This window comes from Rhinoderma darwinii, chromosome 7 (assembly GCF_050947455.1).
Source record: "Rhinoderma darwinii isolate aRhiDar2 chromosome 7, aRhiDar2.hap1, whole genome shotgun sequence".
Lineage (NCBI taxonomy): Eukaryota > Metazoa > Chordata > Amphibia > Anura > Rhinodermatidae > Rhinoderma > Rhinoderma darwinii.
This window is the reverse complement of record NC_134693.1, coordinates 60923295-60995383: the sequence shown is the minus strand read 5'-3', so window position 1 is coordinate 60995383 and position 72089 is coordinate 60923295. Positions and strand designations below refer to the sequence as shown.

The 72089-nt window shown below is 43.7% G+C and overlaps 1 protein-coding gene and 1 long non-coding RNA gene across 4 annotated transcripts; one reads left to right on the top strand and one right to left on the bottom strand.

The window, feature by feature from the left end:
* Positions 1 to 13763: 13763 nt before the first annotated feature.
* LOC142657909 (uncharacterized) lies at positions 13764 to 35423 on the bottom strand. The gene is made up of 2 exons (XR_012849999.1): positions 34279 to 35423; positions 13764 to 14030 (listed from the first exon to the last, which is right to left on the bottom strand). It is a non-coding gene; the product is annotated as an uncharacterized LOC142657909 (long non-coding RNA).
* On the top strand, positions 34620 to 66936 carry IVNS1ABP (influenza virus NS1A binding protein). Of its 3 annotated transcripts, none has more exons than XM_075833439.1 (15): positions 34620 to 34640; positions 40193 to 40309; positions 41458 to 41581; positions 42259 to 42428; positions 43211 to 43286; positions 50624 to 50797; positions 52897 to 53022; positions 56066 to 56173; positions 61583 to 61712; positions 62683 to 62907; positions 63000 to 63121; positions 64444 to 64570; positions 64796 to 64927; positions 65293 to 65466; positions 66526 to 66936. In XM_075833439.1, the coding sequence occupies exons 3-15, from the start codon at positions 41471 to 41473 to the stop codon at positions 66777 to 66779; spliced, it is 1929 nt and encodes a 642-aa protein (XP_075689554.1). In that variant the 5' UTR covers positions 34620 to 34640; positions 40193 to 40309; positions 41458 to 41470; the 3' UTR covers positions 66780 to 66936. The 3 variants fall into 3 exon arrangements, with proteins under 3 accessions (XP_075689554.1, XP_075689552.1, XP_075689553.1); XM_075833437.1 differs by lacking the exon at positions 34620 to 34640 and adding an exon at positions 34713 to 34877; XM_075833438.1 differs by lacking the exon at positions 34620 to 34640 and adding an exon at positions 35168 to 35279.
* The last annotated feature ends 5153 nt before the right edge of the window (positions 66937 to 72089 follow it).

Genomic DNA, 72089 nt, shown 5'->3' with positions numbered 1-72089 from the left:
ACAACAACTCCCAGCATGTGCAGGCTAATATTATGTGATATCAATGGACATTACAGGGAGGAGATATAAGAGGAGAGAACTACAACTTCCAGCATGTCCAGGCTGTTATGAGATATCAGAGGACATTACAGGGAGGAGGTATAAGAGGAGAGAACTACAACTCCCAGCATGCCAAGACTGTTATTATGTGATATCAGAGGACATTACAGAGAGGAGGTATAAGAGAAGAGAACTACAACTCACAGCATGTCCAGACTGTTATTATGGGATATCAGAGGACATTACAGGGAGGAGGTATAAGAGTAGATGACTACAACTACCAGCATGTCCAGACTGTTATTATGGGATATCAGAGGACATTACAGAGATGAGGTATAAGAGGAGAGAACTACAACTACCAGCATGTCCAGGACGTTATTATGTGATATCAGAGGACATTGCAGGAGGAGGTATAAGAGGAGAGGACTACAACTACCAGCATGTCCAGACTGTTATTATGGGATATCAGAGGACATTACAGGGAGGAGGTATAAGAGGAGATGACTACAACTACCAGCATGTCCATACTGTTATTATGGGATATCAGAGGACATTACAGGAGGAGGTATAAGAGGAGAGGACTACAACTCCCAGCATGTCGAGACTGTTATGGGATATCAGAGGACATTACAGGGAGGAGGTATAAGAGGAGAGGACTACAACTACCAGCATGTCCAGGCTGTTATTATTGGATATCAGAGGATATTACAGGAGGTATAAGAGGAGAGGACTACAACTCCCAGCATGTCTAGACTGTTATGTGATATCAGAGGACATTACAGGGAGGAGGTATAAGAGGAGAGGACTACAACTACCAGCATGTCCAGGCTGTTATGGGATATCAGAGAACATTATAGGAGGAGGTATAAGAGAAGAGGACTACAACTACCAGCATGTCCAGACTGTTATTATGGGATATCAGAGGACAATACAGGGAGGAGGTATAAGAGGAGAGAACTACAACTACCAGCATGTCCAGGACGTTATTATGTGATATCAGAGGACATTGCAGGAGGAGGTATAAGAGGAGAGGACTACAACTACCAGCATGTCCAGACTGTTATTATGGGATATCAGAGGACATTACAGGGAGGAGGTATAAGAGTAGATGACTACAACTACCAGCATGTCCAGACTGTTATTATGGGATATCAGAGGACATTACAGGGAGGAGGTATAAGAGGAGATGACTACAACTACCAGCATGTCCAGACTGTTATTATGGTATATCAGAGGACATTACAGGAGGTGGTATAAGAGGAGAGGACTACAACTCCCAGCATGTCTAGACTGTTATGTGATATCAGAGGACATTATAGGGAGGAGATATAAGAGGAGCGGACTACAACTACCAGCATGTCCAGGCTGTTATGGGATATCGGAGAACATTACAGGAGGAGGTATAAGAGGAGAGGACTACAACTACCAGCATGTCCAGACTGTTATTATGGGATATCAGAGGACATTACAGGGAGGAAGTATAAGTGGAGAGGACTACAACTACCAGCATGTTCAGGCTGCTATTATGGGATATTAGAGGACATTACAGGGAGGAGGTATAAGAGGAGAGGACTACAACTACCAGCATGTCCAGGATGTTATTATGGGATATCAGAGGACATTACAGGGAGGAGGTATAAGAGGAGAGGACTACAACTACCAGCATGTCCAGGACGTTATTATGGGATATCAGAGGACATTACATGGAGGAGGTATAAGAGGAGAGAACTACAACTTCCAGCATGTCCATGACGTTATTATGGGATATCAGAGGACATTACAGGAGGAGGTATAAGAGGAGGGGACTACAACTACCAGCATGTTCAGACTGTTATGTGATATCAGAGATTACAGAGGAGGTATAAGAGGAGAGGACTACAACTACCAGCATGTCCAGGACATTATTATGGGAATTCAGAGTACATTACAGAGAGGAGGTATAAGAGGAGAGAGCTACAATTACCAGCATGTCCAGGATGTTATTATGGAATATCAGAGGACATTACAGAGAGGAGGTATAAGAGGAGAGGACTACAACTTCCGGCATTCCCCTGGCTCCAGTAAAGGAAAAAAAACACTTACCCTGCCCAGCGTTAATGGCTCCTCTCCAACCGTCAGGCTTCTAGTGGGAAGCGGTGGGCGGTACTCGTAACAGACGTCCGCGCGTCACGTCTGCTACAACGTCGGGGGCGGAGCTTGTAGCACAAAAAATTTTTATTTTTTTAATTATTATTTATTTATTTTTGCAGTGGATGAGCGGAGTGCCGCGGCACCCCTGGACGGCTCACCCCAGTTGGGAACCACCGATCTAAGGAGATCCCATGGTTGGATTCACATCGAAGATTTCGCCTATCTGTCGCCCTGGCATATGCTCTATGTAGACATTTTTTGGGATAGCCACGAGCAAGGAGTTTCGAGAACAGGCCATCACACTCAGTTTTGAATGATTGTTTATCAGAGCAGTTTCTTTTCGCTCTCAGGTATTGACCTATTGGGATACCCCTCTTCAAAGCGGGGGGGGGGATGACTGTCTCAATGTAAGAAACTGTTTGTAGCTGTGGGTTTACGACAAATATTGGTTTGGACACTACCACTAGGATCCAAGGAAATTCGGAGGTCTAGAAATGTGATTTCAGTGTGGTGTATCTCATAAGTGAATTTCATTCCAATTGAATTGCTATTCAGTACCGACATGAAGTCCGTGAAGGTGGAGGAGTCCCCCTCCCAAAGGATCAATGTATCGTCTATATATCTACCCCAAAATAAAATGTGACAGGTGAAACAAATTAAATCTTCAGAGAAGACAATAGTGTCTTCCCACCACCCCAAAAATAAACTGGCGTAAGTGGGGGCACATGCTGTGCCCATTGCTGTGCCTTTCAACTGATAATATAATTTTTTATCAAAAATGAAATAATTTTGGGTTAACAAAAACCGGAGAATTGACAACACAAATTTATTGTGCAAGTGAAATTGTGTGCCTTTTGTGCTAAGAAAATGACTGACTGCAGTGAGACCAATTTCGTGTTGTATATTTATGTATAATGACTCAATGTCAATACTGGCAATCATAGTGGATGAACTAACATGAATGTCCTGTATCCTAGTGATAGTGTTTTTAGTGTCCCTAAGGTACGATGGTAAAGAGGTGACAAAAGGTGAGAGTATTTTGTCTACGTATAAACTGATACCTTGTGTGAGGCTATCATTCCCAGATACAATCGGTCTGCCAGGGACAGGGCGAGAGATCTTGTGGATTTTTGGTAATGCATAGAAGGTGGGGATTGTGGGGCTAGAATTAAATAGAGATCTAAACTCGTCTTTTGTAATAATGTTGCGGGTTTTCGCATCACTAAGAAGAGTATTCAGTTCCGTTAGATAAGAGTCTGTAGGATTTCTATTAAGGGTAACATATGTAGCAGCGTCATCGAGTAGTCTATGGACCATGTGTACATAGTCTTTTTCATCCATGACCACAATGTTACCTCCCTTGTCTGATGGTTTTACGACAAGCCGTTCGTTTTGGCATAATTCCTCTAACACCACTCTCTCCATCTTACTAAGATTACCAGAAGCCCTCAATTTGTTAGCTTTTAATTTCTTTAGTTCCGCACTTACCATCTTAACGAAAATATCAATCAGGGCATATTGAGAAAAGGGAGGGGTAAGTTTAGACTTGGGTCGTAGAGATAAAAAAGGACCTTGTGCACCTATATCACCCACCTCATTTTCGAGCAATACATTTTCAAAATCTCTTAGAGTATTGTTCTCACTCCTACTGATATCACTACTGCCCTGTGTATTATTTTTAAGGAATTTGCCTAAGGCCAACTTCCTAGCGAACAAATTAATGTCCTTTACCCAATTGAACTCATCGATTGCTGGGGTTGGGGTGTAGGATAGTCCCCTACGTAAAAGGGTCTCATGATGCAGACTCAATTGTATGGAGGAGAAGTTGCATATTTGCATTTCATCCCCTCCAGTATTGGTATGAGAGATAACCGCTGTCATTGGTTCAGACCCCAACGTAGATTGGGTAGTCCTAAAAAAGGAAACCCATTGATGGTTCCGGTGTTGGTAATACTCTTACAGGTTGGACATCTGATATTCCCTGTATTTGAGTTTGTGCCCACTGGGCGAGGAGTTGATGGTACATTCGGAATAATAGATGTATAGGGACATGCAGATAAGGAGTTGGAACCAGTGACAGGATATTGAGAGATCGGATTGCTTTGACATGGTACAACTGATTTAGGTTGTGTCGAAATTCTCTTAGAGGAGCTGTATTTATTGTTCTTAATTTTACGCTTTGTGCGAATTCTAGAACTGGTGGATTCGTCGGTACCCGAGATATCAGATTCTGAAGGGTCAGTAGTGTGTGTAGTAGTACGTATGGGTGCAGGGTATGCACTTGTTCTAAATGTATAAGCCTGACCCGTGTCAAAGTCTCTTTTATCCCTTATATATTTGCAGTGTTTTCTTTCTTTAATATCACCCTGCAATTTTTCGATGTTCTTCATTTAAGTAATGCCGGGGTCCCCTGGCATTAACTTAAACATTATTAACTGACAGGTCATCTTCACGTAAGTCACGGAACTGTCCTATCCGTATGTATGCACTAAGTGTGTTAACTAATGGAATCATCGCTTCATTGGTCGATCCTGATGTCTGTCAGGGGGAGAGAGAGGCTCGTTCCTCGTCTCGAGACCTGATTGGCTAGCATTCGTGCGATTTTATTGGATCCCGACACAGCAGTCCGATTGGCCTACTCATGTGCCAGTTTAGTGAATGGGAGGCCTGTCCGAAATGACAGGCTGTGGTTGGCTGACCTAGTGTCTGCTGTGTCTTCCGGTTGTCATATTACTGTGGGAATTTTTCGGCACGCTATCATTAGCCCGGTACCCCTGAGGACGCTGCCTCATGTAGCGAAACATGTCGGGGGGGCTTTGACAATCCTATTTTAACCGGTTAAGGACTAGGCTGTTTTACAGCTAAATGACCAGAGCAAATTTCACAATTTTGCTATGCACTTCTTTAGATGACTATAATTCAGCAGGTGAATAAAGTTCATCTTTGAATTTTACACTCTTTTTAAAGGACAGATAGGGCTTTGTTTTAGTGGCATTTGTCAGTATATATCATTTTTATTTTTTTCTCTAAAGTGGGCAAAATTGGAAAAAAATGCAAGAATTTAGCAATTGCGCCAGTTTATGCTAGCATTTTTCACACACGGTATGGACCACGGACAAAATTAATCTCCTTTCACATTCTTCCACTTCTCCCGTGCATGGGGATACCAAATATGTGTGCCTTATTCACTGTGCGGGCATGTGCCAGGGCTTGGCATAAAAGGAGGCTTTTCGGCCTTTTCGGTCCAGGAATTTTGCATTTGAATTTATAGCAGCATACGGTTTTCTGGGGGGTGTAATGCTGCTGAAACATTAGAATCACCCCATAAATTACTTCATTCACACAAGTAGACCCCACAAGGTTTCCTTCAAGGGGTTTATCATATTTTTAGCAAGTCCAGTTTTCTTCTGAAAGTTTCTTGAATAAGATGGAACAAAAAAAAATCTGCTATTTTTTGGGAAATGCGTCAGTTTAGGCTAGTATTTTTCACACACGGTATAGACCACGGACAAAATTCATCTCCTTTCACATTCTTCCACTTCTCCCGTGCATGGGGATACCAAATATGTGTGCCTTATTCACTGTGCGAGCATGTGCCAGGGCTTGGCATAAAAGGAGGCTTTTCGGCCTTTTCGGTCCAGGAATTTTGCATTTGATTTTATAGCCGCATACTGTTTTCTGGGGGCGTAATGCTGCTGAAATATTAGAATCACCCCATAAATGACTTCATTCACACAAGTAGACCCCACAAGGTTTCCTTCAAGGGGTTTATCATATTTTTAGCAAGTCCAGTTTTCTTCTGAAAGTTTCTTGAATAAGATGGAACAAAAAAAATTCAGCTATTTTTTAGCAAATGCGTCAGTTTAGGCTAGTATTTTTCACATACGGCATAGACCACGGACAAAATTCATCTCCTTTCACATTCTTCCACTTCTCCCGTGCATGGGGATACCAAATATGTGTGCCTTATTCACTGTGCGGGCATGTGCCAGGGCTTGGCATAAAAGGAGGCTTTTCGGTCCAGGAATTTTGCATTTGATTTTATAGCAGCATACTGTTTTCTGGTGGGCGTAATGCTGCTGAAACATTAGAATCACCCCATAAATGACTTCATTCACACAAGTAGACCCCACAAGGTTTCCTTCAAGGGGTTTATCATATTTTTAGACAGTCCAGTTTTCTTCTGAAAGTTTCTTGAATAAGATGGAACAAAATAAAATTACCTTTTTTTTTAACAAATGCGTCAGTTTATGCTAGCTTTTTCACACACAAAATGGACCACGGACAAAATTCATCGCATTTCACATTCTTCCACTTCTCCTGTGCATGGGGATACCAAATATGTGTGCTTTATTCACGGGCATGTGCCAGGGCTTGGCATAAAAGGAGGCTTTTTGGCCTTTTCGGTCCAGGAATTCTGCACTTGATTTTATAGCCGCATACTGTTTTCTGGGGGGCCTAATGCTGCTGAAAGATTAGAATCACCCCATAAATTACTTTATTCACGCAAGTAGACCCCACAAGGTTTTCTTCAAGGGGTTTATCATATTTTTAGACAGTCCAGTTTTCTTCTGAAAGTTTCTTGAATAAGATGGATCAAAATAAAATTAGCAATTTTTTAGCAAATGCGTCAGTTTATACCAGCATTTTTCACACACGGCATAGACCACGGCCAAAATTCATCTCCTTTCACATTCTTCCACTTCTCCTGAGCATGGGGATACCAAATATGTGTGTCTTATTTATCACATAGAGAAGTAGGAGGGAGGACGATAGAAGAAGATTATTTCACAAATCGCTTTTTTTCAAAGCTGGTTTTACAAAACTCAACAGAGTTTCTATAACACTTCCAAAATATCTGCTCTTGAAGCAGAAATCCCAAAATATTCATCTAGGGGTATAATGGGAATTTATTTTTTTGGGTTTTCTAAAATAAGAAATTGCAGGTTTATGCAAATGGAGCTCTCCAGCAGATGAACATTAGAGAATATGCAAACATGACATCCACCCCCCACCCATTCCCTCCCTCACCCTTGGAGTAAAATCAGGGGAAAAATAAAAACGTAATGTAGGGCAAATATATTTTCAACGAATTAACTAAAATCTAATAATTCAGAACAGTGTGGTATTTTTTAAAACATGGCTCAATGCACAGGCCTGGTTGTGAGGGACATGAGGGACAGAAATATCGGGAATCTTTGCGGTGCCCGTCTTTTCTGCAGACGCGGCACTTTTTCTGAGGGTTGCTTCTGGTTGGTGTTGGGGGAATCCGACTGATGAAGTGTCTTTCAGTCAGTCGCGTGACATCCTCAGACTGGGGGCATTCTCGGGTGTCCTGAACATCAAAAATGAGGCCTTCAATAATTTTTTCCTGGAAATCCAGGTATGTGTCTCTGCCTCTGTTTTTTTTGTAGAGCACAAATAAGTTGTGGATGGCCACCTGTAACAAATAAATGGCCACCTTTTTGTACCAGGTTTTAGTTTTGCGTTTTACTAAATAGGGCTGTAAAACCTGGTCGCTTAAATCCACCCCCCCCCCATGTACTTGTTATATTCGGACACGCTCACTGGTTTGTGCTTGTCCGATGTTGCCCCCCTTTCCCTCACTGCCACTGTTCCTGCGGTATGAATCGTGCTTAGCACATACACGTCTTTGCGATCCCTGAACTTGACCGCCAGCAATTCCTCAGATGCATAAGCACAGGAGTCCCCCTTTACCATGCGCTTCCCCACTAATTGCTGTGGAAAACCAATTCTGTTTTTGCGCATGGTACCACATGCCCCAGTCCTTGCAGCATGCAAATGCCTAAACAGGGGCACACTCGAATAAAAATTATCACAGTACAGGTGGTACCCCTTGTGAAGCAGAGGCTGCATTATCTCCCACACGATCTTACTGCTGGTGGAAAGATCAGGGGGGCATCCAGGAACATTTATTGTGCGGTCCCGCCCTTCATAAATTCTGAAGGCGGTGGTATATCCTGAGCCGCTTTCACACAATTTGTAGAGCTTAACGCCATATCTTGCCCTTTTTGAAGGTAGATATTGGCGAAAGCTAAGTCTGCCATGAAAGTTGAGGAGGGATTCGTCCACACTTACATTCTGCTCAGGGGTGTAGAGTTGCAGAAATAAATTATTCAGGGAATTTATTAGCGGTCTTATTTTGAACAACCGATCCCGGTTTGCATCGGTACTTGGGGGGGCCTGTGCGTTGTCATTGAAGTGGAGGAACCTCATTATTGTCTCATAACGAGACCTGGGCATTACTGCAGAATATACTGGGGTGGCTTGGGCGGGTCTTGTTGACCAGTAAGACCTAATGGAGGGCTTTTTGACAATACCCATATTTAGGGTGAGCCCCAAATTTTTTTTTAATTCCAGCAAATTGGTGGGCGTCTAATCTCTGGCATGGGTGGATGAAGGTTTCTGCCTTATATATTGAGTGGCATATAAATTTGTTTCGTGGACAATCTGATTTAGGATGTCGTCCGTTATAAATGGAAGTAATCCATTTGGACAAAATTTGTATTGTCCACGGTTATGCCAGGAGTGGCAGTAAATCCGTGGATTCTAGGCCCAAAAGATGGGGCAGGTGCCCATACAAGAGCCTGGACTGAAGGGACCAGGCTGTCCCGTGCTACAGCGCTACTTGGCCCTGCGCTTTCAAGTTCTGCAGTTTCAACTGCATCAGGGACAACGTCCCCTGAAGATGAACCTGAAGTGACGCTGTCATCGTCACTACCTAAAACAGGTTCCATCTCGGACGCCATCTCTGATGCGGTCTCCGACTCAGACCACAGCATGGCGTATGCCTCCTCGGCGCTAAACAACTTCCTCGCCATAACGTAACTAACACTAACACTAACTAAACAAATAGTTGTTTTTTTTTGTTTTTTTTATATAAAACACACAAACTAACTGCTATATATATCTACACTACCGCTAACAAAAAAATAAACCGCTATTGCTATATATATTATATATATGTGGATATATATATAATTATATACTCCCTACCTGCCTATTCTAATAGAATAAAAGATAGAAAGGTAGATATATAGAAAAAAAGATAGATGGATAGATAGATTGTATAGATAGATAGAAATCTATCTATACAGAGAATGTTTTAGAGTGTAACTGTATTTTTTGTGTAACTGTAACTGTAATCTTCTGGCAGCAATTCTCCCGAGTCTCTTCTTCTCCTCAAACTGAAACAATGTTTGAGGAGAAGAAAAGAGGCAGGAGATTTACTGCCAGAAAAGTCAAAATAAAACAAATGTGGTCGCTGTGATAGGTTTTCACAGCGACCACATGTTCAGGGACCATCAGATTGGTCCCTGATACTCTGCCCAGTGCCCAGAGCTGTTGGTAACAGCGTGGGCACAGGGCTGTGTGCACGCGATCGCGTGCACACTGTTTTCTATGCAGAAATGCATGTGATCACTGTGATTGGTTGTCACAGCGATCACATGTTCAGGGGCCAAAAGATTGACCCCTGACATTCTGCCCAGTGCCCATGGCTGTTAGCAACAGCCAGGGCACAGAGCTGTGTGCACGCGATCGCGCGTGCACAGTCTCTGAAGTGCCGCCGTAAATAGTCTATACGGCGGACTTTAGAGACCCTGACCGCTGGCCGTATAAATACGGCCAGCGGTCGGGAACCTGTTAATTAACATGTACCTCTGCTGGTTCTTTATAGATATACTGTCAGTTGGTCCTTGCGTTCTGCTGTCGCCGGCGTATCGTCATTTTGTACTAATTACCATATAGCCACTGTCCATTACTATTCTCCAACGGAGGACATGTACAAATTTGAATAACATATATGTGGTTAGTCCTTTTGCTTAATAAAGCACAATAAAGTTATTTATTTCTACAATTTATGATAGTTGGGAAAGAAGGGTTTTTTGCCGTTGGCAATTTTGTATATATTATGTTCTAATTCCTGCCAACTATTAGGGTCTTTTTCTTTGATATGTGTAGTCTGATACCAAGGTACCATCCACCAGTGACTGTCCTATATCTGTCTGGCCAGATGCTACTCGGTTACGGTGGAGTAGCCCAGTGGGTTCACATTCCCAGTGGATATGACACCCACATCAAGCCAGGTGGTCACTTTCTTTCACCAGATTCAATTTGCAACTCCATTTCCGTCCAGCCGACAAAAATTTTCTTTTGAAACAGATGACCTAGAAGAGGATCCTCAGCATATCATTGACGCTTCCTGTATTATTCCAGTTAACCCTCTGCAGATCAAAGACATTCCTCCTGGGTACATTTTCGTTCCTCCTACAGACAGACGAACAATTCTTGCCTGGGGTCACAACTTCAAGTTGGCAGGTCACTCGGGCATTCACAAAACTCGGGACTTTATCTCTAGTCATTATTGATGGCCCACGCTACTTTTGGACTTTTTCTTTTCTTGTACCAAGTGTGCCTAAAATAGAATTTCTCATTCCAAACCTGCGGGCCTACTCCAACCTCTGCCAGTTCCAAACAGCCCCTGGCAACACATTGCCATGGATTTTATTACTGATCTTCCTTCCAAAATGGCACATTTTGTTCTGCTGTCCAGCCTCCCCTCAGCTCCTCGTCTGGCAAGTCTATTTGTTCAGCATGTCTTTCATCTGCACTTATTGTATCTGATCGGGGGGTCCAATTCACATCCAAGTTCTAGAGGGAACTCGTGTCCCTCTTCCGATGCCTGCTTCATCTCAAGTTCCTGCAGCTAATGTTTCTTATGGAAATTTTCTCCAGATATGGCAGCAAACCAAGTCTGCGAACCTGCATGCAGTGGATCGCATGAAGTAGGCTGATAGAAAAAGAGGGCCGCCTTCCCGGTGTTAAGGTCTGGATATCTGCTGAGAATATTCGCCTAGGATTCCTTCCTACAAATTTGCATCTAGATTTCTCTGTCACTTTGAAGTCTTGCAGCAGATCAATCCTGTGTCATACAAGCTATGTTTGCCTCCTACTTTCAAAATTCTCAATTCCTTTCATGAGTCCCTCCTGAAACCTGTGGTCCTCAACCGTTACAGCAAGCCCTCTAATTTTTCTAATGCTCCTAGAAGTTCGGCTGATGTCTTTGAAATTAAAGAGATTCCGGTTGGAGGAAGGACCTTTTTACTTGTGGACTGGAAAGGTTTTGGTCCTGAGGAGAGATCCTGGGAAGCTAAAGAGAACATTAATGCTCCCTCTGCCATCAAAAAATTCCTTCTACGTTCTGAACCTAAGACGAGGGGGCGTAAGGGTGGGGTACTGTAGCACCTGCGGCCGCTGATGCCTCACTCCTGCTGGCGGCCGCCAGCTGGACTGCACTCCTTGGCACCCGCCTCCTCCGGAACGCTGGCGATCAGGCATTGAGCCAATCTGCACGTAGGGTGCGCCCGTGTTCTGACGATCTCTTAAAGGGCCAGCACGCACCATTAAAAGTGTCCCCAGCCCATCCCTGGATACCCTGGTCTATTAAATCAACTCTGAGCAATCTTGTTACTAACCAGGGTTAGTTACGTATACTGTTTCCTGAATCCTGTGCCCGTGACTAGCTCTCTATCCTGAGTCCTGTGTCCATGACCAGTCCTGTTTCCTGAGTCCTGTGTCTGTGACCAGTCTTGTGTTGTGACCAGTCCTGGATCCTGAGTCCATTAATTCGGCATCAGCCTGCTACCAGTAATCAGTCACCAGCCTGCTACCAGTAATCCGGCACCAGCCTGCTTACAATAATCCGGCACCAGCTTGTATCCGCTACCTGCAATCCCTCTGTGTCCAGCTGCCACCAAGGTACCATCTACCATTTCAGTTGCAATGTTGAGGAGTGTAGAACAAAGTCTATTAGATGGACCATTTAGGCCTAGTTCACACAGAGTTTTTTGTCAGAGAGAAAAAATCATCTGCCTCAAAATTTCTTTCACTAGACACGGATACTGAAGTCGTCACAGACAGTGGACTTGACACGGATACTGAAATCAGGAACAGACTACGGAACCTTTGTAGACTAACATTAGGTTAGCAACATTGCTCAGGCACTGAGTTTCTTGTCAGGCAGAAAAGATCATCTGCATCAAAATTTCTTCAGGAATATTAAAACAGGATTGACAGAAACAAAACTGGTCTCGGGACACTGGACGCAGATAACCTACTTGTTCCGGACACTGGACTTGAGATGGACACTGGACAAGGATACCGAAGTCATCACGGACACTGGACTTGACACGAACACCAGACAAAAATACTGAAGTCGTCACGGACACTGGACTTGACACAGACACTAAAATGAGGAACAGACTACTGAACCTTTGTAGACTAACACAAGGTTAGCAACCACATTGCTCAGGCACGGAGGAAGTAGGCAGAGTTCCTTATAAAGTCCAGGATGTGCTGGAATACGTTTGGAGGAATATTCCTGGTGCGCACACTGGCCCTTCAAGAACAGGGACTAGCGTGCGCATCCTACGGGAACAGAGTGGTGGAAAGAGCGGAGATGCCGGCACAGAGGACAGGGAGGCTGGCATCCTCTGGGGTGAGTAAGACTCGGACCATCAGCGGTACAGTAACTTTTTTGATGAGCCCAGGGTCATTGATGTTCTCTTCAGGTTCCCAAGATCTCTCCTCAGGACCAAAACATTTCAAATCCACAAGGTAGAAAGCATTCCCTCCAAACTTCTTGTAGTCCAAAATCCAAATACATCTGAAGAACCCCTGGGAGGAGACGCAGAGTTAGAGGAATTACTGTACCGGTTGAGGACCACAGGTTTCAGGAGGGGAACATGGAAGGAGTTGTGAATCTTGAGAGTAGGAAGCAGATGTCGTTTGTAAGACCTGAGATTGATTTGTCGTAAGATTTCAAAGGGACCAAAAAACCTGGGAGCAAATTTGTAGGGAGAGCTTATTAGGTGAATATTTGAGTGATTACACATTGTATTAATTTTTTTAATTTTTTCACAAGTCAGGAAATATTATCAATTAGATTCTAATTTAGAACATTTCCATGTGCTGGGCACTAGAGGGAGCAGTTCCAAAAATTGCAGCATGCTCACTGTGGTAAAGCAACCTCATTGATTTATGCTGCAAATTTGGGGTGGACACATTCTCCTCTAGTGTCCTCACACAATCCCCCCTCCCTTCTTCTGGCTAGTGCCAAGAGAAGAAAGGGTTTGAATCTTCAAACCTCTTACACTATGTGCCGCCATTTTCTGAGCGACTGCACAGTGTAGGAGGCTTAGATACAGGGCTCAGCAGACAGTATCACACGAACATAATACTCACATCACATACACAAACATAAATTACCTGCCGCCGCCACCTCAGCTGGTCTATGCTCCTATTCCTTGCGCCTGAACATATGGCCGGAAGCTGCGGCCGAAAGTCGTCATCTTACTGTCCGGCATTGGCTTCCAGTCCACATGAAAATGGCGCCGGATTTCGCTCTGCAAACGAGCTTCGTTTTGGTCTGTATTCCCTATGGGGTTGTATGTGCCGTATTCCATCTTTGTATGTGTCGTTAATCGACACATACAGAGATGAAAAAAAAATGGCAGTCCCCATAGAGAAGTAAAAGTTTGAACACAGTAAAAATTTGAACGTGACAACACTAATAAATAAAAATGTTCTTTATATTTTATTAAAAGCAATAGAATAAAAAAATGTAAAAAATCATGACACCTTCCATTTAACTCCAGGAGAGAACTGAGGAGATGGCCTTCTTTTCCTGTCAGCGCATTTCTTCATTCAAAAAACCGCCTGCAAGATTGCTGACTTGGTTTGTTGCCAGATCTGAAGGAAACTTCCATAGGAAACATTATCTGCAGGAACTTTGGAGATAGCAGAAACCAGAAGAGGCACACGAGGATGTTGACTGTAAACTATAAAAAAAACAAAGCATAAAAAAAAATTTATATTAAAGTTTTATTAAAGTGTAAAAATAAGTGGCTTTTTTTCCTATAATAAGTGTTTTAATATAGGGAAAAAATGAAAACTGTAAAAATAAGTACACATATTTGGTATTACCACGTTTGTATCAACCCAAACTATAATGTTATTTTTCCCGCGAGGTGAACACCGCAAAAAAAATAAAATGAAAAACTATGCCAGCCTCGCTATTTCTTTGGTCACGACCACTCCCAAAATATAGAATAAAAAGTGATCAAAAAGTTGCATGTACCCCAAAATAGTACCAGTAAAACCTAACACCCGCCCTGCAAAAAACAAGCCCCTAGGCTATGTTCACACGGAGTATTTTGGGGGAGGAATATCTGCCTCAAAGTTCCAAACGGAATTTTGAGGCAGATATTCCTCCCCCAAAATACTCCGTGTGAACAGCAATTATCGCGCCGTTTTTCGCCCGCGGCCATTGAGCGCCGCGGGCATAAAACACGCTTTCTCCTGCCTCCCATTGAAGTCAATGGGAGGTCGGAGGCGGAAGCGCCCGAAGATAGGGCATGTCGCTTCTTTTTCCCGCGAGGCAGTTTTACTGCTCGCGGGAAAAAGACGCCGACGCCTCCCATTGAAATCAATGGGAGGCGTTCTCGGGCCGTTTCTGCCGAGTTTTGCGACGCGGTTTCCGCGTCAAAAAACTCGGCAAAAGACCCCGTGTGAACATAGCCTAAGGCCTCATGCACACGACCGTAAAAACTCCCGTTATTACGGGTCGTAATCACGACCCGTAATAACGGGCTCATAGACTTCTATTGGCGACGGGTGCCTTCCCGTTTTCTCACGGGAAGGTGCCCGTTCCGTTAAAAAAGATAGAACATGTCCTATTTCTGGCCGTAATAACGGCACGGACAGTCCATAGAAGTCTATGGAGCTCTCGTAATAACGGGTGACTACATGTGTGCACCCGTCATTACGGCAGCGTTGCTAAGCGACGTCAGTAAATAGTCACTGTCCAGGGAGCTGAAAGAGTTAACTGATCGGCAGTAACTCTTTCAGCACCCTGGACAGTGACTACCGATCAGTATAAACCTGTAAAAAATAAAAATAAAAGACGTTCATACTTACCGGCAACTTCCTGCTTCCTCCAGTCCGGTCTCCCGCCCGTTGCCTTGGTGACGCGTCCCACTCGACATCCGGCCCGACGTCCTGGATGACGTTTCAGGCCATGTGATCGCTGCAGCCAATCACAGGTCAATCACAGGCTGCAGCGGTCACATGGACTGCCGCGTCATCCAGGGATGTCGGGCTGGATGTGAAGAGAGGGACGCGTCACCAAGACAACGGCCGGGTAAGTATGAATTTCTTTAACTTTTATTACAGAAAAGGCTGTCCCTTCTCTCTATCCTGCACTGATAGAGAGAAGGGGCTGCCGATTAGTGCAGTGCTATTTTGCCGCCAAAAACGTGCTCGTAAATACGGGTGGAATACGTGTGACACCGGACCCATATTTACGAGCACGGGTTCGTAAATACTGGTGCAAAACGGGTGGAATACGTGTGACACCGGACCCGTATTTACGCCAGTATTTACGGGTGGGAAAAAATACGGTCGTGTGCATGAGGCCTAACACAGCTTTTTTGACTGAAAAAAAAAAAAAGTTATGGCTCTCAGAATGTGGCAACACAAAAAATAAATAATTTTATAAAAATGTGATTTTATTGTTCAAACGCTGCAAAACATAAAAATAACTATATACATATGGTATCACCGTAATCGTATCGACTTTCAGAATAAGGTAAAATGTAATTTATTGCGCACGGTGAACACCATAAGAAATAAAAAATTTAAAACGCCCAAATCACTGTTTTTTGGTCACCTTAGCTCTAAATAAAATGTAATAAAAAGTAATCAAAAAGTTGTATGTACCATAAAATGGTACAAATAAAAGCTACAGCTCGTCCCACCAAAAAATAAGCCCTCACACCGCTCAATCGACCAAAATATTAAAAAAGTTATGCTTCTCAGAATGTGGTGATAGAAAACAATTTATTTTTTTTAACAAATAGTCTTTTCTTTGTAAAAGTAGTAAAATTAAAAAAAAAACTATATAAATTTGGTATCACTGTAATCGTACTGAGACACAGAATAAAATTAAGATATCGTTTTTAAAAAGACGGTGAAAGACGTAAACATAAAACCCCAAAAACCATGGGAGAATCACAGTTTTTTCCCATTTCAGCCCACAAATATTTTTTTTTTCCGTTTCCCAGTACATTATATGGTACTTTAAATGGTGTCAATAGAAACTACAACTCCTCCCGCAAGAAATAAGCCCTCACATCACTCTACTGACGGAAAAAGAAAAAAGTTATGGCTCTTGGAAGGCGGGGAGTGAAAAACTAAAATAAAAAAGCAAAAAAGGATCAATCCTGAAAGGGTTAATTAATTTCAAATAAAAAACCCGTTTGTGACCACATATGGGGTATTGGTGTACTCGGGACAAAATTTCTTTACAAATGTTGTTTATGCTTTTTTCTCTTTTATCCCTTGTGAACAAAAATGTTGATATTAATATTCACAGCCTAATTCCACTAAATTCTACAAAAAACCTGTGGGGTCAAAATGCTAACTATACCCCTAGAAAATTTCCTTGAGGGCTGTAGTTTCCAAAATGGGGTCACTTTTGGGGGGTTTCCACTGTTTTGGTCCCTTTAGGGCGTTGCAATCGCGACATGGAACCGAAAACCATTCCAGAAAAATCTGCGCTCCAAAATCCAAAAGGCGCTCCTTCCCTTCTGAGCCCTGCTGTGGGGCCAAACATCAGTTTATGACCACATGTGGCGTATTGCCGTAATCGGGAGAAATTGCTTTACAAATGTTGGGGTGCTTTTTTCCTTTATTCCTTGTAAAAATTTGATGTTTTAGCAGAAAAGTAGATTTTCATCTTCACAGACTAATTTAATTAAATTCGGCAAAAAAAGTGTGGCGTCAAAATGCTAACTATACCCCTGGGAAAACGCCTTGAGGGGTGTAGTTTCCAAAATGAGGTCACTTTTGGGGGGGTTTCCACTGTTTTGGCACCACAAGACCTCTTCAAACCTGACATTGTGTCTAAAATATATTCCTATAAAAAGGAGGCCCCAAAATCTGTCTAGGTGGTCCTTTGCTTCTGAGGCCGATGCTTCAGTCAATTACCATACTAGGGCCACACGTGGGATATTTCTAAAAACTGCAGAATCTGGCCAATAAATATTGAGTTGAGTTTCTCTGGTAAAACCTTCTGAGTTACAGAATTTTTTTTTTTATTACAAATGAATTTTAGCACAAAACATGTAATTTGTAAATGTCACCTCTACTTTGCTTTAATTCTCGTGAAAAGCCTAAAGGATTAAAATACTTTCTGAATGCTGTTTTGAACACTTTGAGGATGCAGTTTTCAAAATGGGGTGATTTATGGGACTTTCTAATATATAAGGTCCTCAAAGCCACTTCACAACTGAACGGGTCCCTGAAAAAATAGCCTTTTGAAATTTTCTTGAAAATGTGAGAAAGTGATGCTAAAGTTCTAAGCCTTGTAACGTCCTAGAAAAATAAAAGGACGTGAAAAAAACGATGCGAACATAAAGTAGACATCTAGGGAATGTTAACTAGTAACTATTTTGTGTAGTGTTACTATCTGTTTTACAAGTAGATACATTTAAAATTAGAAAAATGAAAATTTTTGGAAATTTTCTCTAAAATTTGAAGTTTTTCAAAAATAAACCTTGAATTTATCGACCAAATTTTTTCACTAACATAAAGTACAATATGTCACGAGAAAACAATCTCAGAATCGTGTGGATAGGTTAAAGCATTCCAAAGTTATTACCACATAAAGCGACACATGTCAGATTTGAAAAAATCATCTGTCTCTACAAGGCCAAAACAGGCTATGTCCTAAAGGGAATAATAAAGTATCAAAAAAACACAGAGACAAAACAAAACGTTTTTTTATTGAAATAAAAAACTCCCCCACACAACCCTCTTTGACCATCTTATTTAAAAAATAAAAAAAAAGTAGATCATCGAAGTAGTCCAACAAATCTACGACGCAGCCCAGATGGTCCAGCAGAACCTGCCAAAAAAAATCAGGATGAAAAAAAAACAAACATGCTCACCTACAGCAGACTTCTGTCTTCTTCCCTGCACCACAATAAAAACTAGAGGTCAATCGCAGATGTTGCGATTTTTGCAAGGGAAAAACTGTGATTCCACCGCAAAAAAACGCAACACAGAAAAAAAAAAGGAAAGGGATTTAGGCTGGGTTCACACGTGGCAGAATTTCACTTAAATTCCGCTGCGGACACTCCGCAGCGTTAATCCGCAGCGGAGCCGTTTCTCCATTGACTTCCACTTTAATTTAGCAGTGTTCGTTTAGACGATGCGTAAAATTCCGCTGCGGAGCATAGGCTGCGGAGCGGAATTTGGTGTCCGCAGCATGCTCTGTCTGTTGCGGAGCAGTGGCGGACTGGTTGCGGACTCATGGCGGAATTTCTCCATTGACTTCAATGGAGATTCTAATTTCCGCAATGAAGTCCGCAGCTGTCATGCACATGTTATGTGTGCTGCGGTTGCGTTTTGCTTTTTTAACTTGACATTTCTCCATTCTGGCTGGACCTATGTATTTCTAGGTCTACAGCCAGACTGAGGAAGTCAATGGGGCTCCCGTAATGACGGGAGCGTTGCTAGGAGACGTCAGTAAATAGTCACTGTCCAGGGTGCTGAAAGAGTTAAGCGATCGGCAGTAACTGTTTCTGCACCCGGGACAGTGACTACCGATCCCAATATACAGCTACCTGTAAAAAAAATTGAAGTTCATACTTACCGAGAACTCCCTGCTTCTGTCTCCAGTCCGGCCTCCCAGGATGACGTTTCAGTCTAAGTGACGGCTGCAGCCAATCACAGGCCAATAACAGGCTGCAGCGGTCACATGGACTGCCGCGTCATCCAGGGAGGTCGGGCTGGATGCCGAAGGAGGGACGCGTCACCAAGACAACGGCCGGTAAGTATGAATTTCTTTGACTTTCACAAGGGAAAGTGCTGTCCCTTCTCTCTATCCTGCACTGATAGGGAGAAGGGAAGTACTTTTACCGCAGTCCGCAGCAGCTAGTCCGCATCAATTTACTGCACATTTTGGGCAGATCCGCAGCAGAATCTGCAACGCAGATTCTGTGCGGCATTGATGCGGACAGTTGCGGAGGAAATCCGCCACGTGGGGGCATGCCCTTAACTAACCCAGAATTCTCTACTCCTGCGTCCACACCAGGCTCCAGGGATGATGTTTCATCCCATGTGACTGCTGCAACCAATCACAGGCTGCAGCTGTCACATGGCTATGTGTAAGGCATCATTTATACGAGCGTAATATACGCGCGTGTGACGCGCGTGCTTTTCATGCGTGTCGTACGCACCTATATTAGGCCATGAGGCAGTGCAGACAGTGCGTGAATTTTGCGCAGCGCGGGTGCGTTGCGTAAAACTCACGACATGTCCTTTCTTTGTGCGCTGTTCGCGCATCACGCACCCATTGAAGTCAATGGGTGCGTGAAAACCATGCATGCCGCACGGAAGCAGAGATATTGAACATGTTGCGCTTTTTACGCAGCGGACAAACGCTGCGCAAAAAGCACGGGCTGTCTGTACTGCCCCATATACTTCTATTGGTCCATGCGAGCCGTGTGAAAACCACGCGGCCTGCACGGACGCAATTCATATTAGTTTGAATCCGCCCTAAGTGTGAAACTTTTTTTACGTGTAGTTTTCCGCAGCAGACATTCTGGCCGAAAAACTGCACCATAATTTGGTGTGGTTTTTCGGCCGGAATTCCAAGTGGCGCCCAGGGCGGGTAAGCTGTGTGCTTTTACGCAGCGTATCCGTCCTGTGTGAACTTACCCTTAATCTCTTCCCGCACCTTGACGTAACTGCACGTCTAGGTGAGAAGCAACTTTGCGCACGCTACAACACAGCGGCGGTAAACTGCACAGAGCATCTGCCCTTGTCTCCAGGCTAAGTAGAAAGGACCTATAAAAGCGGTCCCTTGTCGCAGATCGCTCCAATTGGTTGGTCTGTACAGACTAACCAATCAGAGCTCAGTAGTACACTGAAACTTTACGACAGGCTCTGATCTCACAATCCCAGCACTTCTTTAATATTTCTGTGGTAATTACAGCAGAGCAAGCGTAATATCATTGTAACATGTCATTTACAGCGTAATCTCGTGGGATTACGCTTGCTTTGCTGTAACTACCACAGAAACAGTAACGAAGTGCAGAGATTGTGAATAGACATCCCGTGGAATGTCTATTCACTGTCTAAACACTTCAGTATTGTTAATGTGTAAGTATAAGACAGCACATACTGATCTAAAAGGATCCCTATGTGCTGAGGAAATGAATGGAGAGAAGTCTATGACGCTGATTGGTCACTGATTGGTCAGCGTCATACACCCACTTGGTCAATAGTAAAACACGCCCAGTTGTCCATTGAGAAACTCATTAGCATAAAGCTAAAATCGCTAATAACGTGGTGAAAATAGATATTTTTAAAAAAATAAAAAGCACTGCTGTCACCTACATTATAGCGCCCATCTCCTTATGTAGGAGATAGGGCACTTATAATGTGGTGACAGAGCCTCTTTAAGGCTGCTGCAGGGGTCCAAGTACAGCCAGCAGGGCTGTCAGAAATAAAATTTTTGCAGATCTTCTTTTCTGATAGCCTTGTTGAAAAAATTGTTAAAGCGAAGGTGTCATGATTTTTTTTTTTTATTATTATTATTATATTGCTTTTAATATGATATTAACATAAATTTTATTTATTTGTGTTCTCATGTTCTACTTTTTACTGTGTTTACTTTTACTTCTCTTGGGGGGCTGCCATTTGCTTTTTCATCTCTTAACGACACATACGGAGATGCTATACGGCACATACAACAACATTGAGAATGTGAACGGGAGCCGTTCCATTCTCAGAAGTGCGTGCCGTCTGTGTGGGAACGGCGCATGCGCCGCTCCCACACAGATCAAAACAAAGCTCGTTCGTAGAGCGAAATCCGGCGACATTTTCATGTGGACCGGAAGCCGCTGCCGGATAGTAAGATGACGACTCGCGGCCGCGGCTTCCGGCCATATGTTCAACTAAACGAAGGCGCAAGGAAGAGGACCGTAAACCAGCGGAGACGGTGGCAGTAGCAGGTAATTTATGTTCGTGTATGATGTGTGTATTATGCTCGTGTATGATGTGTATATTATGTGCGTGTATGTTTGTGTGATACTGTCTGCTGAGCCCTGTATCTAATCCTCCTACACTGTGCAGTTGCTCAGAAAATGGCGGCACACAGTGTAGGAGGTTTGAAGACATTCAAACCCCTCCTTCTCCTGGCACTAGCCAGAAGAAGGGAGGGGGGATTGTGTGAGGACACTAGAGGAGAGTGTGTCCACCCCAAATTTGCAGCATAAATCAATGAGGTTGCTTTACCACAGTGACCATGCTGCAATTTTGGGAACTGCTCCCTCTAGTGGCCAGCACATGGAAATGTTATAAATTAGAATCTAATTTATAATATTTCCTGACTTGTGAAAAAATTAAAAAAATTAAAACAATGTGTAATCACTTTGTAATGGATCTGCCAGACACAGCTTCTGTGTTGACGCCCGTGGTTAGTCAGTCTGCACCTGCTCCTAAGTCTGATCGAGTGACCCCTCCTCCTACCAATCAGGCTGGGAGGCTGAGGAGTGGGAGAGCCTATCACAGCCTGGCCAGACGGAGCTAGCTCCCGCCCTCTGTCTATTTATACCTTCACTTCCTCCTCCTCCTTTGCCTGTGATTCTGTCTGTTTCCTGTCTCTGCTGCTGCTGCTTGTACTTTTGTCCTCTGCTCCATATAGACCCTGGCTTACTGACTACTCTCCTGCTCTGCGTTTGGTACCTCGTACTCCTGGTTTGACTCGGCTCGTTCACTACTCTCCTGTTCTGCGTTTGGTACCTCGTACACTCCTGGTTTGACTCGGCTCGTTCACTACTCTTGTTGCTCACGGTGTTGCCGTGGGCAACTGCTCTGTTCCCCTAGCTTCTGTGTAGCCTTGTCTGTTTATCTGTCGTGCACATAGTGAGCGTAGGAACCGTCGCCAGTTGTACTCCGTCGCCTAGGACGGGCCGTTGCAAGTAGGCAGGGACTGAGTGGCGGGTAGATTAGGGCTCACCTGTCTGTCTCCCTACCCCGGCATTACACACTTAAATACTAATTGTTTAACTGAAAAAAATTATAATAATTTCTAGCGACACATTCCCTTTAAGCAGACAAATCTTTTTGCTCAACAATTTCTTGCTCTGAACCCCAGTACTTTTTATACCAGGCCATACAGGTGGCATCCCACCAACTAAGCAGTAATGCTGCAATACTGGGGATTGGTCCTGAATATGGGCCTAACTAAGAAGACATCAGTGAGGGTCTATTAGTCCACTGATGTGCTCGACTACTGCCCCCTATACCACATCACAATGCCGTGGGCTCAATTTGAGGCAATTCAAAAATTCATCCACTACAATGATAATTCCCAGTGCCCCCCCAGGATGTCCCCAATTTCACCCGATTCTTTAAATTTAGACCCCTTATATCTTATTTGGGCCAAAAAAAATTGAGCCCCCAAACAGTCCCCCTGTCCTGACAAAAACTGGGAAGATTGTGTGGGACCTACTGCACCCACTGTTTATCAGGGGTACCATTCATACATTGACAACTGGTACACGAGTGTACCCCTGTTCAAGTGCCTGGCAGAGCAAAACAGTGGCGTGTGGGAAAGTCCGCATAAACCAAAAAAATTCAGGGCCAAAAGGATGTCCTAATGCTGACATCCATACATGATGCCACCTGCTCTCGTGTACCTGTGCGTGGTGGAACATCCACAACACAAAATGACTGGGCACTTAAACAATTACCATTAACTAAATGCCCGAAGGCAAGTGGAGCCCGGGTTCAAAAAAGTAATGACACTCCTAGTGTAAAGGATCTGCCAGGCACAGCTTCGGGGTTAACTCCCATAGGTAATCAGTCTACACCTGAATCTACGTCTCTGAGACTGACTCCGTCTTCCACCACTCAGGATGGCAGGCTTAGGAGTGGGAGAGCCTATCGCAGCCTGGCCAGACGGAGCTAGCTCCCGCCCTCTGTCTATTTATACCTGCCTTTCCTGTTTCTCCCTTGCTTGTGATTCTTTCCGTGTGGTTTCCTGGCCCAGCTACAGCTCCTAACTATTTGATCCTGCTCCATACTGATCCTGGCTTACTGACTACTCTTCTGCTCTGCGTTTGGTACCTCGTTCTCTCCTGGTTTGACTTGGCTCGTTCACCACTCTGTTGCTCACGGTGTTGCCGTGGGCAACTGCCCCTTTCCCTTTGCTTTGTATTCCCTTGTATGTTTGTCTCGTGCACTTACTGAGTGTAGGGACCGCCGCCCAGTTGTACACCGTCGCCTAGGGCGGGTCGCTGCAAGTAGGCAGGGACAGAGTGGCGGGTAGATTAGGGCTCACTTGTTCGTTTCCCTACCCCCGTCGTTACATAATCACAAGCCCATACCTAGTCTACCCTGGTCCCTGACACCACTATGGACCCCCTTGAGACCCTGGCTCAGCAAATGCAGGGTCTCTCCCTACAGGTCCAGGCCCTGGCTCAGAGGGTCAACCAGCCTGATGCTACCTTGATAGTTCCCCTCACCTCCTGAACCCCACCTCAAGTTGCCCGACCGGTTCTCAGGGGACCGGAGGGCTTTTCTCTCCTTTCGGGAGAGTTGTAGGCTTTACTTTCGCTTAAAGCCCCACTCCCCAGGTTCTGAGAGCCAGCGAGTGGGTATAATTATGTCCCGGCTCCAGGACGGGCCCCAAGAATGGGCCTTCTCCTTGGCTCCTGACGCCCCTGAACTTTCCTCCGTTGATCTTTTCTTTTCTGCTCTCGGACTCATTTATGACGAGACTGACAAGACTGCCTTTGCCGAGAGTCAGCTGGTGACCTTACGTCAGGGAAAGAGACCTGTTGAGGAGTATTGTTCTGACTTTAGGAAGTGGTGCGTAGCTTCTCGGTGGAATGACCCTGCCTTAAGGTGCCAGTTTAGGTTGGGTCTGTCGAATGCCCTGAAAGACCTGCTAGTTAGCTATCCCTCTTCTGACTCCCTAGACCAGGTTATGGCTTTAGCGGTACGACTTGACCGACGTCTCAGGGAACGACAACGCGAACGTTTATGTATATTTCTCCTCCGACTCCCCCATGATGCCTCCCGAGGTTCCGTTGCTTCGTTCTTCCCCGGGAGACTCAGAGGTACCTATGCAACTCGGGGCCTTCGTGTCCCCCCAACAACGTAGAGATTTCCGCAGGAAGAATGGTCTCTGCTTCTACTGTGGGGATGACAAGCATCAAGTGAACAACTGTCCTAAGCGTAAGAATGCTGCCGGAGAACAGCCGCGCCTAAGTGATCATCGGGGAGGTCACTTGGGCGCACAGGTATTTCCCGTAAATATGAAACGTAATAAGATCTTGCTTCCCTTTCAGGTCTCTTTTGGTGGTAGGTCTGCTTCGTGGATTCAGGGTCCTCTGCTAATATCATGTCTGTGGAATTTGCTATGTCTCTTGCTATGCCTTTGATTGATTTGCCTAAACCTGTCCCGGTAGTGGGTATCGACTCCACTCCTCTTGATAATGGTTATTTTACACAGCATACCCCTGTTTTTGAACTCCTTGTTGGCTCCATGCATTTGGAGCAGTGCTCTGTACTGTTGATGCAGGGATTATCGTCCGATTTGGTTTTAGGCCTTCCCTGGTTGCAGTTGCATAATCCCACGTTTGACTGGAATACTGGGGAGCTTACCAAATGGGGTAATGAATGTTTGACGTCATGTTTTTCTGTTAATTCTATTTCTCCCCCTGAGGAGGTGAACACGCTACCTGAGTTTGTTCGGGACTTCGCTGATGTTTTCTCTAAGGAGGCCTCCGAAGTGTTACCTCCTCATAGAGAATACGATTGCGCTATCGAATTGGTACCAGGAGCTAAGCTTCCTAAGGGTAGGATATTTAATCTTTCTTGTCCCGAATGTGAAGCCATGAGAGAGTATATCCAGGAATGCCTGGCCAAGGGTTACATTCGCCCCTCTACTTCTCCGGTAGGTGCTGGCTTCTTCTTCGTAGGGAAGAAGGATGGTGGTCTTAGGCCATGCATTGACTACCGTAACCTGAATAAGGTCACTGTAAGGAACCAGTATCCCCTTCCTTTGATTCCTGATCTCTTTAATCAGGTTCAGGGGGCCCAATGGTTCTCTAAGTTTGATCTACGGGGGGCATATAACCTTATCCGCATCAAAGAGGGGGATGAGTGGAAGACTGCGTTTAACACGCCCGAACGACATTTCGAATACCTCGTCATGCCCTTTGGGTTGTGTAATGCGCCGGCGGTCTTCCAGAATTTCATAAATGAGATTTTGAGAGATTACCTGGGGATATTTCTTGTAGTGTACCTTGATGACATACTGGTGTTTTCCAAGGACTGGCCCTCCCACATTGAGCATGTCAGGAAGGTGCTCCAGGTCCTTCGGGAAAACAAACTGTTTGCAAAAACCGAAAAATGTGTGTTTGGGGTACAGGAGATACCATTTTTAGGTCAAATCTTCACTCCTCATGAATTCCGCATGGACCCCGCCAAGGTTCAGGCTGAAGGCGTTACAGTGTTTTTTGTGGTTCGCTAATTATTACAGGAGATTTATTGCTAACTTCTCGGTCATCGCTAAGCCCCTTACGGACCTCACTCGCAAAGGTGCTGATCTCCTCCACTGGTCTCCTGAGGCTGTCCAGGCTTTTGAGGTCCTTAAGAAGTGCTTTATCTCGGCCCCGATGCTGGTTCAGCCCAACCAAATGGAGCCATTTATCGTGGAAGTTGACGCATCCGAGGTGGGAGTGGGGGCTGTCTTGTCCCAGGGTACCAGGTCCCTCACCCATCTCCACCCCTGTGCCTACTTCTCCAGGAAGTTTTCGCCCACTGAGAGTAACTATGATATTGGCAACCGCAAACTCTTAGCCATTAAATGGGCATTTGAAGAGTGACGCCACTTCCTGGAGGGGGCTAGGCACCAGGTAACGGTCCTTACCGACCACAAGAATCTGCCCGGAGGCTAAACCTGAGACAAGCTCGATGGGCACTATTTTTTACCAGATTCATCTTTTTGGTTACCTATAGGGCTGGGTCTAAAAATATTAAGGCCGATGCACTGTCGCGTAGCTTCATGGCCAGCCCTCCTTCGGAGGAAGATCCTGCTTGTATTTTGCCTCCCGGTATAATCATTTCTTCTATTGATTCTGATTTAGTCTCCGAAATTGCGGCTCATCAAGCTTCAGCTCCCGGGAACCTTCCTGAGGACAAGCTGTTTGTTCCCCTGCAATTCCGGCTAAGGGTACTTAGGGAAAATCATGACTCCGCACTATCTGGTCATCCAGGCATCCTGGGTACCAAACACCTCATTGCCAGAAACTATTGGTGGCCTGGGTTGCCTAAAGACGTTAAGGCCTACGCTTGTGAGGTTTGTGCTAGGTCCAAGAGTCCCAGGTCCCGACCAGCGGGCTTACTACGTTCTTTGCCCATTCCCCAGAGACCTTGGACACATATCTCCATGGATTTTATCACCGATTTGCCTCCATCCCAAGGCAAGTCGGTGGTGTGGGTGGTAGTAGACCGCTTCAGTAAGATGTGCCACTTTGTGCCCCTCAAGAAACTACCCAACGCCAAGACGTTAGCTACCTTGTTTGTCAAACACATCCTGCGTCTCCATGGGGTCCCTGTCAATATTGTTTCGGACAGAGGGGTACAATTTGTTTCTTTGTTTTGGAGAGCCTTCTGTAAGAAGTTGGAGATTGATCTGTCCTTCTCCTCTGCCTTCCATCCTGAAACCAATGGCCAAACTGAGAGGACTAATCAATCTCTAGAACAATATTTAATGTGTTTTATCTCTGACTGTCAATATGATTGGGTCTCATTCATTCCCCTCGCTGAATTTTCCCTTAATAACCGGGTCAGTAACTCGTCAGGGGTCTCCCCCTTTTTCTGTAATTTTGGGTTTAATCCACGGTTCTCCTCCGTTTCATCTGGTAGTTCCAACAATCCCGAGGTAGAGGTCGTTCATCGGGAACTGTGCACAGTCTGGGCCCAGGTTCAGAAGAACCTAGAGGCGTCCCAGAGTGTACAAAAAACTCAGGCTGATAGAAAACGTTCTGCTAACCCCTTGTTTATGGTCGGGGATCTGGTGTGGTTATCGTCTAGGAACTTGCGTCTTAAGGTCCCGTCCAAGAAGTTTGCTCCCCGGTTTATTGGGCCGTATAAGGTCATTGAAGTCCTCAATCCAGTCTCCTTCCGGCTGGAGTTACCCCCATCTTTTCGTATACACGACGTGTTTCATGCCTCCCTCCTTAAACGCTGCTCCCCGTCCTTGGCTCCCTCGAGGAAACCTCCTGTTCCCGTTCTCACCCCTGAGGGGGTGGAATTCGAGGTGGCCAAGATTGTGGACAGCAAGATGGTCCAAGGCTCCCTCCAGTACCTGGTCCATTGGAGAGGATACGGGCCTGAGGAGAGGACTTGGGTACCCGCCCGGGATGTTCACGCTGGGGTATTGGTCAGGAAGTTCCACCTTTGTTTCCCCAGTAAACCAGGTCCACTTAGAAAGGGTCCGGTGGCCCCTCATAAAAAGGGGGGTACTGTAAAGGATCTGCCAGGCACAGCTTCGGGGTTAACTCCCATAGGTAATCAGTCTACACCTGAATCTACGTCTCTGAGACTGACTCCTTCTTCCACCACTCAGGATGGCAGGCTTAGGAGTGGGAGAGCCTATTGCAGCCTGGCCAGACGGAGCTAGCTCCCGCCCTCTGTCTATTTATACCTGCCTTTCCTGTTTCTCCCTTGCTTGTGATTCTTTCCGTGTGGTTTCCTGGCCCAGCTACAGCTCCTAACTATTTGATCCTGCTCCATACTGACCCTGGCTTACTGACTACTCTTCTGCTCTGCGTTTGGTACCTCGTTCTCTCCTGGTTTGACTTGGCTCGTTCACCACTCTGTTGCTCACGGTGTTGCCGTGGGCAACTGCCCCTTTCCCTTTGCTTTGTATTCCCTTGTATGTTTGTCTCGTGCACTTACTGAGCGTAGGGACCGCCGCCCAGTTGTACCCCGTCGCCTAGGGCGGGTCGTTGCAAGTAGGCAGGGACAGAGTGGCGGGTAGATTAGGGCTCACTTGTTCGTTTCCCTACCCCTATCGTTACACCTAGATAAATTCTTTTAGGGGTGTAGCTTTTGAAATGGGGTCATTTCTGGGGGTTTTCCATCGTTCTGGGGGATCAAAGTCTCTTCAAAGATCAAATGGGGCTGTTGAACCAATCATGCAAAACTTGGGCCCTGAAAGCCTTGGGGCTCGTCCACACGTAACGGAATTGCTGCTTATTTTACATCCAGAATTGCGGACGGAAAATACGCAGCAGAATACAGTAGCAGCATAGTGGGTGAGATTTAACAAATCTCATCCACACGCTGTGTAAAATTTCCGTCCTGAAATTCACCTGCGGTGCGTTTTTTCCTGTTCTGCAACATTTCAATTTCTGCTGCGGAAAGTAGACTGAATTGCTGCGTTTTTCAGGCGATATCACCATCTCCCAACATTGAAAAGAAAACCCCAAAATCTGCACCATTTTCTGCAGTAAAAAACGCAGGAAATTATGCGATTTTTCCACAGCGGAATGTCTGCAGCATTTCCGTTACGTGTGGACGAGCCATGAGGCTCTATTGAAGAGCTGAAACGTTGCTGTATTGGATTGATGGAATAAAGCACCTTTTCTAATTTTGCTAGAACTTTTTGAGTGCTGCCTGTTTTTTTGAAAAAAAATAAATATATATATATATATATATATAAATATATATATATATATATATATATATATATATATTTATAGATATATATAATAGAAAAAAGCAGCACTCAAAGATAAATTCCAAAATGGATTTGGGTGCCCAGCAGGTACTCCTGATCCAAGGATAATGAATATATAAAGAAATCCCGCAGCACTCTGGTATGGCAAATAAAGATGATGTATTTCAAATTTATATGGCACACCAAAAAAATGGCGACAGCACACTGCGAACGCTCATGTTACCTAAACCGCTAAATATAAAGAAATATGCATTACTGCTAAATCTACTTATAATAGGGAGGTTCTTAGCGCACATTTTGATCAAATTGTGTTTGCCCACCTGCCACGACAAGGCGACCTCTGTAAGGTGGGAACCTAAGCTGCACATACACCCAGAACTGGGACTAAGCCTACATATAGCAGTAATGCATATTTATTTATATTTGACGGTCTAGGTGACATTGATGTTCGCAGTGTGCTGTCGCCATTTTTTTTGCATGCACGTTTTGTTTCATTTTGTTGGACTGTGCCATTCAAACCTTTGTGTTGTTTATGTGATCCATATATGTGTGGGGTTAGTGACTGCCTCCATTTTTTGTTCTTGTACGCCTCTCATTCTGCCCTGGGTGATTTTAATTAGTTCAATGCGGGTTCCTACCATCCCCAGATATATGTAGGCTTAGGCTGGGTTCACACGACCTATTTTCAGACGTATTGGAGGCGTTTTACGCCTCGAAATACGCCTGAAAACAAGCCTCGAATACGTCGGCAAACATCTGCCCATTCATTTCAATGGGTTTGCCGACGTACTGTGCCGACGACCTGTAATTTTATGTTTCGCTGTCAAAAGACGGTACGTAAAATAACAGCCTCGTCAAAGTGCAGGACACTTCTTGGGACGTAATTGGAGCCGTTTTTCATTGAATCCAATGAAGAACAGCTCCAAATTACGTCCGTAATTGACGCCTCGCAAAACGCCAGTACGAGCAATTACGTCTGAAATGCAGGAGCTGTTTTCTCCTCGTAATATATTGTGTGATATATTCTAAACACTTATAAATTATTTTAACTTTTTGAGATACAGCTGCTTTGTATTTTCATACAGAGCAGTTGTATCTCGCCGTGACCTGAATCCGTCAGGTCAGCGGGACTGACGGGTTTAGTGACAGAGGGTCCTGGGTGTCTGACATGCAGGATCCATCTGTTATCAATCACATCTAAGTTATGAACCCGTTAGGGTATGTGCACACACACTAATTACGTCCGTAATTGACGGACGTATTTCGGCCGCAAGTCCCGGACCGAACACAGTGCAGGGAGCCGGGCTCCTAGCATCATACTTATGTACGACGCTAGGAGTCCCTGCCTTGCTGCAGGACAACTGTCCCGTAGTATAATCATGTTTACAGTACGGGACAGTTGTCCTGCAGCGAGGCAGGGACTTCTAGCATCGTACATAAGTATGATGCTAGGAGCCCGGCTCCCTGCACTGTGTTCGGTCCGGGACTTGCGGCCGAAATACGTCCGTCAATTACGGACGTAATTAGTGTGTGTGCACATACCCGTACTGCCGCTGACATGACGGATACAGGTTTCAGCGCTAGACACAGATGCTCTGTATCAGGGGCGTAACTAGGAAAGACTGGGCCCCATAGCAAACTTTTGACTGGGGCCCCCCTCTGCTGGGTATCACACAACCCCCCCCCCCCTTGTAGATAGTGCCTCCCTATAGATTCCACCACAGCGCCCCCCCTATAGATAGCACCATACACAGCCCCCTGTAGATAACGCCATACAGACCCCCCCCCCCCCCAAAAAAAAAAACTGCCTATAGTTTGTCCTACAAAAGACATGCATCCCCTATCCACAGGATAGGGGATACATGTGTGATCGCTGGCAGCGATAAGGAGAACGGGGGACCGAAAGTCCCCAGAAGTTCTCCATGACTAACCTCGGACTTCTGGCGTCTGCGCAGTTCAATAAAAATGAAAGGAGCGCTGGTCACGCATGCGCACAAGCGCGACCGGCGCTCTATTCATTTCTACGGAGCTGCCGACACAGACCCCGGAAGTCCGAGGTTTGTCATGGAGAACTTAGGGGGGACTTTCGGTCCCCCGTTCTCCTCATCGCTGGGCGTCCCAGCGATCCCACATGTATCCCCTATGCTGTGGATAGGGGATGCATGTCTTTTGTAGGAACAACCCCATCAGTGGCGTTGCGCTGTAGCGGCAATAGCGGCTGCTAGCGGAGCCTGCGGCCATGGGAGGGGGCCGTGCCGGCGGGTGCCACGGGCCCCCTTATGCTGCAGGCCCCGTAGAAGTCGCTACGGCTGCTATAGCGGTAGTTACGCCACTGCGTATAGGTTTGTACGGTGTAAAACTACAGCTCCCAGCATGGCCGGAACAATGGTAAGGATATGCTGGGAGATGCGGTTTCACAAAAAAAAAATCATACCACCCATCATCTCGCTGCAGATTATACAGTGACTACAATACTGATTAGAGGCAGAATAAACATTTACATTAAGTGACTCACCGGTGACGTCTCAGATTCTAGTTCTTTTCTTCTCCCTCCGGTTCAGACATCTATGATGGATTTCTCCCGGCCATGACCCATTTCTGCAGTTTTCCGTTTAGATGTCTTCAGCTTCTCACTTTTAAAACATTTCTGCACCTATAAACAAAGTTAAAATTCTCAACACATCTAAATATAACTGTCACACAGAAGCCCCTGTAGATAGTGCCCACATATGGACTCCAGAGCTGCAAGGCAATAGTGCTAACCACTGAGCCACCGTGCTGCCCTACATATAGCTTCCCCTATAGTTAGTGCTCCACGTATAGCCCACCTCTGTAGATAGTGTCTAACATATAGCTCCCCCTGTATATAGTGTCCCACATATAGCCCACCCCTGTAGACTGTGCACTACATATAGCCACCCTGTTGCTAGTGCCCCACAGGTAACCCACCCCTGTATATAGTGTCCCACACATAGCCCACCCCTATAGAAAGTACCCTAAAAAATAGATCCCCTATAGATAGTGCTCTACATATAGCCCACCCTTGTATAGTGTCTCATATATACTGCCCCACATATAGACCCCCCTGTAGATAGTGGCCCACATCCCCACATACAGACCTCCCCTGTAGCTAGTGCCCCACATATAGACCCCCCCCTGTATATAGTGGCCCACATATAGAGCCCCCTGTATATAATGGCCCACATATAGAGCCCCCTGTATATAATGGCCCACATATAGAGCCCCCTGTATATAGTGGCCCACACCCCCACATATAGACCCCCCTGTAGCTACTGCCCCACATATAGACCCCCCTGTAGCTACTGCCCCACATACAGACCCCCCTGTAGCTACTGCCCCACATATAGACCCCCTATATATAATAGCCCACATAAAGACGACCCCCCCCCCCCATTATAGATAATGCCATTCACATTTTTGAGGGGAAAAAAAATATAAACTTGGCATACTCACATGATCCCGTTCCCACACTGTTCACTGGCGATGCAGACATGCTCTCTTCTGAGCATGTCTGCAGGAGCTGAACGAGCGTCCTCCAATGACGCTGATTGGCGGGGCAGAATGACTTGCCCCGCCAATCAGCACCTTCCAAGCATGGAAACGGCGCGATGATGTCATCGCGCCGCTAGCCAATCAGTGTCATTGTAAGGCACTGGATGGTCAGGCACGGAACATGCCCGGCCATTCAGTGCTAATACATGTATTTGGCTGCCGCTAGCACTGGGGCCCCCTCCGGTGCTAGCGACACCTACAGGCATGAGGAGAGGGCCTGTGTAAGGCTCGGCGGCGCGGGCCCCACAGTAGCGGCGCTACCGCTGTAGCAGCCATAACGGCTGCTAGCGGCGCCACCGGCCATTTGGGTGGGCATGTCGGCTGGCGGCACGGGCCCCCTCAAGCCCCGGGCCCCGTAGCAGCCGCTACTGCTGCTACCGCGGTAGTTACGCCACTGCTCTGTATACAGGCTACAAAGCAGCTGTATCTCAAAGTTAAAATAATTTTTAAGAAAATGTATTTAGAAAGTTACACAAAACACACTGATAGACATTTTTATTTAAAAAAAAAAGGATTTCAAAAGGTGTACGTAGCCTTTAAGTGGTCAGGTCTTCAGCACTGAGATCTGTGACAGGCGTCTGCACTTTGGGACTAATAAGGACTGAGTGAAAAGTAGTAAGAGTCATATTGGATTATTAGTGTGAAGATGAGAGGTGAAATAGACTTGTTTTGCAAGGTCTAAGTTTTGAGAATGAATTTGAAATAGAGAAAATCTGCTGACCGAAATCAAGATTGAGGCATGTGCCAAGGTTGTCGTTGTCTGTGTCGGGAGGTTCGGAGCGTAGGGGGGGGGGGGTGGCTGTTTTATCCAGGGCAGTTTTTAGAGTTTCATTGTGATGTTTGTCAGCCAGACTGGGACAGGAGAGGTAAGATAGGGGACAATGAGGACTGTAGACTGTCTATGAGTTGCTGAGTATTAATGGCTTGTAGATTTCTGTATGTCTAATCGGTAGGCATGTCCTAAGGTGGCAGAGAATTTTTGACAGATGCCTGTTGGACCCTATTAACAGTCAATAAGATTAGATGATTTTGAACATGGATCCATTATACCATTCATACTCCATTCCGGACAGCTCTGTTCACAATTGTGTTATTTCTCCATCAAGTTCATGTTGCTTTTGGTCAGCATAGAGAAGCATGCTGTGCTATCCGGTTAGGCTCCGTTCATATCTCCGTTGCTATTTCGTTGTTCTGCGTCGTCATAGGAGCAGAAAAACTAGATTGACGGTGTGCCGATCCGTCATTTTGATGGAAAAAAATAGCACTACGTGAAAAACTTCCAGCAAATATGACAGAATATATGACGTAGCCTCCGACGCAGATGTGAACAAAGCCTAATAAAAACACAAAGCATGGTGGGGATCCCAATAGGTCATAACGAATCATGAGGCATTCGTCATAGTGGTCATGGATCCTGTGAAACCATCAGTTTGTGCCAGTCTTCCTTTTACTTTATTTTTGGACATTTATGTTAATGGTAACATCAAAATACTAAGGTATTGTTTTATTTTTTAGGTAGGTTGCAGAACAAAAAAGCCGAGGCAGAACAAAGTGTGAACTTTGAATTGTTACTTGGAGTGTGACCGAAGATGGTGGCCGCGCTATCTACAGAGGGGTGAAAGAACATTCCAGACGAAACCATCATGTCCGTCACACGCGCGCCAAGACTGCCTTTGTTTACTAACCGTCCATATTACTGGTTATTTTCTACCAGTGTATACATAAATCACCACGACTCTCCTCGGCCAATGGAATCAGGGAGTAGGATTCTGCTGGCTGTCCCTCATTGGCAGCATCAGGAGAGGACATGTGCGTCATTTCTGCAACCAACTACAGCGCTAGTCACATAACATGCCACAGGAGCCAGCACCGCAAACGCCTGTCAGCGCACAAGAATACGAGCACTAGAGCGAGCCTGTATGTTAAGTCCTTCCCCCATAAACTTTTAGATGCATGCATAAATGCCGCCATTTTCCCGGAGCACGAAACTCATTGTAAATGGAGCGGACGTCTCCAGCAAAATGATTTCCTGAGCGACGACATTAAGGTAATTTGCATTCCGTCCTCTTCCAGAAAGATTCTCCGCCCACACTCTCCAATCAGAGCTGCTGACTAGGGGCGCGCCAGTTGCGTCATTCGTTGCTGGGCTGCCGTGCAGCTTGTGCTAGCTGGTGTGCGAGGTCGTTGGCGCCATATCTATTTGTTACGGTTTAGGCCAAGTTATAATGAAGCGGAGTTGACTTTGTTGTTTCCTGGTATCAGCTCGCAGCGGTTCAGGATGGAGGTGGGTATCCTATGTGGCTGTACTGTGACTTGTTCTTAGAGGCGCATTCACTTTGTGGCGATGGACACAAGTTGCGGGGGTAGTTTCCGCTGTCTTCATTTGTGCGGGTAGATGTAGCTGTGCCTGTTGTACATTTGGTGACGTCTGCTCGGCATATGCGCGGTTATTGGTGGTTCATGTGACTTTATACCCTAAAAGATGGGTGTTCTTATCAATAAACCTGTCGAGTCCCACAGAAGAAACACGTGACTGATCTGCTGAGAATCCAGGATGTACAATATGTCCGCGTGATCGGTCACGGTACAAGTCAGGACTTTGATCAGTGGCAAGAAACGTCACTAGTGTCTGGATGGTTCAGCCAAGTCCTAGGCTTTCAGTGGACTGGATCGTTGAAAAAAATTGGTAGAGTTTATTTACACGGTGCAGTGTTTTTTTATGACACAACCAGGTGTGGATCGTTAAGGGATGGGGCAAGTATATAGAAAAACTCCTTCTTGAATCCAATCCTTGAGGCTTCAAAAACGGCACTGTGTGAATATAATCTTATCAAGACAGGAGAGGTGGGAAAACCTTTTTTAGCATGGAGCAGCAGAGCGCATGGTCGACTGCCACCCTATTCAAGGTCCTTACTATGGTTGAGAGCATTGGGGAGGAGCCGGGGGTTTGTGACCCTTGTTCTCACGATCAGCGGGGCCCCCAGCGATCAGACAATTTTCACCCATACCTGGATAGGTTATTGTTAATTCTGGTACAAAGGCTCTGCTCATGGCGTTCAAGTTCTACGTTGGGCGCATATGCTGGGGAAATCCTGGGGTATGCCACAGTGTACCATACATTGGCCCATAGAATCCAATGCAAAAGAATAGTATATCTCGTGGCATAGCTTTCTTTTGGGGATCCCTCTGCACTGATCAGTGTGGTAGACTGAGTTTCAGTACGGTGGGGTGGGGGGTGGGGGGTGAATGGATCATAGGCAATGTAAAAAATGGCCATGCATAGTAAGCTGCTGATCTTCTTTTTGGCATCTCTCTGCTTCTATTAATAGCGGTGGGCTCGCCTCAGTGATGTCCTTATACTCCCACAGGTAGAGAAAAGTGGGAGCTACTGGAATGTCGGGAAGATTACGCACTCCCCTAATAAGTTATACTATAAAGTTTAATATCTTATTGATTTATTAGTACGCTTTAAAGTACATGTGATTTCTGACATGTCATGGACTCTTGTCTATAACACGTGGGAGGTTGCCATTGATGAGTCAGACGTATGAAGTGGCTGCCGCGTACGGCTTCACCTCCAGACCGGCCATATAATGTGTGTAATAAATCTTTAGCTGTCCAAGGGCATTTGACAGCAGAGCGCCATCGTTCTTTCATACTAATGGATCTTTTGGGGGATCTTGGCACCCGGACTCCCACCAGTGACAACTTATCAGAAGTTGTCTCCCAGGATTCCCTTGTTTGTTGCAGGGAAGCTGTGTGGATGGGAACTATATTCTGAAAAGAAATGCACTCCCATTCTAACCATTACTGCAGCATGTTTCCTACAACGGAGGTCTGAAGCCCCAGATCTGGAAATTGAGGCAAGACCTAACTAAGTCATTGATCCTTTATGCTGGATCAATGTTTTATGCTGACCCGGCACATTGGAACTGCTTGGTGACATGCATTGGAATAAGAAGGAATCCCTGACAGGTAGCAGGCTTTTCACAGCTGACATGAGCAGCTTGATTTTCCCTTTTGCTGTATATTGTTAGGGGTATGTTTATCTCTCTGCGCAGAAGAGCAGCATGTGTTGTAGCGCACGTCTGCCATTCGCCTCAGGTGGAACTTCTAATGTCATGCTGTTCACGTGTGCTATGTAACCTTTCCAGGGTTGTAGTCTCAAGGTCACAAACACTGAAACTGCCTGAGATCTGACTATTCAGCTGTGACTGAAGAAATTATCAGAACATTGAGATCTAATCTGAACTGGTAACAGCGAGTTTGCTCTAGGCCCAGTCCAATCCAACACTAGCGCAGCTTTGAGCGAGCAACAACTGGACCAGTCTGCATTCTATGCTTCAGTCTGGATATTTATACTCAAAATATTTGTCATTTCTATTACCTTGGTTGTCTGTGTTATCACACCAGAAAACCAACTGCGGTCAGGCAATTACGCTTTTATAAGGCTTCGTTCACATCTGCGTCGGGACTCCGTTCGTGGGTTCGGTCGGACCTTTCTTTCAGGGGAATCCAAACGGAAACCATAGTTTTCACTTTGCGTCACCATTGATTTCAATGGTGATGCAAACGGAAACCTATGGTTTGGATTCCGTTCGTGGGTTACCCTGATGGAAATCTCTGACGGAACCCATGAACAGAGTCCCGACACAGATGTGGGTGAAGCTTTATATGCTTATTGTGACAGAATTTTCAAGAGTTTTCCTGTATTGTAACTGGACATAACTACTGAGTGACCTGTATCCGAAGGGGGTTTTCTGTCTTGAACAATTCCTTTTGTGTTAGAAAGATCCCCTGAAAATAAGTTGTTCACGGATCATTCTGCTGATGGTAGTTTACGATCACATGTAATCTGCGGAGGAACCCAGCAGCAAGTGTTCAATTACCCTACAGCGCTACCATAGGGAAACTAGATCATTACATTATGCCTGTGTAATACTGGGAACTGCTGGGTTCTTCAGGGAGAGAGCCACTTTTGTAGCCGCTCTTGTTTATTTCTGTTACTTGTATAGGGCCAGCATATTCCGCAGCGCTGTACGTTCCTTATCGGTATGTTTTTGGGGTGTGGGCGGAAACCAATGGAAACACGGGGAGAACATACAAACTCCATGCAGATGTTGGCCTTGGTTGCTAACCACTTAGCCACCATGGTGCCCGATCTCTGCTTTAGCGAACTGATAGAGGTTAGGAATGAGGGACTCGCCTCTAAGCCCTTCCTGCTCCTTGACGTACTATTAGGTCATGGTAACTGCATCGTTCGCTCTCCATGACCTAATAGTACGTCACGGGAGGATCAGCCATTTCAGTTTTTTCCTTCAGGGTGCTAGCTGTTTTTTTGATGGCTAGCACCCTGACACATAAATTTCAATGGGGCCATGCACACTTCCGTTTTTTTGACGATCCCGTTGCTCCGTTCCGACAAAAGTAGAGCATGTCCTACTTTGTTCCGAGGTTCCGTGACCGTGGGGCCAATTCAAGTCAATGGGTCCGTCAAAAAAACTGAAGGCACATGGAAGGCATCCGTGTGCCGTCCGTGTGTGATGGAGCCGTTGCCTAGCAACGGGCGGGCAAAAGATTTGCACTGCACTAATCGGCAGCCCCTTCTCTATCCAGCATGGGGCAGCGATAGAAAGAAAAAGCAGTTCATACGTACCCTGGCCGTTGTCTTGGTGACGCATCTCTCTCTTGAAATCCAGTCCGACCTCCCTGGATGACACCGCAGTCCATGTGGCCGCTGCAGCCTGTGATTGGCTGCAGAGGCGGTCACCTGGGATGAAGCGTCATCCCAGTCCGGCCTTCTGTTATGACTTATCCCATGTGACCGCCACTACAGCCTGTGATTGCGTGCAGCAGTGACATGGGCTGAAACCTCATCCCAGGAGGCCGGATAAGAGGAAGAAGCAGCCCATTCTATCGAGCTCTTAACTCTTTCAGCACCCTGTACAGTGATTAGCGCTGAACAACCATGCTCTTTCAGCACCCTGGACAGTACCATGCTCGGCGCTCGCAAACGGAAACACGGAAGTGTACACGGAGTACACACTGATCCAATCACAGACACACGGATCCGTGAAACTGGTGATGGAAGTGTGCATGAGGCCTAATTCCACAAAATGCAGCAAAAAACCTGTGGGATCTAAATGCCCACGATACCCCTCGATAAGTTCCTTGAGGGGTGTAGTTTGCCAAATATGGTCACTTTTGGGGGGGTTTCGACTGTTTTGCCACCACAAGACCTCTTCAAACCTGACATGATGCCAAAAATATATTATAAAAAAAGGAGGCCTTGAAATCCACTACGTGCTCCTTTTGCTTTTGAGGCCGGTACTTCAGTCCATTTTTTTTTTCCATCAATATAGCTGTGTAAGCAATTTTTTTTTTTTTTTTTGCGGTTTAAGTTGTATTTTTTATTTTCACCATTTTGCGGTACTTATAATTTACTGGTCAACATTTATGGTGGCGTAGAGTAAAAAAAAAATGGAAATTTCACCATTCTTTTTTGCCTCTTAAACTTTTGCTACTATTGCTGTGATACTATATTTATGTAGGTTTTTTATGTTTTACTTTTACACAGTAAACACTTTTTTTTCAAAACTATTTGTTTTTGTCTCCATGTATGAAAAGCCATAACTTTATTTTTTTCTGCCGATGCAGCTGTATGAGGGCTTTTTTTTGGGGGGACGACTAGTTTTAATTGGTACAATTTTGTAGTACATGCGACATTTTTTTTTTTTTTTTCAATCAAACCATTTTAAAGGCAGGATGAAGATAAAATAGCAATTCTGGCATTGTTTTTAATGAATTTTTACGGCCTTCACCGTGCGGACGCAGCGATATCAAATGTGTAACTTTTTAATATATATATTTTTTATATATAATTAAGTATTTTGTAAGGGGAAAATGCGTTTAAAAAAAAAAAAAAATAGTTACTTCGGACTTTTTATTTATTTCAAACCTGCAAACAGATTTGCGGGTAAATTGCGGCCGCAAAAATAAGTTTGTGTGCATGGGGCCTAACAGTAGTGATGTAGGGATTGATGCTGCCAATCAGAATACCTGCATGATCATGTAACTTTTGGATTTCAAATTAGCAATCCACCTTAAAGGGGTTTTCCCATGAGGAATGTTTTACATATCCACAGGATATGTCATAAATGTCAGATGTATGTAGGTCCCACCTCTGGTACCCGCACCTCTCTCTAGAACGGGGCCCCTAAACCCTGTTCTAGTTATGTCTGCTATCGCTGACTCCCGGCCCATCCTGACTTTATGGTCGGGAGTTACGAAAACAGCGTAGCTCGCTGAGCTACGCGGTTTCCGTAACTCCCATAGTAGTGAATAGCAGTTACGGAAGCAGCGTAGCTCAGCGAGCTACGCTGTTTTCACCTCCATTGTCGGAAGTCAGCCGTTCGAATGGGGTTTAGGGGCCCCGTTCTGGAGATAGGTGGGACCCGCATCGATCTCACATTTGACATATACTATGGATATGCCATAAATGTCCCTCGTGGGGACAATCCCTTTAATCTCTATTCGCATGGTTCTCGTGTATAACAAGTCCACTGATGTGAAACAGATTTATTTTTATTTTTTCCCCAGGTTTAAGCTATTCTATGTCTCTTGAGACATTTAGAGTTGGATAACCGAAAGAGGGAAGCGGTTAATGATTTAATGTGCCCCAGTTGAACTCTGTTTCTGTCCAGTTATATTTTAAAGGTATGTACATGTGAAACTTTCAAATAAAAAAACTTTACTATTGTCTGGACTTTTACCTGCTATAGATCAGGGGGAGCTGAGCAGACTGATATTTAGTTTTCTGAAATAAGATAGAGCAACGTTTATGACTTTCATTCCCTGGTCAAACAAATTACAAAAATGAGCAATATTAATTTAAAATTACAGAAAAAAGCCAAACGTACTCAATGGCAGGTACCTGCCTTTGTGAGTAAGTTTGGCTGTTCTCAGTCATTTCCTGGTCACGTTTTGGTTTCAGGCCTGCGGATGGCTCCTACAATCACTGTGATCGATATTTATAAAGGGAAGGATAAGTGAGATCACCCTTCAGAGTCCTAATATTGTAGCTGGGGCTCTCACCTTTTTGGTCAGGCCTAACGGTTGCAGTAAACCTTAGGGTATGTGCAGACGATAACGGCATTTACGTCTGAAATTACGGAGCTGTTATCAGGAGAAAACCTCCTGAATTTCAGATGTAAATGCATGTACTCGCGTTTTGCGTGGCGTCTTTTACGGATGTAATTTGGAGCTGTTCTTCGTTGGAGTCCATGAAAAACGGCTCCAATTACGTCCCAAGAAGTGTCCAGCGCTTCTTTTGATGAGGCTGTAATTTTAGGCGCCGTCCTTTGACAGCGACGCGTAAAATGACAGGTCGTCGGCACGGTACATCGTGAAGCCCATTGAAAGTGATGGGCAGATGTTTGCCGACATATTGGAGCCGTTTTTTCAAATGTAATTCGAGGCGTAAAACGCCTCCATTATGTCTGAAAATAGGTCGTGTGAACCCAGCCTTAGCGGTATTCCTATCAAAGATCTTTATGGAAAAATAGACCATATATGTGATGAATTCAGCACTTTCGACACGAATTCAGCACTTTCGACATGAGACAGCTGAGCATTTTGCAACTTCCATGAACTACGATGGAGACGGTTACACACAAACATTACCAAAAAGATAATTTGGCTCCTACGTTTTCAGATTAAGGAGACAGAGGCACCCAAGTGGTTTGTTTTGTTTGTTTTTTTTAATACATTTTACACCATGCATACAGTGAATTGTCATGTCTAAACAATCTTTGCGTTCATTTTTATTTTATGTCCTAAGTAACCATAAGAAATCTATTTTACAGCCCATATTGAAAAATGGTTCCAAACGGTTATCTCAGTTTTGAGGATGAACAGTTCATAGAATCATCTGTTGCCAAATTAAATGCCTTACGGAAAAGTGGCCAGTTTTGCGATGTGAAGATCCAGGTATTTCTTTAAATACAATGTTACAAGAAGCAATGCTTGTCAGTCTGGCATAGGACCATTGGTTCCGTCAGGATATTTAGTGACCGTAGTGCAGAAGTAACTGTGTGCCAGTTAGCCAGAAATGAATTGTATCGTTCGTTTAAAAAAAACCCCTTCTTTCTAATTGACATTCCCAATGCGAATGTCCTAGTGAAAATACTACTTTTTTTTCCTAAGTCCATGTTCACACACCTTGGTTTTGACGTTGTTGTTACATTTAAATGAATAGGCTCTTGTAAAATCCCATACACTCTGAAATTGAAAACTGAAGTTTCAGGTAATACCCTGCATACAAATACTGCAACTAGTTCACGGTTGTGAAGGTTGTCGTTCTAGATGACGATGACAAATCGCCAATCTCCTGTTCCTTTAGTCTGGGCTCCTGTTAATGGGTTGCATATCTGTCATTTAGCGTGACTGACTTTCCAAAACTGCACTTGACCATGACCACAAAATCAAAACCTGACAGATAGCGGTCTTTGGTTGGCGTCTGTCACATTTCTGACGTGAAAAAGGTTGGATTTGACATTTTTTTTGAATGTCCATAATCTCTAGTGTATGGCCAGCTTTTGTTTTATTCTGTATGCAGGATTAATATGCACTGCTTCTGATCATACCTTGTTTTTCTTTCCTTCCAGGTTTGCGGACATGAAATGCTGGCACACAGGGCAGTTCTTGCATGCAGCAGTCCCTTCTTGTTTGAAATCTTTAATAATGACAATGAGACTCATGGAATGTCTCATGTTAAATTTGATGATTTGAACCCAGAGGCAGTGGAAGTGTTGTTAAATTATGCATATACTTCACAGTAAGTATGACCGAAAACATCATCTGGCACTAGGATTTAATAAGTTATTTATTTGTAGTTGTATTCCTTACATATTGCCCCATTGAGCGCTCAGTCAGCTCTAATGGCAGTATGTTGTATTAGACCAGAATCACACACACCGTTTTGATGCTGTTTTTGCCTCCGTTTTTTTGAGCCAAACACAGGTGGACACAAAAGAAAGATGCATCAGTCATTCCTTTATATCTTTCCTTTCTTTGGAATCCACTCCTGCTTTTGGCTCAAACTGCGGCAAATACTGCATCAAAACTGTGTGTGAGATACTGGCCTTTTGATACATCAATGGTCTTAGCATCTTGGCGACAGACAGCAAAATAATTGAGTATATTTAAAGAGCGTCCATCACAAAATGTAGTTTTTCTTTTGGACACTATCATTATAGAAACATATGATGAAATGTATTCTTCGCTTTGTGATTTGTAATTTTATTCCCATAACAAGACTGATCTACACAGGCAGACTTCAGCCCATAACTATCACCGATAATAGGTAGATTGGCTGTCGTTTAAAGACCCTTATCGATCACCTCCAAGTTCATGGATGTGATCAATGATAGCTGGATCTCAGAAACAGCGCTCCCTGAAGCAGTCAGTCCCGCTGAACTGATGGATTTGGCTGTGACCACAATATACAACTTCTATGTCTCCAGGATATTTAGAAGCTGTTTCTCAAAAATCAAACTCTTATATTCTCTTCACAGGTTTATATAGCCTTTTAAATTCTGTTTTTTGTTTTTTTTAAAGGCTTAAAGCTGAAACAGAACTGGTAAAAGATGTCTACTCTGCTGCCAAAAAACTTAAGATTGATCGTGTAAAACAGGTAATGTCTTCAGTGCCTTTATAAATATATGTTCCCCACTTTTATACCCCAAATTGTAGGTCACATTTAACGATTCTGGAGTTTTGGATTTCAAAATTGTAATGGATATAATATGTTGACGCTGTATAAAAAAAATAATTCCTTTCACCCCCATACACTTCTGTGTGTTCTGTTAAAGAGTAACTCAAATGTAACTGGCATTTTGGTTGCCTTGGCAACAGTACTAACTAATAAGGCTAATATGGGATCCGTTAAACATATACGTTATGAACTGTCATGTCCCTTTCCATGACGTCTATGTGGAACAGATACCTGTATAGCCTATGGTTGTGAAAGATGTCACTCTTAGACATCTGTCACCCATAGAATATTATGGTATCCTTTTAACCAGTTCAGGACCGGGCTATTTTGAGCCTTCAGGACGAGACACAGTTTAGCCATTTTTAGCATGCGTTAGTTAAATGGCTATAACTTCTTTATTTGTTGGGCTAACGACGTGATTTTTGCGATTGTTTTTTTCTGTAGCACATGCAGGTTTCTTTTTTTTTTTTTCTTTTTTTATCGTTTTTATACACCTCCTTTTTGCTTTTTTAGAATTTTTATTCTTAAAGTTTGTAAATAATAGTAAAAAAATAAGCTTTTTTACATTTCAGCTATTCTTTTTTGGTAACATAGTTTTACCCTAAAATAGACCTTTTATTTGTGATCGTCATTGTCTACCGTAAATTTTAATATATTAAATGTCTATTAGGGTAATTGGGTCAGTGCTAGCGTTGGACAATGATTGGCGGGAGGGCAAAATTTTTATTTTATTTTTTTATTTTATTTTTTGCGGTGGGTATTTAATGTGTATTAAATTTTTTTGCACTTTACTTTTATTTATTTTTTATTACTATGGTCTGTCCCTCGAAGGTCAAAAAAGACCTCTGGGGAACTTTATATATATTTTTTCTTTTTACACCATGCTTTTCCCCTGTAACTGGAGCTGAACAGCAGCCCAAGTTACAGGGGAAATCGGCCCTCTCATAGTGACGATTGTCACTAATAGGGCTGTGCTGGGTCTAGTAAGACCCAGCAGCAGTCGTCTCCGTAACGGCACCCGGCGATCATGTGACCAGTCACATGATCACCGGGAGGAAAAGAGACAGCGGCGCGGCCGCTGCCTCTATCCCTATACACAGCGTTCATTGAGCGCTGTGTACAAGTGATCAGAGAAAACAGAAGCAGCGAAAGCTGCTTCTATCCTCTCCTCAGGGGCCCCGGCAGTCACTGACAGCCGGAGACCCGGCATTCAGCTGCCCGATCGCTCGGGCAGCAAGTTAAAACCCGAGCCGTAAAAAGTCTATGGCTCTAGTTTTAGGGACCCTGACCGCTGGCCGTAAAAACACAGCCAGCGGTCGGGAACCAGTTAAAGTAGACCTCATAAAAAGCTATTAAAATGCCCATGATGTATATGTTAAATAGATGTCTGTGGCGTAGGCATGTCACCCACCCATGGGTTGCCATGTTATATATATATATATATATATATATATATATTTTAAAAAAAAGTATACCATGCAGTATACTTTTTCCTGCGGGATCCCATTGTATAGAATAGCATAGTCAACTACGCTATCCCATAAGTTAAGAAAAACAGCTAGGAGGTCAAATTGGACTAATGTACTCCTATGGACTCATTTAGCGTGTACTGCCGGAGCTTACCCGATGTACATGACAAATGTAAGTCAGAAACGTGATGTGAACTGGAACTTATACGTCTGGCGGAAGAAGAGACACCGGATACATTGGAGGTATCCTTTAATCGACGAGCTATAAAATAGCAATTAGACCTACCGGTAATTGTATTTCCAGGAATCCATCATGACAGCACCACAGGAGGTTGCCCTATTGACCTCTGTAGGGACAGGAAGACAGAGAGAATTCAATCAGGGAGGGATGTAATGGTGCTGTCATGATGGATTCCTGGAAATACAATTACCGGTAGGTCTAATTGCTATTTTCCAGTACATCCCTCATGACAGCACTACAGGAGCAATACCAGATTATAATGCTCAGGGCGGGACTATGGATTGAAGGACATTCCGTCCAAAACTTAAATCCGTATCTGACAGAACATCGAGCCTATAATGTTTGCAAAACGTATGATGGCTTGACCAAGTGGCAGATTTGGTCCATAGAGGCTTCTCTTCTTTCTGCCCAGGATGCAGAGACTGCCCTTGTTGAATGGGCTCTGATGCCTTGTGGGGCACATAGTCCTTGGGACTTGTAGGCTTCTTGTATGGTGGTTTTTACCCATCTCGCTAGAGAGCCTTTTGAGGCTTTCTTTCCTCTATTCTTTCCCCCAAACAGGACAAATAGATTTTTATCTTGTCTCCAGGAGGAGGTTCTATCCAGATACTGAAGAATTGTTCGCCTGACATCCAGGCAATGGAATTTTTCTTCTTGTTGGTTTTTTGGATCTGGATAAAAGGAAGGTAGAATTATTTCTTGTTCTCTATGGAAAGCAGTAGATACCTTTTGGAATAAAGGAGGGATCCAGCTTTAGGATGATCTTATCCTCTTGTACTTTTAGGTACGGTTCTATGATTGACAGAAATTGGATTTCTCCAATCCTTCTTGCTGAAGTAATAGCGACTAAGAATGCAGCTTTTAGAGTTAAAAAATGCATACTAATTTTGTCGAGCGGCTCAAAGGGGGGCTCACAAAGAGTCGTTAACACCACATTCAAATCCCAGGAAGGAACTGATTTCTTTAGGGAAGGTTTCAGTTTAGAGACCGCTTGGGTGAATCTTCTGATCCACCGATGTTCAGCCAGAGGAGTGTTAAAAAAATTACCTTTCAGAGTTTCTATTCCCTGGAAGAATAAGGGACCCTGGGAGAGAAGATTCTCCTTGACTGGGAGCATGATAGGGTCTTCCAACGCTAGGTATTGTACGATTGGAAACCAACTTATTTTTGGCCAATAGGGAAGAATAATGATGAGCTTTGTCAAATCTTCCTGGATTTTTCTTAATACCATTGGTATTAGAGGAAATGGAGGAAAGGCATAGGCCAGATCCATGTCCCAGGGTTGGGACAATGCATCTACTCCCAATGGGTTGTCTCTGAGATTTAGGGAGAAGAATGTCTCTACTTGAGTGTTTTTCCTCGTGGCAAACAGGTCTATTTGTCGATAACCCCAATTTCGGGTTAGGGACAGAAAGACTTCCCTGTTTAGGGACCATTCTCCAGGGTCTACTTTTTCCCGACTCAGGAAATCTGCTGATAGGTTCTCTGAGCCTTTTAGGTGGACTGCCGTGACTGATAGGATGTTTTCTTCTGCCCAACTGAAAATTTGTGCAGAGAGGGCCTGAAGAAGAGTGTGTCTTGTTCCCCCTTGATGGCGAAGAAAGGACACTGCTGTCGTGTTGTCCGATAAAATTCTTATATGCTTCCCTTTTATGGTGGGTGAAGCTCTTATAAGTGTCTCCCATACGGCTCTTAGTTCTTTGAAGTTTGAGGACATCATCTTCATTTGAACAGTCCATGTGCCCTGAAAGTGTTGGTCTTGGATTACTGACCCCCAGCTGTGTTTGCTGGCATCTGTGGTAATCACTACATAAGGAGACGTTCTCCAGGGGACTCCCTTGTCTATGTTGTTTGTGCAGAGCCACCACAGGAGGGATGATTTCACAGTCTCGGAAATTTGAATTTTTAAATTCAGGGAGTTTTGTTTTCGATCCCACTGGGACAAGATCAGATTCTGTAAGGGTCTGGAGTGAAATTGGCTCCATGGAATAGATTGGATGCAAGACGTCATCATTCCCAACATCCGCATACATTCCCTTATGGAACAGACGTCTTTCCCCCAAAATTTCCTTACTTCTGCCAGTCGGAGTATTTGTTTCTCTCTTGGGAGGAAGGAATGTTGAAGGGAGGAGTCTAGCAGTACTCCTAAGAAGACCTTCTGTTTCTGGGGAGGAAGACTCGACTTCTGAAAGTTGATTATCCATCCCAATTCCTGTAGTAGGGAAAGAACCTGTGACCGATGACGGGCTAAGATAGCCGGAGTATCTGCTGTCAACAAGAAGTCGTCTAGATATGGGATAATTACTATACCTTGACTTCTTATGAATGCCATGATCTCTGCCATAATTTTCGTAAAAATTCTGGGGGCGGAGGAAAGGCCGAAGGGGAGGCAGACAAACTGGAAGTGGAGAATGGAAGGACCATCCTGAATTGCGAATCTGAGGAATCTCTGGTACGCGGGGTGGATAGGAACGTGATCATACGCATCCTTTAAATCGATCGTACACATTGATGCCTCTTCCCTTATTAGAGGAATAGTCGATCTGATAGACTCCATCTTGAATTTTCGATATTTCACCCATTTGTTTAGGACCTTCAGGTTGATTATTGTCCTGTAGGAACCGTTTGGTATTTTTGAATAGTGGCCTTTGCATATTTCGTTGTGGGGAACTGGAGAAATGGCTCTCAATCTGAGTAGTTTCTGGACTTCCTGGATAAGGATCTGATGAAGATCTTTTGCTTGGTACTGGGTTATTAGGAATTTCTCTGGAGGAATGGAGCAAAATTCTATTTTGTATCCTTCAATGATCTTTAGAACCCAGGGGTTCTGGGTTATTCTCGACCATTTGGGATAAAATTGTAGGAGTCTTCCCCCCCCCCCCCCCACGCTCTTGGCGTCATTGCTTTGAGGGCTGGAATGAATTATTTGGGTTAAGGAGATATCCTCGACCCCTTTTCCCTTTGGGGTAACTCCAGCGACTGGACTTCCCTTTCCCGCTGTAGTTCTGTGAGGTAGGATCCCTCTGTTGGCAAAATCTTCCAAACCGAGAGGGTTTTCTTGGTTTCTCTTCAGGAAACCCCTTTTTTCTATCTGTTGCACTCTCCAGCATGTTATCGAGGAGAGGACCGAACATCAGAGACCCTGTAAATGGGATAGAACACAACTTGTTCTTGGACTTCGTATCTCCTGACCACATTTTGAGCCATAATGCTCTTCTAGCAGCATTTGAGAGAGCCCCATTCCTGGCAGCAAATCTAATAGATTCCGCTGAAGCGTCTACCAAGAATCCGGTTGCCATTTTTAGTAAAGGTAGAGATTCTAATAGATTTTGTCGTGATGTCTTCATCATCAAATGGGTCTCTAGCTGGTTTAGCCATATAAACATTGCTCTTGCTACTGATGTGGCCGCGATATTAGTTGAGATCAAGGCAGAGGTAGATTCCCACGCTCTTTTCAGTAGTCCGTCTGCCTTTCGGTCCATGGCATCCCTCAACTGAGAGGAATCTTCAAATGGGATTGCGTTGTTTTTTTAGCAACCCTGGCTACTGGGACATCTACTTTTGGGATCTCATCCCAAGGCTTAGTGTCCTCTGGATCAAAGAGAAGTCTGTTTTTTAAAATCTCTTGAAATGAAGAGCCTTTTTTCTGAATCTTCCCATTCAGTTGTCACCATTCTTTTGAGATTTTCGTTTACCGGAAAAACCCTTGTTTTCTTTCCCGTTAGACCTCCAAACATCTCATCCTGGATGGTATGTGGTTGGTCTTCTTCGGGAATATCCATAGTTTCACGTATTGCTTGAATTAAGGTATCCGACATCTCGGAAGAGAAGAGAATTTTTTACTCTTGAGTGGAAGAAGTTGAAGGCAAGAGTTCCTCTCTTTCTTCTAACTCATCCTCCGATGGGTAATAACACTCCTGCTCAGTCAGACCCCTGAGAAGGAGGACAATATTTTTGATCCACTTAAATCTGTGGTCTTTTAACCCGGGAGTGTGAGGGACTTTCTTGCGGAGGGGCGAGGGAGGCTACTGACTGACCCACTTCTTCACGAATCATAGTCCTAAGTTAAGACATGAACGTTGGTTGTTCCTCCTTTTAGTATTTTTGCAATACAATCTTGACACAATTGTTTCACATTTTTTAACCTTCTTTTTATCAGTTTGTCTCTGAGAGGAATCTTTTTCCTAGAGAAAACAGAAGGTAGGTAAAGTATGGTGTACATACATAAGGGGTCATACCCTTCCCCAAGGGTGAGACTCACGTGACCCTGGGACATATCTGGAGTTCCATCAGGACGAGGAAGTTCCATACCGCGACAGGTAACCGGCAATGCAATATGCAATCCACAAAAAAATAATCCAAGTTAGAGTTATCAGCTCTAACTACATAGCTGTGCGTGTCCCTTTAAATGCGGGCGTTTTGAATTTCCCGCCTTCCAAGATGGCCGCGGACCGGAAGTAGCCCGACGTCATTTCCGGTCGGCTATTCGTCCAGCGTGTTCCTGGAGTGCAGCCGCCATATGCTATTGCTATGCGGGGCAGCGAGGATTCCTGCCGGTGCGTCCATGTTTATGGAGCTGCCGGTCCCCGCCTGGTCCGCGGCCCGGCCGAAGCCTGCTTGGGAAGCCCCAGCCCCCACACACTACCAGAACCCTGCCTAGGATTCCTTAGGTAGGTGTCTCAGGGAGGGAGCTAAGGGACCCCTCGCTTGAGGGGTGTTAGCCTGGGCTTTAGGGTGAAGAGAAGGGGGAGTGCATGGACCCCCCGATCTTGCCCCCTGCCAGAGTTTCTTTCCTGCACTAACACAGGAGAGACGCTCTCTGCTCCTGACCCTGTGGGGACAGGAAGAACACTGGTAAGTGGGTGGTGGGAGGGGCCTTTTAACCTCTCTGTCTTCCTGTCCCTACAGAGGTCAATAGGGCAACCTCCTGTAGTGCTGTCATGAGGGATGTACTGGAAATTTTAATCCGGATAAAAAAATGCTGCATGCATACTGCATAAAAGATGGATTGGGAGGAGATGGATACCGGTTTCAAGACAAAACAGAAATGTATTTGACCGTATTCTCATCTGCGTTTGGTATTTCCATTGCTCTACTGGCATAATAGCAGAGCAACAGGATCTGTTGCATGATGGACTACATTAGCGCCTGACTGAACCCATTGACTTTAATGGGTTCCGTCGGGTTTCCACCATGGTGTCCATCGTTTTACCAGACAAAATATTCTACAAATTAATAAAATAAAAAGTGGACAACCCCTTTTAAGAAGGGAAAAATGTACATATTTTGGTATGTTTTATGGTAGAATTTGTAGCATGTACAGGTTCAGCAGGTCATAACTAAACCATTGGTAAAGCATGATTCACACTGGTAGGTTTTGTTGTATTTAAATTTTTATAGTGTATATGGTGACTTGACCATTTAATACCTATGACCCCTGAACTTGTACCCACTATATGCTCATTCTGATTGGAAAACGAAACTTTAGTGCGTTGGTTCGTTTGTGGTTGGCAAAATTAAACGTCACATTTATTTATTTTCCAAAGGTGTGTGGAGATTATTTATTGTCCAAAATGGATGTGGCGAGCTGTATCTCTTATCGTAATTTTGTGAATTCCATGGGAGACTGGCGCTTGCTGAGTAAAATTGACACTTATATTCAGGAGCATCTTCTTGCAATTTCTGAACAAGATGATTTTCTCAAACTTCCACGTCTTAAGGTGAGTCCAGATTTACATGTTTGTTTGAATGTTCCGTTCCGTTTTGAAGAGGAGCTTACGGATATCTTGTCATGCTCTTTAGTGTTTCCATTCGTTGTGGAACACTCAGAACACTATACCTAATATAGCCGGTAGCATTGCCTACTAGAAATATATCTTGGGTAAGGCTATAAATATATTTGGCAGTACATGGTGTTCCAAATAAAAGTTGAGCTATTCAACTATTGCCTTGTATTTCTTCAGGCCAGTTTGTACATTTACTGATTCGCATGGTCTTGAATGGGGAGAATAATATAGGAATTTGTATTTCTTTTGAGAAATGTATATCGTGCTACAGAGACTTGCTAACCGGCTTCCAGGGTAACTATTTTTAGTTTATTTTGCCATTAAAGAGAACCTGTCGTCGGCCCAAAAAACTGCAGTTGATATCTGTTAGATTGCAGGCGCCTCACAGATTCTGTTGCTCTTCATTTTTTTTCTTCTAGCCCCCACCGTTCCTGAGATATTCGGGCTGTTGGTTCTGGTGTCCGATATTCAATTGAGGCCTTTTGACTGTCAAGTGGGCGGTTACGCTTTAAGTGATAGGTGTTACCCCGCCCATTTGACAGTCAAAGGCCTTATTTGCATATCGGACACCAGAATGAACGGCACCGATATCTCCAATGGTGGGGGCTAGAAGAAAAAGAATAAAAGCGGCAGAATATGTGAGGCGCCTGCAGTTTAACTGAGATGTCAGCTGTTGTTTTTTGGGCAGGTGACAGGTTCTCTTATGCAGACCTGATTTTTATGTTCCACCAAGTGTCCAATTTAATCCTTGCTCGTACAGTAGTCTTTCACTTAAAGCAATCAATCCTTGGTAGCATCTCCTGACAGCCAGCCGCTGTATAGTTGTATGAAAGAAACTAAAGTGTGTGTGTCTGTGTCTCTCTGCTGGGCCGACTTTACTATTCTGTCTGACAAAAAGGAACGTATGACGTTGCTATAGCACCAAGAACAAATTATAAAAGAGAATAAAACCCTATTTTAGCTCTAAATGTGCTGTCCTACAACAACATCCTATTCCCTATCCACAGGATAGGTGCTAAGTTTTTGATCGCTGGGGGTCCCACTGTTAGTAGAAATGGCCAGTGTTTTCACACTGTACAGTATGTAAAGTTTAGCAGATGTACCTTTTTTGGCGCTTTCTTGGTAGTCCCGCCCCGTCCCCCACTTCTCTATTCCACGCCAAACAGGAGAGATTGCGGGAGGGATCCAGAGGGGGCACCCATGATAGCACTAGAGAGGCCGTTTACTACAACTCCAATGACTCCTCTTCATCATTGGCCCTCTTCCATCTGCCTCATCGCTGCTTGCATAGTCCCCGTCCCCACCCCCCCCCCCCTCCTGCTGTGATCAAAAGAACGTGCATAATAGCCTTTTTAACTGAGAAGCAGTGAGAAAACCGACGAGAAGTGAAAGGGAAAGAACAGTTAGATCAATGCGCTATTGCATAGCTAGAACCGGCTGCACAGAGATGTTTAATAGGAATAGTAGGGGGCGCCAATCAGGGCTAGTAAATGCAATATCTTGGATCTGTTTTTTTTTTTTTTTTTTTTTAAGGTTCCAATTGGGAAAATGTATACGTTTTTCTAGAAGGAATAATTTAATTGTCAGACTTATACACGAGACAACCTTCTTTTAATTTACGTGGTTTGGGTGAGAAAGGTATAAGGCCTCATGCACACTTCCGTGTGCCGTTGAACGTCCGCTAATGCCAGTACCGTGAATCACGGACCGCACACGGAAGCCCTCCGTTATTTCACGGACCAAATCAATGCAAAGGACCGAGACCGTTCCGTCAAACGGGCGGGAGTAGGACCTGGACTACTTTTGACGGAACGGCCGCACGGTACCGTTAAAACAACGGAAGTGTGCATGGCCCCATTGAAATTAATGTGTCAGGGTGCGATCAGTTAAAAAAAACGGATAGCACCCTGACGAAAAAAACTGAAGTGTGCATGAGGCCTAACTTGGATATAAATAAACCAAAACAAGTCAATGGGTGAAGTCCTAATCAGATTTTCAATTTCCTATTTTTTTTAATTTTTTTATATATGTAGCTGGAAATAATGATTGCGGAAAACGTTTCTCTTCCAAGCAATGGCAAGTTGTACACAAAGGTAATCAACTGGGTTCAGCGCAGCATATGGGAACATGGAGAAAGTTTGGAATCCTTGATGGACGAGGTTAGTCTTACGCAAATGGTTTTGGACGCATAGTTTTAAAAGTTCTGCTACATTGCTAATTGAAATTGTCCTTTTATGACGATCAGAACCCAAAATAAAGAGCCTTTCTGTTTTCATTAGAGAACTGGTAGGTTTAAAGGTGAGAAGAATTCTTATTTTTCACAAAATATATTTTAATTTTTCGTTTTCTTTTACAGTTTGTGTAAGTGCTGAGGGCTTTGTTTGTCTTAAATCGCTGTAGTCTTCTAATGTTTTCTTACAGGTTTGCTTGAACTTGAACCCATTATGATGAAACCTACTAACAGATTTTCCTCCCCATTGATTATCTTTCCATAGGTTATTTAACAAAAGTAGGATACCCAAGACTGAAGAACAATGAAGATACAGCAAGGTTAATAGAATCGTAATGAAGCACCAGTCTGCCCTAGCCCTACTAAGAAAATCCGCTGTGGGCAGAGAACCATGATGATGATTTAACAGTGTTTACTCCTTTTATAGGATCAGTGTGCATTGTACCACAATTCACATTTTTTAGATTCTAAATTTCGGAACTTTCTAATTAGAAGCATTGAAGGAACATCTTAGATATGTTACACTTCTTGTATATGTACTAACATTATGCAAGAGCACGTCTTAGAGAGGGTGATACATAATGGAATAACTGCAATGTTAAGCGGGAAAAGCACTCAAGAGTGATATTCTGGCAGGTCCATAACGATGGAACCCGGCTGACTTCCAGAACTATAGAGCATACATACCCCTTCTATACTGCTCAGATTTCCAATACTGGTTTGGTTTTCTTAGGATTTGTTTTATCAGATTTCCATTTAGTCAGAAATGTGAGTGATGCCTAAGGGCTTTGGCCTCTCGGTAGAGTATTTGGTGCTCTTTTGGAAATTAGATGTTCTCCTATTCAAATGATGTGATCATCTGACGTGTCCTAGAATTGCTCTTTAATGATATTTGGGTTGTTTCGTCATTCTTCGGTGAGCAAATATTTCCCATTGCTGCAATGGAAAAACTACAACTATAAGACTACTAGCTGTTTTTTTTTTTTGGCAATCTCTACATAGTGGAAAGAAAAATGTGAGAACCTGAAATACACTTCCAAAAACGATATAGTTTATTGATAAGCTGCAATAGATGGTTAGATTTCGACTCCTTCTTTAAGGTGTGCCAGCCCAGCAATGAGCTGGTGGGTCCCAAGTGCTAAAACTCCTTGCGATCTGCTTTTGTCAGTGCAAGCTGTGAGCAGCCACAAATGAGTGGTTGACTGTCTTACAGGTCTTAAGGGTGTGTTCACATGCTGCTGAAAAAGGCACCCTGTAAAAATCCGAAATCCTCTAGAGTAGGTGACATCTGCAACATAACCGCACTTGCTGCTAATTTTAAAATCCACAGCATGTCCTCAAATCATGCGGATTGTTTCTGCTGCATGTGAATAGTTTTCTAAACCCTATTTACTTGCATTGTACTGTAGTTTGCTGCAGATTTATTTTGTGTGAATGTGAACTCTGCTGTGTAGAGTCTGCCAGATTGGGAGCCAGACGTTGTGCATATGGACAGGGTTTGTTCTAACTTTTAACCCTTTTAACTGCCGCCATGTATGCTAAAACTGGCACGAAGTAGAAATTCCATTGTTAAAGAGGCTGTCACCACATTATACGTGTTTATCTTGTACATTATGTGATCGGCGCTGTAATGTAGATTACAGCAGTGTTGTTTTATTTAGAAAAATGATAATTTTTGATGGAGTTATGACCTATTGTAGCTTTATGCTAATGAGTTTCTTAATGCCCAACTGGGCGTGTTTTACTTTTTGACCAAGTGGGCGTTGTGGAGAGAAGTGTATAACGCTGACCAATCAGTGACCAATCAGCGCCCTACACTTCTCTCCATTCATTTACACAGCACATAGTGATCTTACTATATATATATATATATATATATATATATATATATATATATATATATATATACACACACACACCCCTCAAGTGTCCTGAGAGTTAATAGACATCACTACCAACCAGGACGTGATGTCTATTCAGAATCCTGACACTTCGCTAACGTTTGTGTGTGATTTACACCACAGCCCAGCGTGATCTCGCTGTGCTGTAAATCATACACCAGCATTAGCGAAGTGTCAGGATTCTGAATAGACATCACGTCCTGGCTGGTAGTGATGTCTATTAACTCTCAGGACACTTGAGTAACGTTCAGGTATGTGGCTGCACATAGTGATCTAGTAAGATCACTATGTGCTGTGTAAATGAATGGAGAGAAGTGTAGGACGCTGATTGGTCAGTGTCATACACTCCTCTGTACAACGCCCACTTGGCCAAAAAGTAAAACGCGCCCAGTTGTTCATTAAGAAACTCATTAGCATAAAACGAATATAGGTCATAACTCCGTCAATCGTTTTTCTAAATAAATAACACTGCTATAATCTACATTACATCGCCGATCACATTATGTACAAGATAGGCCACTTATAATGTGGTGACAGAGCCTCTTTAAAGCAGTTGTAAAAGACTAGATTTGTATCCATTCCTGATCTGATGCACATCATGCATCAGTGCTTTTTCATTTATATTTTCAAGCCAGTGAGATTTCCTTTTTTTTTTTTTTTTTTTTTAATTCTAATTTTTTTCCCAGATAACTTTGTGTAGATATAACTTTTCCTTTTATTTGTAGATCTTTAGTTTTCTGTACCAAATGTGTTATTTTTAAGCTCCTTGTGCATTCTTGCTTTTTTGTTCCCCTTCCTATGTGCCCCCATCATGTTTTCCTGCACTAGAATATCATTTTCTATCAATGTTTCCTCCATACCCCTTTTTATTGAGGCTTGGAAAATGAAGATATAGAAGTGAAGCTGGCCTGAGGCTTTGGGAGAACTTTAGCCACAAGTGTTTTTTTTTCCCTTCAAACTGGAGACTAAAGACAGTGAAGATGGCAGGAAGTGGAATTAACACCGTTAAAAAAAAAAAACTTCTTTTATAGGAATGGTATCCATATAGGTATATCTTTTATTGTTTTACAGGTGCAAACCTTGTATTACTCAGCTGATCACAAGTTGCTTGATGGGAATATTCTTGGTGGCCATAATGACATATTTGCTGCTGATGAAGATGGGGTACAGTTGGTTCAGGTACAGTTCTCTCACCACTCCAGATTTAACATAGTTCTTAGTTATAGGGTGTCCATCACCAAAATGCATTTTTTTTGTTTTTACACCAATCCTTCTACAATGAGGAGGTAACCCTCATATAGTGCAAAATATTTTATTTCAAGTTACATTAAGCAGCAGATCACATTTAAGGTTAGTTAGAATGGCTACTTATGCTTATTCTTTAGGTTCACACTTGTCATCCCTCTACTTGTGAACTCACACAAAGCCCTCACTTAAGCTCCATCCTTTTAAAGCAAAACTCCCGGCAAAATTGTAAACTTCAGCTTATGGCCACTCATGGAGCGCTACATCTCCCTACGGTTTTACTTACCTGACTGCTGCCTTTTCAGCGATTCACCTACTTTCCTCTTCTAGGCTGAGGCCTGTGCTGGCCATGACTACATGACAACTGAGGAGCACTGGCATGAACATCTTGGCAGGCTGCATACATGAATAAGAAACACAGCTTCTGTTTCACTTTAAACTTGTTCAGAGACAGGCAAACCTTTCTAAACTTATACGCTCCAAAGTAAAATTTCCTCAAACCGTCCTAGAGAAGCAAGAGGTGTCGTTTAGTTCATTAGTCCTATTAGGATGTATGGGTTGTACCTCAAAACCGACCACAATGGGGCAGATATACTAATGCTTTAAAACAAATATAGACCCTAAATGCACACAGGTCTATATGGGATTCACTAATTCTGTCTAATATTTGGACACCCTAAACTTAGACCAGACAGTCAGAAGATGTGCTGAATTTATCAGTGGCGCGTGCCGTATGATAAATTTAGCATGTCCAGCTGGACATGTTAGCCACTTTCCTCTTCCTTATACCACGTCTTGGTTGGTTGGGTGTTCAACAGGTTTTTTTTTTGGGGGGGGGGGGGGGTTTGTGCCAAAACTTTGGTGCATGACGCCACTATTTAAACCATGCCCCTTTCCGCTAGACCACACCCCATTTATAAGTGCGGCACAAAAATGTCAAACTTTTAAATGTGATGCAAGGCTTGTGCTACAGAATTCTGGTGCATTTTAAATGGTAAATCTACCCCAATGTACTCAAGTGGATACTAAATGTAACTATAAGGCCTCCTGCCACGTGCAAGTAATCACGGCCCGCAATTGCGGGCACGGCCGGACTCCCGCAGGCCACATTTCTGAGCTGTGCTCCCATACAAACTATGGGAGCACGGCCCATAAAATCCAAAAAGTAGGAAAAGCTCCATAATTCCCGACACGGACACACTTCCGTAGCGATATGGAAAGGTGTCCGTGGCCAATAGAACCAGGCTGGTCCGTATTTTTTTTTTTTTTTTATGGTCGTGTGCATGAGGCCTTAGTGCAATCTGGCAAGATGATGCTAAAAGTTATAAACACACAGTATTTTAAAAACGACAGACTGGCAATACTCTCAATTGCATTGCAAGTCCTCATTCCATGCAGTTTTAGGGATGATTTTGTATTGATTTTTTTGGTCTGCTTCTGGTCATGCAACAGCACTTAAATAAAAAAAAAAATAGATCTATATAGATCTGTCTCCCGTGTTTATGAAGGCAGTGTATATCTTTTTTTTTTTTTTTAAGCTAGTTTTATTGAACTTCAAGCTTGCAATAAACAATATACAATGTTACAGCAAATCATACAATAGTAAGGGTAGACTTGGCACATATTATTCCATACATTGTCATACAGTACATGTTACAGATCATACAATACAACCGAGCCTTACATGTTCAGGAAATGTCCAATTTAAATCAAGGTTTATTCCACTATACATATATTTAGAAAGAATTGTTCTAAACAGAATTACCAAGTATATTGGTACTTTCTTCGTACCTTTCTCACTCCTTTCCTTCCCCTGATATTCAATGCAATAAAGAGTGCATACTGCTTCTCTCTCCCAAGGTTTCTAATGTTGCAAGCCAAACATCCCAAATTTATGTTCACATTTCCTATTTCTGTATACAACTCTCTCAAAGGGTATGACGGTATTAACTAGTGATTTCCATTGCTCAACTGTGGGAGTTCTATCCGCCATCCATCTTAAGGCTATAGCCTTCCTAGCCAGGAATAAAGTTTCCCTAAGAAACACCCGAGTATGAAATGTCCAGCTCTCCTCCTGCAAAAATCCTATCAAACATACTTCCGGTGTCTTGGGTATGGGCACCAAAACAATGCTATTCAAAGCCTCAAGTATCCTGTCCCAGAATAAGCTAACACTCGAACATCCCCAGATGAGATGCATGAAGTCAGCCCCAGAGGAATGGCATCTGTGGCATTCAGAGTTTGGCATCCGACCCATGCGATGTAGAATAGTCGGTGTAAGATAGCACTGGTGTATAATGTACAGTTGGGTCATTCTATTATTAACAGAAGGAGATACCAGTATAGGAGTCTCCAGAGCCTCCAACCAGTCTGCCTCCGACAAACCTGGGATAGCCTCCTGCCATGCCATCTGCACAGAGAGCGCTTGCGACTCTATTTTTGCATTCAGGAGATGGGTGTATAGTGCCGAGATAATACCCTTCGGTCCCTGTGTCTTCAGAACTCCAATCAGCGGGAACTTTGAAAGACGGGGATTGCGCTTGGAATTGTGCGGTCAGCGCATGTCTTAATTGCAGATACCTATAGAACTGGGTGCGGTTTAAATCATATTTCTCCATCATTTGAGTAACATATTGTCATTATAAACATCCCCTAAACACTGAACTCCATTGACCTTCCAGTACTCCGATCCCTCCAACTTATGTAAGTGTGAAAACATGAGATTAAGGCAGTGTATATCTTTGCACGGAATATGTTAGAGAGAGGGTGTAAGCTTGTAGTCAGGGCATTATGTACCACACGCACGTGGGTCTCTTTGTTTGCAGGGGGGAAAGCATTACAGGAATGAAGCTGTGCTAGAATGTGAGCCAGTAAAGGCAGCAGCTTTCTTGATTTCACAACTTGCATCCATCATGCTTTACTGGAGAGGACATGTTCACATGAGTCAAGTTTGAAACCAAGTTGCAAACTAAATATTAGGGCTCTGAAATAATGGAGATTGCAGCTAAAAACTTTGCAACTTGTTTGCCTTGATCAATATAATTTCTTAATATTTTTCTTGTCGAAGATTTGCGTAGTCTTTAAGATTTTTCAATCTTGTATGGCCATTCATCTTTAGCAATGCCTGAGGGCACATGAGTGACTCACTGCCGCTTATTGTTGATGGGGGAATGATCAGTGACAGGAGTTGATCAAGCTGCACGACCCTTTATTAAAGAGGCTCTGTCACCACATTATAAGTGCCCTATCTCCTACATAAGGAGATGGGCGCTGTAATGTAGGTGACAGCAGTGCTTTTTATTTTTTTTAAAAAACGATCTATTTTCACAACGTTAGGAGCGATTTTGGTTTATGCTAATGAGTTTCTTAATGCCCAAGTGGGCGTATTTTTACTTTCGACCAAGTGGGCGTTGTACAGAGGAGTGTATGACGCTGACCAATCAGCATCATGCACTCCTCCATTCATTTAGACAGCAGAATCGCGTTCTTACTAGAACATGATCTGCAGCCACATACACAGCGATTCTGCTTGATTAACGTTAATCCAGTGTCCTGATAATGAATACACATGATCTCCAGCCTGGACGTCATGTGTATTCAGAATCCTGATACTTCTGAATCTTTTCTGTGAGATTCCAGCAACGGATACGAAATCTCGCGAGATTACGGAGGTAAACGAGATTTCGTTTCCGTTACTTCTGAATCTTTTCTGTGAGATTCCAGCAACGGATACGAAATCTCGCGAGATTACGGAGGTAAACGAAATCTCGTTTACCTCCGTAATCTCGCGAGATTTCGTATCCTTTGCTGGAATCTCACAGAAAAGATTCAGAAGTATCAGGATTCTGAATACACATGACGTCCAGGCTGGAGATCATGTGTATTCATTATCGGGACACTGGATTAACGTTAATCAAGCAGAATCGCTGTGTATGTGGCTGCAGATCATGTTCTAGTAAGAGTGCGATTCTGCTGTCTAAATGAATGGAGAGGAGTGCATGAGGCTGATTGGTCAGCGTCATACACTCCTCTGTACAACGCACACTTGGTCGAAAGTAAAAATACGCCCACTTGGGCATTAAGAAACTCATTAGCATAAACCAAAATCGCTCCTAACGTTGTGAAAATAGATCGTTTTTATTTTTTAAATAAAAAGCATTACTGTCACCTACATTACAGCGCCCATCTCCTTATGTAGGAGATAGGGCACCTATAATGTGGTGACAGTCTCTTTAAACATACTTATGTACATTACTGCCTCATCCAGTGAGATTTCATAGACTGCAGAAGAATTGTTCTCTAGAGCTCATTCTTAGGGCTTATTTAGGCGAACGTGTAATACGTCGGTGCAACGCACGTGATTTTCACGCATGTCGCACGGACCTATATTAGTCTATGGGGCTGTGCAGACAGTCCGTGATTTTTATGCAGTGTGAGTCCGCTGTGTAAAACTCACGACATGTCTGTTCTTTGTATTTCGCGCATCACGCACCCATTGAAGTCAATGGGTGCGTGAAAATCACGCGCACCACATGGAAGCACTTCCGTGGGATGCGCGTGATTTGCGCAACAGCAGTAAAAGAATGAATGTAAACAGAAAAGCACCACGTGCTTTTCTGTTTACAAACATCCAAACTGAGTGTCCTAATGATGGCGGCTGCGCGAAAAGCACACAGCCGCGCATCCATATGATCATGACACACGGGTGCTGTTAAGTGCCTTTTGCGCACGCAAAACGCACACGCTCGTGTGAATCCGGCCTTAGTGTGCCTACGGAGTTGCTCTTGTCTGGCTATACCACCAGGTCCTTAACACAACAGGTAAAAGAAAAATGTCCATGTTACTGGCATCCGTTCTGTTTCCTGTTGTGCAAGTTTTTTATGATATAAAGAGCACCTTGTAAATGTGCTTTTGAGGGGCCAGAGTAAAATAGTTTCCTCCGCATATTAAATGACCCCTTGAAGGTCTGTTTCACTCATTTAGAAACTTTGCCTGGAGTTTTACTTTAAAAATAAACTACTGGGGCTGTCCTAAACCAACGTGTTTCAGTAATAAAATAATCCCTAGGCTTACCTGGTGCTAATTCCTTGTACTAGCATTTTAATATCTTTAAAAACCTTATGTCACCATCTATTTTTTTTCTACCAGTTTAGAATTTTAAAAAAAAATTGTATGTATAATATATATTACACGCACAATATTTTGCCTAGTTATGCACATTAAAGGGGAACTAGTCAAGAAGATCCCAATTCTTGAGGACGTGTTAGCGCGTGCTGCTGCAATGAATCACTTTTCCATTTTGCTTCTGTAGTCTTTCTCTACATATTGATTTGATTTTTGTAGAAGAAATCTCCTCGTGAGAGTGATGGCAGGCACATGAGTAGCAGTTCGTCTGGGACCCTCTCACCTTCAGGTCTTCCAGCACAAAATCCTAAATATGAATGGAAAATAATTGCCTCAGAAAAGCAGTCTAGTAAGTGTTAAATCTACCAGGTACTAATAATCTCATTAGTCATTTTTTAAGCAATACTTTTTAGATATTTGCGTGGGTGTAAATGTTTTGGAATTCTGAGTCCATCCATCACATTAAAGGGTTGCCTCATAGCCAACTTTTTCCAAATGCCTTGTTGCGGCAAATGGGCAACCTCTATTGGCAAGAGTGTCTCGCTGCTAACCATTCTTTGCAGAGCTGGCCCGTCCATGTGTTGTAGTCGGTCATTCCTTTGAATTGCCAGCATGTAATGTTTTCGCTGTAGGGATAGTGGATGGTCAGGTGCTACTTCAGAAGCCCGACCTGAAATGATCAGCTGATCGCTGGACCAGCTTCATTTTAAAAAGATGTCTTAATGAGATGTGGACACTATAAGTCAAATTGTAATTTCTTTTGTATAGTTCAAGCAATAAGAGGGTTCCTCCTCTAATGGCACCTGCCTCCTGTGCAGGAGAGGCATCCGGCCTGGCATGGTTACGGGGCAACTGAACTGACCAAGTCTCTGGGCTATTTGTACTGCTATCCTTTTTAAACTTCTATTGTGAGGCCCGGCTGGTGTCCTGGGTGGAGGCACCCTTTAAGATGTCTGGAGCCCTGAATTTTAAAGGTTATCTAGTTCTACCAGATGCATCCTATGGACGAGAGAGGTCCTGCTTCTGGGAAAAAAATGTTTTCCATCTATTAGTAACATTGAGGTCAATTTTTCATTGGTTGAATATGGGCGTTGGTGTAGTTATTGTCCAGGCTTTAGTCATTTTCCCATAGACAAGTGCTGGAGAATACATTTGCACAACTCGTTATGAACTGGTATTACCCTAATTGGTCAAAACATGGTCAGTGCTTTTAATACCCCGCTTTTGTAATAACTTCAAAAGTTTTACCTAAAAAGGTTTTTTTTATTCTCCATTTTAGAAAATTAATAAAAACCTTGATCCTTGTTTGTCTCTTTCAGAAAAAACCTACTTGTGTCTAGCTGTCCTCAACAGCACACTCTGTGTCATCTTCCTACACGGACGGAACACTCCATTGAGCTCACCTCTAAGTACTCCCAGACTAATCAAGAGTTTAAGCCTTGAAATACAACCAGATGACCCAAATGACAAAGTCATGTCACCTATGCATTATGCTCGATCAGGACTGGGAACCGCTGAATTAAATGGCAAGCTTATCGCAGCAGGTGGGTGATGTCAAATAGTATTTTATTTTTTTGTTCCCACTCCCTTTCACAATGATATAAATACTATACTCCCCCCCCCCCCCCCCCCCCAGGTGGCTACAATAGAGAGGAATGTCTGCGTACAGTGGAATGCTATGATCCGGACAGTGACGTTTGGACTTTTTTGTCTCCTATGAAGACTCCAAGAGCTCGATTTCAAATGGCTGTTTTGATGGTATGGGCAAATAAGATCTATAAAGCCACTGTTTGATGTCACTATTGCTGTGCAGGGACCGGAGTCTACGACAAAAAGGGAGTTCTGTGGATTTTTAATGCTGTATATGAATGTGGTTTGTTAAAACACCATTTACTTACATTGGGCTGTACATTTTAGAGCATTCCACAGCAAATACCCAGCCTTAGGCCTAATTCACACAAGCGTATTTCACGTCCATTTTACGCGCGTGAAAATAACGCACGTCACACGGACCTATGCAAGTCAATGGCGTCATTCAGACATTTAGTGTGTTTGACGTAGCGTGTCCGCTGCGTGAAACTTACCGTATGGCCTATACGTGTGTTTTTTGCGCATCACGCACCCATTGAAGTCAATGGGTGAGTGAAAATCACGGCCAGCACACGGATGCACATCCGTGTGCTGTGCGTGATTCACGCAACCGTTGCTAAAGAAATGGTGAGAAAAAGAAAACCACCTCCTTCATGTTTTGCTGATGTAAATAACGCATGACATACGCGCATAAAAAACGCAGAAAAGTACCATACACTGATGTCACACGGAACTGCAACGCAGGAAAAATGCTGCGTTTTTTTACGCACGCAAAACTGACACGTTCGTGTGAATAAGGCCTTTGTCTGCTAGAAATGTTCTTTAGGCCCTGGTCCACAGGGCAGGGAGATCCTTCTGTGTTTTTTTTTTTTTCTTTAAATCCACAGCGGATTACAGTACAGTCTATGGGGATGAGATTTGAACGAATCTCATCTGCATGCTTCAGAATATTTTCTACACTAAAAGATCATGCTGTAAATCTTCAAATCTGCAGAATGTTCACAGTGGATTTTACCTTGATCCCAATAGATATTGCTGCTGATATAATGCAGGAAAATCCGCGACAAATCTCCCAGTGTGGGTACCCTAAGGCCAGGTTCCCACAGGTAGGATACGCTGCATAAAAATTACACAGCGTATCCGACCTGGAACCCGCAACACCTTCCGTCCAGTAAATCGCACCACGTTGTGAGTGGCTGCAGCAGTCTCATGGGATGAAACGTCATCCCAGGAGGCTGGACTGCAGGAAGAAGGGCGTTCTGGGTATATATATTTTTTTTTTTCCTGAAGTTGCGACTTTTGCAGCATAATCACTGCGATTGCGCCACAAAAGTCACAACAATTGGCTTTCTGCTGTGGGTTTTGCATCCCCATTGAATTTAATGGGGAAAACTCGCAACAGAAAAATCAACAAAAACGCAGCATAAATTGACACAGCATTGATTTTAAGCAGAAGCCACGAATTGATGCAATTGTTATTAACTCGGCAGGGTCATTTATATGTTGTTGGCGGATCAAATGGTCATTCTGATGATCTCAGCTGTGGAGAAAAGTATGACCCTACAGCCAACACATGGACTCCTGTTCCTGAGCTCAGAACAAATCGTTGCAATGCAGGTAGGGGGCAGAGATGTCTTTTTACTTTAATTCTTCTTAGAGTTGTGTGCATGGAGGAAACCAACTGGGAAAACTTCTGTATGAAATCCGAGGCAAAGGTCTCATACACCTCTATGGGATCCCTATTACAGCTGGAAAGTGGCCGCGTGCACGAGGCAGACTAGTTTCATATTGAAGACCTGTTATCTTTACATTCTAAACCTATTTGTTTTTTTGTTTTTCTAGGAGTTTGTGCCCTCAATGGAAAATTGTACATTGTTGGAGGCTCTGATCCTTATGGTCAAAAAGGCCTCAAAAATTGTGATGTGTTTGATCCTTTAACAAAGTCATGGACAAGTTGTGCTCCTGTAAATATACGTAAGTATCTTGGTCACATGTTAATGCATTTGCAACTTGAAATGGAAAAAGAGGCTCTGTCATCATGTCTCCCCAATTAAGTAAATATAGGGCTGTGTGCAGGTCCTCTAAGAACACTAATGGTGTTTCTATACGGCCTAGTCTTACAGGGTGATTGGTGCCCCGATATTTTTGTATTGGCAAGTAGGCAACTCATTTGCAGAGGTGACCGGAAAGATTTTTAGCGCCAATTGCCAGAAAGACCAATGTAGAAAATTAGAAGTTAACAGTATTTCAAAGTGACCTGCGCACTCCACTAAATTAATTTTGGGGCTAGATTCTCCACTTTAAGTTTTTAAGGGTCTTTAATTTTTCTCACTTTGCAGGAAGACATCAGTCTGCTGTTCGTGAGCTTGACAATCATATGTATATCATTGGAGGAGCAGAATCATGGAACTGTTTAAATTCAGTAGAGCGCTATAATCCTGAAAATGACACTTGGACTTCAGTAGCACCTATGAATGTAGCTCGCCGTGGGGCAGGAGTTGCTGTTTTTAATGGTAAGACATCCGCATAAGTCCGGTCCATTATACCCTATAGATTTGTTTGGCCTATACGCTGGGAGCATTTCTTGGTATATACACTGATTTGCTGTGTGAGTAATGGCATGTATTAAGATACAATTTTCCCTTTCGTTTTTTGCTAAACAGCCATGCCAATAGCATTTTTAAATTTCTCCTAACTTAATGAGTTATGTAACTTTACATGATTTATACCCCTTACATTTTAACACATTAACAATACTGAAGTGTTTAGACAGTGAATAGACATTCCACGGGATGTCTATTCACAATCTGTGCACTTCGTTACTGTTTCTATGGTAGTTACAGCAGAGCAAGCGTAATCTCGTTGTAACCTGTCGTTTACCACGTAATCTTGCGAGATTACGCTTCCTCTGCTGTAACTACCACAGAAACCGTAACTAAGTGCAGGGATTGTGAATAGACATCCCGTGGAATGTCTATTCACTGTCTAAACACGTCAGTATTGTTAATGTGTTAGAATAAGACAGCACATAAGGATCTAACAGGATCCCTATGCACTGAGGAAATGAATGGAGAGGAGTGCATGATGCTGATTGGTCAGCGTCATGCACTCCCCTGTACAACGCCCACTTGGTCATTGAGCAACTCATTAGCATAAATCTAAAAACGCTAATAAAGTGGTAAAAATAGATCTTTTTTTAAATAAAAAGCACTGCTGTCACCTACATTATAGCGCCGATCTCCTTATCTAGGAGATAGGGCACTTATAATGTGGTGACAGAGCCTCTTTAACTGCTCCCTGCTCTATTTATTCCGTTGCAGCGCCGTAAGAAAGCAATTTAATCGGAATAAAGCCTGTTCGTGGCAGTCACTAACACGGGTTAAAGTCCAAGACAAGGTCTTGTTAGGCAGGGAGACGATCCCTAGTGTAACAGACTGGGGCGTGATCGGAGAGGATGTTTCCAATATCCATGTTTAGTAGATGACCTGGGAAGTTCTGTGGGGGAAAGGAGTAATTCATTATTATTTTTTTTATATCTACGTACGGTTTAATTATTTGTTTTCCCTCAACAGGTAAACTTTATGTAGGAGGTGGTTTTGATGGCTCTCGTGCTCTAAGTTGTGTGGAATCCTATGACCCTGCCAAAAATGAGTGGAAAATGGTGGCGAGCATGATGTCTCCAAGAAGCAATGCTGGCGTAGTAGCTGTTGGAAATTGTATATTTGCTGCTGGTGGATTTGATGGCAACGAATTTTTAAACACTATTGAAGTTTATAATGCCAGTTTAGATGAATGGAGCCCATACACCAAAATGTGCAGATCATAGATCAAGATTTTCACGTCCGATTTTGTTTTCTTATGCCAGCAGTTTTGGTAGTGTACATTTGGATTGTAAATACTTTTATTTGGTATCGAGATCTTTGCTTATGATGAGATAATGTCAATAATTTCCACAATCTTCTTGAGGTGTAATTGTGGTTTTTGTTTTTCCTCTCCCCATTTTGTATATTTTTTTTTCATCTTTTTCTTGCACTGAAATGTAGAGTGCACTTTCTGAACAAAATTTCTAAAATGTAACGCTTTTTAACTGTATGCAAATGGGTTCCCTCAATACAGAATGTTCTTAAAGAGCCTTTATTAAATGTCGTGGAAGACTGCTACTTTTTATGTCCGGGAATGCCAAACAATATTTTCAGATTGCCTTTTTATTACTTTTTGTAAACTTGAAACGAAAGCAGAATGAAACTGCTAATGGAGTGTCCCGTCCGTCCCGTGTCCCCCCTCCTCCAATCTTTACTTTAGATACTGTATGCTTAAGTATACCTAATTTTTGTTCTGTAGACTTGTGGGGTGGTTATTCATAAAGAATATTTCCACTGTTTTAGGAAATAGGCTATTTATTCCTTAGCAGCTATTTTAAGATGAAATATTTTCTGGAACACAGCAAGTGTCTCGAATTGTGGAAAATCAAACAAATTTAATATTGGCAGATAAAACTGTCTTAAAAGCCAAATGTTTTCTGTAATATGAATAACTTTTCTATTGCTGCTAAAATACATGGTTCTTCAAATAAAATTGAAATTTGTCAAAATAACTTCTTTTGAGTATTTCAATTATGGGATTTGGAAACTACAAGATTAGCTGCGAAACAGTCTTACAGAGTTGTCCTTTTTGAAACCAGAGTCTCTTGAGTCCCACTTTCGGCTTCTATTTTTGGGAAGACCTGGCAGTTAGTATTTAATTTCCACTGCAGTGGAAATTAAGCATAATGCCAATTAAAATTCTGGGTCTTCCAGAACGAGAGCCATTTTGCGACTACGCTCCATTCTTTATGTACATGTAAGTAAAATCTCACTTTGAATCCAAGGTTTGTCTGTATTCAGTTTCTTGCATTTCACATGGCACTAAATAAATTGTGTGAATAAGCCCTTAGTGTGGGATGTATTGAGCAAGAAAATAAATCATTCTCTATGTGGGCTTTGTTCTTTGCATGTAACTTGTATTGTGGAGGCTTTCATTTTGGCATGGTCCCATACTTTGACTTAATGGTATTGTCCTATGTGTAGAACTGAATCCAGGTCCTTAAACTGCTTTTAAAATACTTGAGGCAGTATTATCACAATATGCTATTTGGTTAAATGTTGCCGTTTGGTTAATAGCTGCGAAGACCGAAATATAGTGGACTGTTTATCAGCCCTCCATGAGGAGAGGGGCCCCCCATCCTCCTCACTAATGATTGGCCTCCTGTGATTGTATCAATCTAAGGGGCTGTTCACATCACCGTTGGCTTTCCGATCCAGGTTTCCGTCGGGTGAACCCCGCAACGGAAAGTGAAACCACAGCTTCCGTTTCAGTCACCATTGATATCAATGGTGACTGAAACCTCTCTAATGGTTTCCGTTCGTCACCATTCCGGCAGGTTTCCGTTTTAACGACTGAATCCATAGCTGAGTCGACTGCGCTATTGATTCCGTCTTAAAACCGGAAACCTGCCTAATTATGAGTGCTGTATTCGGTCGAGCAGCTATTAAATCGCACAATTAATAATTTTATTTTCAGTTTGTATTTTGAAATATAGTTAAGACTCAAGGAGAGGCAAGATAAAGTATGATCAAAAGTAAAGACTGGCGGGAAAAGGCACCCACTGTGCCTCATCACACAACCCAACCTTGGCAGCAGGACAGGGCCCTATAATAGAGCACTCACCAGTGGTGCAAAGTCCTGATAAACGAATCCTATTGATTTCAGAGGTCAGATCCTCCATACGCCTTAAGGCTGGTTTCACACGTATATTTGTTGCAGATTTTTGAGCCAAAGACAGAAGTGGTTTCAAAAGAAATGGGAAATATAAAGTAATCACTTCTACTTCTTCTTGATCCTGGATCCGCCGTGGGCTCAAAAATCTGCAACAAGTTTGCGTGATTTAAGTCGATAGGACATGGCAATGTCTGTAATGCTGCAGTAAGAATGCTGGTGTTAGAGGAATAGGGAAATCTGTGAAGATGTCGCCAAAAAGCGCTCCGTCCCAAAAATATGGTGCCTTCTGCATTACAGCAACGCCGGCAATTGGAACGCACCGTGGGCATCATAACTTAATATATAGGAAACCCCGGTACCACCTTGAAGGTTATTTGTAGCCTATCTTCTGAACTAGAAATAGGGGAATTGTATGCCAGGTGGTATAGCGAGTCTTTTCTGTTGCTGAAAGGTTCACAGTTCTAGAAAAAAGGAGGAGGTTGACCAGAGAGGGAGCCAACAACATTGCATATATGAATTAGAGAGTATGCCTTACTGACCCAGAAGCCAAGCAGAATATTTCCAGAGGGGTTTAAAGATGCAGCAGGAAAGAGATCTGAAAGGAAATGGTGCAGTTGATTGGTTCTTCAAAATTCTAAAGGGCAACGTTCTAAAAATACTTAGGGAGTCAAGGGGGATCCATGAGACATTCTGAATAAAGAGCCACGGTATTGATCCGACCGGAACCAGCGTTGAAAAATTGTGTCATGTTGGCTGGGAGATAAATCGTGTTCTTTAAGATGGGTAACATGGAGAGGAGCGAGGAGGAATATGTCCTGATTAGAGATGGGCTAAACGATTCTATGCAAATCAAATTCTTTATAATGCTCCGAACAGTTGTTTTTTGTTTCGCACGCATTGCTCAAAATGGCGGATGTAATTTTACACAGAAGAAGACCGAGCAGGATCGTGTGACCTCTGGCTGTGGGCTTCCCTATAATGCCTTGCAGGCTGCCCTCCCTCTAGAACAGACCATCATGAGAGGAATAGGTGTAAGTCACTAATGACTCAGTGGATGACAGTCATATAGCCACTTTAAACAGCCCAACCAGGAAATGTTGGTTCATTGTGGGGAGAGAGGTAGTAAAACGCATGATACGTATAGATGGGGGATTAGTGTCAATTAGTCCAGGAGATAAGAAGGTAAAAAACGGAATGTCCGAGGGCGCAGCCGTACTGAAAATTACTTTTATTTTTGTACAATAACTACGTGTTTCAAGGCCGTACCGGCCTCTTCGTCAGGTTAGGTATAAGTGAATAGTCTTCCCTAAACCTGCTATATAACCACAGACATTGGGAATAGACCATTCACTTATACCTAACCTGACGAAGAGGCCGGTACGGCCTTGAAACACGTTGTTTTACAAAAATAAAAGTAATTTTCAGTACGGCTGCGCCCTCGGACATTCCGTTTTTAACCTTATCTCCTGGATTTACACAGCGGAGTTTTAGTAATCTTCGGACCGGAATTTTGGCTGCAACGGTCTTACCCAAGTGTTACTGGATGTTATGCTCCTAGCATAACACCATCAGGTCAGCATAATTGACCACCGTATTAAATTTTTACCTATTCACCTAAGACAGCACCCCTGGAGAGACGTCCTATCCGCTGGACAGGAAACTTGAGGATATAAAATGGACACACCTCTCCACACACCCAGTCGGGTTTCCTGTCCTCCGGATGGAAGCTTCTCCTGAGGAAAAGACACTTCTCCCGGGATTGCAGACCCTCTAGCAAGGCTTACCTTATTCCACTAGGGGTGCTCTGGAAAGGTTTGTCTCCCTCTTGGGAGCAACCTTAGCCTGGGATAGGTACTCCCTCCTCTCCCGGTCCATCGTCCCCCTCCTGCTGCAAAGCAGGATGGTGGTTTAAGGTCCACAGGGCGGGCCTTCCTCTGGCAGGGAGCGGTTCCCCGGGGCTCGTTCGGCTTGGAAGGGGCCGGACCAGACCCAGCGTTGGCGGCTTTCCGGCGCTCTCACTGGCATGTCCTGTCGCCGCGACGCGTCACTTCCGGGCGCGTCCAACGCTCCAGGGGGCGGTGTCCGGTGGCCCACGTGGGGAGGAGGTGCTCCAGCATCCGGAGCGAGGGCCTCCCAGCCCATCCTTGGCCTATTTTAGGCCAGAAACAACAGGAGCTCGTTCTCCAGTCGTCTTCTGCCATGGAGTCGCCAGGACGCACTGAACGCTCCAGTCCGGTACCTGAGGACGCCAGGAGTTGGGTAAGAGAAAAACCTCTCCCTTACTTAATACTGTTCCCCTTTCTCTTGTGCAAATGTTTAGGCCAGGGATTGTCCTTGGAAAAAACAGGATAAGGCCCATAACACGGAATGTGCGATATGTAAAAAGAACTCTGTCAGAATTGTCTAGATAATATATCAGAAGAGTCCACAAATTTAGCCACAAGCATTAAGGATATTGTAAGGGCTGAAGTGAAGAGCTCACTAAGGTCCCTTAGAAAGAGAAGAGATCCTCCGGCCGCCTCTTCTAGCAGGATGGATTCCGATTCCTCAGCCGAAGGGGACCCCCATCTAGGCGAAGAAGGGGAGTACAGCTCCTACGACGACTCAGGTGAGGAGGAGGGAGAGAGAAATCTGTTCCCAACGGAGGACGTTGACCTACTCCTAAAAACAGTCAGGGCGACTATGAATATAGACGACCCCAAAGAACCACGGTCCATCCAGGACGCTATGTTTCAAGGGCTAGAACCTAAAAAGAATAGAACCTTCCCCATCCATAGGAACATATCTAACCTTATTAAAAAGGAATGGAAAGCTCCTGATAAAAAGACAAGCATTCCCAAGTTTCTCAAAAGGAAGTATCCCTTTGAGGAGGACGCATCCAGGGACTGGGATAGCATCCCGTGTCCACCCCAAATTTGCAGCATACATCAATGAGGTTGCTTTACCACAGTGACCATGCTGCAATTTTGGGAACTGCTCCCTCTAGTGGTCAGCACATGGAAATGTTATAAATTAGAATCTAATTTATAATATTTCCTGACTTGTGAAAAAATTAAAACAATGTGTAATCACTTGTTTAACTGAAAAAAATAAAATAATTTCTAGCGACACATTCCCTTTAAGTAGTCCTGGAAAGCAGCAGGGGTGGTTGGGTAACTTTTTAAATTTCACGTGCACTGCTGACAAGATAGGACAGGAGGTTCCCTGAATATGAGCAATTAACTCTTCACTGGGTTTAAACACTCGGGAGGTATATAAAGGTGTAAAAATTCCGGAAGCTTTTCGGCACAGACACCACAGTAGTGGAGAGATTACCCATGGAGTTAGAGGAGCTGGCTAGAAAGGCTAAGGCTTCGTTCACATCTGTGTCAGGGTCCCG

Coding starts and splice junctions, on each gene's coding strand:
- IVNS1ABP (XM_075833439.1), top strand. CDS start 41,471: ATGGTTCCAAACGGTTATCTCAGTTTTGAGGATGAACAGTTCATAGAA. Junction 62,908..62,999: donor TGGCAAGCTTATCGCAGCAG/GTGGGTGATGTC, acceptor CCCCCCCCCCAG/GTGGCTACAATAGAGAGGAA. Junction 63,122..64,443: donor TTCAAATGGCTGTTTTGATG/GTATGGGCAAAT, acceptor TTAACTCGGCAG/GGTCATTTATATGTTGTTGG.